This window comes from Ziziphus jujuba, chromosome 3, assembly GCF_031755915.1.
Source record: "Ziziphus jujuba cultivar Dongzao chromosome 3, ASM3175591v1".
NCBI classification, from domain to species: domain Eukaryota; kingdom Viridiplantae; phylum Streptophyta; class Magnoliopsida; order Rosales; family Rhamnaceae; genus Ziziphus; species Ziziphus jujuba.
Genome location: NC_083381.1, coordinates 30,628,857 through 30,700,945, shown reverse-complemented (window position 1 = coordinate 30,700,945; position 72,089 = coordinate 30,628,857). Strand labels below are relative to the sequence as shown.

Sequence of the window (72,089 nt, the reverse complement as noted above, 5' to 3'; positions counted from 1 at the left end):
TGATAACAAAATGAAATTAAACAAATTTACTGTGAAATGTTGCATCATTTTATTATTATTATCAGTTTTCTTAACTTGAAATGGTCTTGATTTTAATTTAAACTGTTATTGTTTACATAGGCTATCAATGTGAATACTAGTTAGGATACCAAAAACATGATAAATGATCAATTAAAATATTATCATATATTAACCGTGAAATTGTTTTAAAGGAAAAAAAAAAATACAATACTAACAACAACAATCTTAGGGGTGAAATTACAACCAAGGACCAAAAATCCAAAAAAAGGGGCAAAATTTTAGTTAAATTTTCATATTTTTAAAAGGTGGATAGGAAATCTTGATTCTAAATAGATATGGGCATATTTTTTAAAATTTACACCGAAATTTTCAATATTTCTACAAAATTTTCATTGAACTTTCTATTCAATATTCACATCAATTCCTTCATAATTTTATCAAAAAATCATTACTTTCTATAGGAATTTCTGAAATTTTCAAAATTCCTACTAAATTCAATTTTGTTGAAAAAAGTTTTTATCAAAAAAATTAATAAAATGTTATTGATGTTTAACTGTCTATCTAACCATTATTTTTTTACCATAACAAATTTAATATTTCTATAAATATTATAAAATAGATAAAAATTATAATATAGATAAAAAAAAAACAAATGTTCATGTAGAATAAAAGAAAATATTATATTATAAATATTATAAAGTTGATAAACACTATAAAAATATGTAAATAATATATTTTCTACAAGTATGACAAAATGAATTGATATAATTTCGATAGATGTTTATGGAAAGTCATTAAGTAGTAACTTGTAAATACCATCTCAAACTCAATCATCAAAGGATAGTAATTTTACCTATAATCAACTCATATCAAATAACAATTATTAAAAAGGTTGATCATGTTTAATACAAGATCAATATGATTGACATATTAATAATTACATGTAAAATTATTAATGAGATATAATTTGTAATAATTATTTATCATATTTCAAATCCCAAAATGAAAATAGAAAAAAAATCAACAATTTTCAACCGTTTATAAGTTTTATGTGATATTAAGATGATATTTTATAAAATATAATATAATTATAATAATTTTTAACATATGTTATTAATATAATTTTATCAAATATATATTTTTATAAATAATAACATATTTATGATCATTACCGCTTTCGATATATTAATTGGTTAAGAGAATATAAAATCCATTTAATATTTTTACAATTTTTATAGTTAATTTGATAACTAATTAATTAAATAAGTTAATCTTAAAATTTTAATAAAAATGTTACTTTTCAAAAAATATTTTTTTTTGTTAAAATTTGTTAATATCCAATAATTTTTATATTTTCATAAATATTTTTATATTTTAAATTTTTATATTCCATCTATAATGAATATTTAGGACTTAATTACAATAAAATTTGAAAGGTACACAACAACCTTTTGATAAATTTATAAGGACTGATATCTAGATCTAATCAAGAAGCCCAAATGAATAATCTTTTTGGGCTTTTGCATCTCCTTTTGCAAGCTTTTGAATAAGGGTTTTTTGAAAAATAGCTACCGCACAAATCAAAACTTGAAAAATAGTAAAATAATTTTTTTTTTTTAAAAAAACTAGCCAAATTTTAACTCATCCAGACCAAAATACTCTTTATTATTATTATTTTTTTATCTTATTTATTTTTTTGCCTCTATCAAAACGAGCTTCTTTTCTTTTATTGTTTTTTTTTCTTTTTTTTTTCTTTTCTTTCCCTTTCCCCTTCCCTTTCGAAACAAAGTTAGGGCTTTCCCTTTCACTTTCCTTCAAAAAAACACCATCCTGTTCGCCAGCGTTTTTTTATAGAGCTTCTTTTCTTTTCTTTACTTTCCCTTTCCCTTTCGAAATACAGTGAGGGCTTTCCATGTCACTTTCCCTTTCGAAAAAACACCATCCCATTCGTCGAATTGTCCTCAGCCCATCATTGAGAACCCATAATCCATGTCTGTGCAACTTTGTTTAAGCTTCGTCTATTATCAAAGAGACAAGTCCCTAGAAAATCAAGATTAGCCTGAAAATCTTTGTAGAAGAACCTAAGTTTCATTAGTCAATTCGCTTCTGTCCCGCTGCTCTGCTATGATTAGAAGACCCAAAGTCGTAATTCAACATACAAGGCTCTTTATCCACCCCATTTTACTCTTCACTGGCTTTGATACCTCTTACGACACCTAAACTTTTCTTGCCACCATCAGTGTTCTTGCCACTATTGGGTTTTCCCTTTTTATTGGTTTTAAGGTAAACATCTCTCTCTCTCTCTTTCTCTCTAGTTTCCTTTTCAATTGTGGGTTTCGATTCTATTTGATGAAATTCTGTTATATTGATTTTGAGAAACAAAGAATGGAGCTTTTGACTGATGACATTTTACGAGCTAAGTGTGATGGGTTTTTTTGGTGGATAATTGGTGGGTGGTTTGATGTTATTTTTTGCAAGGAGACCAGTGCCTTGTGAGTGGTATGCTGGTAATGGTAATTGCTTTCTCTAGATTCTTGGTTCATTGATTGAGTTGGGTTCTGAAAATTAGTACTTTTAGAAACTAAATTTTATTGTAAGGGATGTTTAGTTTTGAGTGACATTTTTTTGTTAAACCTTGTTGTTTAGTTTTTCCTTTCTATTCATCTGTGACTTTTAATGCTTAAATTTTCAAATATGCTGTGATTTTGTTATATCACATCTTTGCTTTCTCCAGTCTATGCTATTAAAATCTTTATAGTTGGTATTTGTCAATAAACTGTGCGGTGCAGTGTAAGAGCTGATAGTGATTGTCTTTTATTAGTTTATATGTGCATGCTCATTTTACAGATACAATACTTTAAAGTATAGTGTTGCCAAAAATTATTAGTATGATGATGGTATTTGAAAGACAATACAACAAGTTAGTTTAGAGGTTAGAATGAAATAAAAAAAGACTTAAAAGCTGAAGTACCCTTTATTTAGTTTAGGAATATATATATATATATATATATATGTCTGAATCTTTTTACATAAGCCTAGAATAATAGTTGGTTATGATAGTCACTTGGATTTTACCTCTAATAGTAGAGGTAAAGCAACATTATTACAAGTTAGGCCTTGGAAAAAGCCACAAAAATGTAAGGGCTTGCAACTTACTGACATATCAGTGACTCTAAAGCTGGAGTTTATATGTATATGACTTTTCTAAAAGAAAATGAATCGAGTTTCTTAGACCTTTAACTAGTCCTTTCTGATTACCTTATAGTGGGTTTTCAAGTTGCAAAATGGATCAATTTACATTAACAACTATGTTGGCAAATGTGTTGTATTACTGTTCTTGTCACTGAAGTACCTTAGAGTGTATGTTTGTTTTATCATCTTTCCGTTTCTTCAGTCTTCTCTATAATATTTGACAGTAGGGTTCATAAAATTATGGCACTTTATTCTTTAGATCTGATGATCTTCAATGCATTCTTTTGAGCATGTGGCGTGGCCGCCATTGCTATACCTGAATGGGAAACATAACTAATTAGTACCATGTTCCTAAAGGTTGAGCTTGCTGAAATGTTTGATGTCAAATCATGATACTTCTTGTAAATCATATTTATCATGATGGTTTTCAATATCGATTATTCTGAATCAATCCAATTGTATAGCATTTAAGTTATTCTAAATCTAGCCATCTGTCTGTTTTATCAAATACGACTTACCTTGCTATATTGTTGTTTTTTCACAATATTGACATATATAAGTTCAGCTTGGTGAAGACCATTTGGTTAAAATCCCACACACACTCAGTCTACAATTCATCTTGGTGAAAACCATTTGGTTAAATCCCACACACATTCTGTTTGCTTCATCAATGTGGTCTACCCTACTATTTCTCTTTCTATTGTTGTAATTCTCTAATCAGTGTTCGACGGATAATAGATGATATATTCAGTACAGCTTTTTGGACAGCAGGTGAGACAAAGCGTGTTTTCTGTAACAATGGTGAGATGAAGCAAGAGAGAGGATTGGTTGACTGTAAGGTGTGCAAGGGTGTAGGTATTAGTTTCTAATGTGCATGTATTCTTCTTTCCCTATAATTTGCTGAGACAGCAATACTACTTTTTATACTTTTTTGAGACATCAATCATTTCAGTGAAATCTTTCTAAAAATACTCGTAGTCAATGTATTCTATTTATGCAATGAATAAAAGATAAAAGTAATTAAATACAAAAAGGTCAAAATACTTGTTTCCCTCAAGTTTATATACAATATTTATTTTCTTGTCCATTTAGTTCAATTTTTCATTACTTTTCTGTCAAATGAATTCTTCATATGTAGGATTGATACTCTGCAAGGAATGCAAAGGTTCTGGATATTCTCGACGACTGTGAACTTGTTTTGAGAATTTTCATTTTCCGTGCTATAAATCCTCCATTTTCGATTTGCATTAATTTTCTGTATTATAATGTATAACTAGTGTCCTTGAATCCTTTTTCTTGTTTATATATTCTTTTTGTCAAATTTCTGTTTCGTTTTTTTTTTTTTAACTGAAAATCATTATGCTTAATAGAAAACAACGAAGGAGTGACTAAGTTGAATTATTTTGATTTTGATGTTTATCTGTTATCTATATCCTTAGTTTAGTACAAAATTATTTCCATTATAGTATTTTTCTTTTAGTCAGCAGTGGTTGTATTATAATCATATAAGCATATCAGAACCATCTTATTTCGATAAAACTATTAATAATAAAACAACATATATATTATGGAAAAATGCATGACGGAAAATTCCATTATAATTTTCATATTTAGATATCAGTTAATTAATTTGGTGGTATTTCAATTTTTGTCTTCGTTGTAATCTTTAATTATTATTTTTTGAACATACTCATACTTGTTTTTTTTCTTTTTCCCAACATTTGAGGAGCAAGTGAGGGACTAAGTAGAAAAATTAAGCATAAAATTTGAGATCGTAGAGTTACAAATGAATGCTGAGAAAATTACAAAAACAAAGATTTGAAGCTCTCTCTCTCACACACGCACACATAGATAGAGAAAGAACGAGAGAGATAGAGAACCATTGGTGGCGATTTATCTCTCATTAATGTAAGTTGCTTCTCTGAACAAAATCAAAAATATTATGCAAGTTGATGCTGCATTAATGTAAAGAATTTATTGGTGAACCTTTTTTTGTGCTGAATTGACTGGTTTTTCAGCATTGTTGATAATTTTCATAATGGATATTTTAGAATGTGACTCATCCCTTTCTAAATTGCTCAGTTTTGAACATTTGTCATTATAAGCCATGTTTATGATATTGTGTTATTCGGTGTGATAAAAATATTTGTCTTGCATGGTTAGAATGTGAAATTATCTCTTATATGAAGTTGCTTTTTTGTTGAGTTTAATGGGAGATTTAAATGTTAAACTATAATGTTTGAGGACTACTGGAACCATAATATTGAGAATGGAACCTGTGGTTGGTATGTTGCCAAATGTATAATGAACACTAATATATAATAGAGATTGTAGCTTTTAAATCCACAATATGCGATAGTTCTAAAAATTTCTTTTGACATTTTTTTTTTAATTCATTTTTCCACAAACCCCCTATGAGCTTTTGGAAAATTTTCTGCTTGTCAGTAAACATTTTTTCCAATTGGAAAAAAAATTTCCGCTTGTCAAAAATCATTTTCCTCTTGTCAGACATTCATTTTCTCCAGTTGGAAAATCATTTCCAATAGATGCATAAACACTGTATTTGGCATGGATTTCTAAAACTTTCAAATTATATTAGTTTGGCGGAAATTTTGCTAGATTTCCTCTTTTCCTATTTAATATGTTTTTGGACCTTTCGATTAGTTTAATAATTCAGTATATCTTATGATCTGTTAGTTGATTTTGCTTTGCAGATAAATGATTCAGAATATCAACAATATTTGTTCGAAGGTTTTGGGACTTGGAGATATCGAGGATGAAGGTGGATTGTAGATCGAACTTTTGGAAAGTTGTGACAGATATTAAGTTCAAGCTTACTCCAGCCCAAAAAAAGAAGTTCGAGGATAGTTGTTTTGGCCACTTTTTTAAGGCCAATGAGATACAGTTTAGTGGCCATATCATCAACAACATGCTATATAGGCAGTGTGTTTGTGAGGGCCAAGATGCTATGGTGTTTAATTTTTAAGGTCGTGGTGCTAGATTTACGCATAGTCAGTTCGCAATAATTACAGGTCTAGAATTTGGTTGAACCCAATAGGCGAGTTAACCACTACACGCGTATTAGTGACAAATATTTTGGAGGAAACTGGAAAGTTAATAACTCACAGATAGTTGAAGCTTTCATGTCTGCACAACGTAAAGATGACGATGACGACGACGATGATAGATTGAAGTTGGCTTTATTATACTCCCTGGAGATTGTTTTTCTTGGTAAGGAAAGTATGGCCACCGCAACCCATAAGCACTTAGAGATGGTTGATGATCTAGACTACTTCAATAAACATCCATGGGTACTTTATCGTACATCACTACCATCAGATCGTTAAAGAGTGCTTTTGAGCATAGGGAGTCCCTAGTAGTAAACAAGTTAATTACTTATAGTGTTTAAGAATTTCCTTTGGCTTTTATGGTAAGTTTGTATGACTATAATTTAAAATTTGTGAGTTTCCTTTAGGCTTTTTGTTAACATTATATATTTAATTATTTATTCATTATTGTTTGACAGATTTGGGGTTTTGAGACAATTCTTTTGTTAGCTGAAACATTTGAAAATAAGTTGCTAGACATGTTATTTCCTCATATTCTCAACTGGCATATTTTACAAGTGCCAAGATTTGAAAAGGCTATTGAAATATTTCATCATCGTGATGTAAGAAAGTACTACTTATACTCATACATATATATACACATTTCATCAACTTAGCAATCATTTGATGATAATCCTTTTTGCCTTTTGTAGTATTTGGTGGTTGGCATATTGGATGTAACTGAATATAAGAGCTTATATATTGGCAAAATTGCTTGGGATGTCCATCATGATACTATGTCATATGGGGTTTCACTTGTTGTCGAAGATAAGCCACCATAGGATAGTACTGCTGAAAAAAATGAGGCTATTCCACATACAAACAGTGGAAAAGTTACTAAATGAAAGCATGCCTCCGTGGAGAAGAAGGTGAAAAGAGAGAAGAGACTAGGAGACAAGCCTACAGATTGTGTCAATCCGCCGACTCCATCTACATGCCATCCTTCACCCTCGATGATGGGAGTTGGTGATCATGATTGTGTCAGTCCACCGACTCCACACTAATTGTCATCCTACGATGAGGTTTGTATCAATTGTATGTATGTTTTTTTTTTTAATTATTATTGTACCTACTAATAATTAGTGTTTTGGTTAAGTACATAAAATACTTTAAAGTCGTAGTTTTCATTTTATTTTATTTTATCAACTCTAATAATTTGGATTATTTAGGGACCTTTTAGAGATAGATTAAGTATTCTTGAAGGCGAAGTGGTTGGTGTACGCTAAGACATGAAAGACTTAAGAATATCAATGTTTAGAGAGCTTGTAAGGTTAGAAACCAAGCTTGACAAGCTAACGGAGCACCAAGGAGTGCGAGTTGAGGTAGTGATTGTGTTTATTTTCGACTCATAAATCATCATAATTGCATGTGAAAGTTTCTATCAGCTAGCTAGCTTGGAGGAAAATTAAAACCATCATATATGGAAACTAATCATGTTGTTGAATCTAATCACAATGTCAAGTAGGATAGAAAAAGTATATTGTTTCTGTCATAACCATGTGAAATTGATGTTGAATGATATGCTACCTTAATCTCTCACCCTAAAAATTATCTTTTTTTTCCCCTTTCATTTTTCGTTTTCTAATCTGAACAAAATCTTGCTAATTTTAAATACAACTTGTCTTTACATATAGATATATAGATACTTTTATGTAATGCATACATTAAAACTTAAGAATTCATGCAGTGGCAAACGGAGCTCTTCTACAACTCCAATGGCATTCTTGTTCTATTTTTTGATGTCTATCTCTGTCAATTAATTTATAGATTTTATATATAGTATGAACTACAAAGTTATTTATTTAGTTGAGGTATTAATTGTGTTTATTTTCGACTCATTCCTATTTATATCTAGCATGTTTAATATTATGACTGATTGTGTTTATTATGCATTCTTTAGGAAGGCAATGATGCCCAAGGTCAATGTTCAAACCCTCATTCAGGGGAGTTTGGCAATTTGGGAGGTACTGATGACTTTGATTTGGGAGATAGGATGAGAGCAGACATTGAAGGCGATGTGAGATTAGAAGATGAAAAGAAAGAAGATTTGGGTTGTCAAAAGAAAGAAGGTGATGTTGAGATTATCAATACCATATCTCCATCAAAGTTTCCAGCCGGAAGATGTGCAAGAAAGGTAGCGAAGGCTAAACAGATGATAGATATTGGGAGGTGGGATAAGAAGGCTGCAACTGTTATTACTACTCCATATACTGTCGGGGGCATATGGAAAAAACTGCAGCGCACCATACCTTGACCATCGTCTTCTTTGAAGTTTGACCTATACAGATCGGTAACCATTAAACTTGTAAAAATTTTTGACCACTTCATGAAGTTTGATCATGCAGTAGAGGTGGATATTCATTATGTGGATAAGGAATTTTTTGATAGGCTTATAAAAGTGGCTAATTCACGATGTAAGTATGTTTTGGATCGAGATTTTTATTTATTAGTTTGCCAAATCTGATACATTGTCATTAAATTGCATGGATGTAATTTAAAATGAATTCATATTCCAATGCAGCATATGTAAGTTATGCCTTACTTATTTTGAGCATGTGCCAATCCATTCCCAAATGTTTTTTATCCTAGTTTCGAGGTGATTATTGGTCGATTTTGGGTACGTAAAAGAAATATCATGGTTGTCATATATTTAGCTTATGGACTTGTGGATTTCGTGTTAATAATGGAGGGGAATGGCATTATTTATTATGATCGTTTATGATGAATTTGATGACGAATAATTAATAATTCATTTTGATCTAAAGATACATTGAAATGTCGTATGGAAAGTTCATTGCCAATTCATCTAATTATGTGTTCCAATATGAGATGCAATCATATTTTTCGAGGATTCAAATGAAGGAGACAAAATTATGGAGAAGTGTAAATCATGAACAATATATATGTTCTAATTGTGTACTGTTAACTGTTTATTTATATATTTTTCATTGTTTATTTATTGTTTTAACTGGATTAATGTTATTTACTCACAGTTATTGATACCATTGAATAAATGAAACACGCATTTGCTTTTAGGGCATGTGGATTTAAAAACACACCATATGACCATATATGACTCGGATAAAGCTAGCAATCGGAATAAATATGTATTTTAAGAAATTATGCAATATGTTGCCTTATCTATGAGGAGCTGTTGGACCTTGTAGATTTTGTTGATTAGTTCACCTGTGCATTGGAATAAAATTGCCCCCAGCAAACTAATGGATAAATCCCTTTACTTCTTATACGTTTGTTGAATAAAATTTGACTACTGAATATGATTGTAATTATATTATTATTTTGTTGTAATAATAAATATTTTGCAGTGGTGACTGTCACATTTTTGTGTTCAAATGCATGTAGTTTTTACATGTCGGATTACCCGTAGACTTCACACAAGATGACATAATATTTTTTAGAAAAAAGCATGCTCATGAGGCGTATAACAAGGAACTAAGTATATGAATTATGTGGTGGATTGACGAACAATATAACATCTTCTTTACTGCTATGTTTTTGTTACTTAATTATTGGTTTCTTGCTTCATAATACCCATAGCCTTTTGAATGTAAAGATATAATGATGGGCTTTCATATTCGTTTATGAAGATAATGATGGATTTTGATGTCATATAAGTAATCTACTTACTTGAAAAGGTGACATTTTTATTAGATTTCAATTTTTGCACAATTCCCTTAGGTGCATTTCGGTTGTAGCTACTGAAAAAATTTCCGCTTGTTGTAAAAAATTCTCTCCAATCAGAAAAATTTTCCTCCTGTCGAAAAAAATTTTCTCCTGTTGAAAATTGATTTCCACTAGTCAAGAAGCCCATTTCAATAGCAAAATAAATTAATATTGGGGTAAAAAAAATTGAAAATGAGAGTGGAAACAAAATATGTTATCGACTTAATGACTGAAAGTTTGATGGATTTAAAATCATTGAATTTTAAAAAAATTAACCAATTAAAAAAAGGAGGTATGATACATTTTGTTTTCCTTATCAAAATAAGTGAGCATTCTAAAAAAGCTTTTGTAATCAGCTTCTTTTATGACCAAAATTTCTCCTTTTCGTAGTTTTCCCATGATGCCTCTTTTAATTTAGGATTACATTATTAAACTAAAGTCTCTAAATATGTACTACCTCATTATTACAACATAAAAAAGCATTATCATCGAGTAGAATATATATCCATGAGTATATGATAATTATCAAACGATGTAAATTTAAAATGCATAACTATGACACACAAAATTAAGAAATCCTAATTCGAAGCATAAAACAATGGATTCGTACATTTATGCCTATAATGTCAAATACACCGCATTGGCTACATCTACGTCCAATAATATCTTTATCTTGAGATGGTATACGTTGCATCTTTGGCCTACTGGCTCGCCTATGCGTCCATCACGGTGGAAGAACAATATGACTTGACACATGTAACACCCCGTCCCAAATCGCATCGGAATCCGTGCACGTTGACCGAGGTTGACCGTTGACCAAGCGGGTCAAAAGTTGACTTTTTGTCCCAGTTGGAATTTCTAGTTGACCAGGGTACCGTGACGAAGTGCATGATGCCCCGAATTCGTAGACTAGTAGCACGTCGAAAACGGAGCTACGGTTTGAAAGTTATGGGCAAAACAAGTTGAGGTGCAAACAGTCCAAAAGGTGTCGGGAGTTGACTTTTTCTTGTGGTGTAATTTTGTTTTGAATCTTGTATGGTTGTAAAGTACTCGTCGATACGAGTTCATAGACTAGCGGCACGCTTGAATCGAACGTTTGGTTAAAAAGTTATGGACGTTTGAAATTCGCCGGATACCGTAATATTTTATTATATCTGGCTTAAGTGCACAGTGACGCCACGTGTCAGCTCCTGATTGGTCCACATGGAATGAACAGTGTCACGCGGTGGCTTTTATTTGACAAAAATCTCGGGGAAGAGAGAGAAAGAGAGAGAAAGACCGACCGGCTGCCGGAGTTTTTCAAATTTTCTGGCCGATTCACCTTACACGAGCCAGCCAGGCGGACGCCCCTCCCCATTTTCGGCAAAACCCCAAAGTTTCACGGCCATTGGCCGCCGGAGACGCCCGGATCGAGGCGGCGAAGATCGGCGGCGATTTTTCCCTCCACCACCGGCCACCGCCGATTGACCCCTTTCCGGCCATTTTCCGGCCACACGCGCCAGCCACCCCTCACCACCTCCTCAAGTCCGGCCTACCCACCAAATTTCACGGCCACCGGACCTGCGACGCGCCGGGATCGGAGCTTTTTCCGGCGAGGGGCCGAAATTCTTCAAACCCCGATTTCTCCCCCGTCCGGCCTCCGTTTGCCTAACCGCCGATCTCGTTGGATTCCTCTCCCCTCGATCTACAAATCTGCAAAAAATCTCAGCCAACAGCCACCGCACGAGCCGCCGCCGGCGACGATTGCCGGTGACCGAGGCGGCTCGCCGGAAGTTACTGTTCCGGCGAGTACCCAGTCTCACCGCCGGTCCCTGTCCACTATGTGCGACCTCCTGAACCCGAATCTGGCATCCTTTTCCACCAATTCGCGATGGTTTGGGAGAATTGAGGAGTCAAAACCCAAAAGCTTTCCAGCGAGATTCCGATCACCTCGGGTCCGATCACCGGAAAGTAAGACCGAATCCGTGATCCTCATCACTCAAGTTTCGATTCGGTATATAACTTGTAACTTTTAGATATGGTTTGGTGTTCGCTCCCCGGGTACCCATTTGGGAGTTACCCGAATAAAATATTAATATATTTGGTTGGTATACTGTGGATGTTTTAGGTGCGCGTACGAGTAGTGGAGTTGATCCTGCGGAGGATCTTAGCTGATTTACACGCTTAAGGTGAGTGACCCACCTTCAAAAAATATTTTGGGCAATTAATTATGTTTAATTGGTATTTAAATTATGCTCATGTGGTACGATTTAATTATTATTTTATTGTTGTTTAATTTATTTATTATGCATGAGCAAATTATATTTCGGTAATAATCGTACGTGGTTTTAAGTATTATTTTCGGGCATAATTGGGTTAAATATTTTATGAAAATATTTGTTTAAATTTTATAAATTATGCCCGCGGTATTTTTTATTGTTGAACCTCATACTTCGAGAAAATTATGGTTTATTTGTTATCGATGTTTCGTACCGATTTGTTAAATAAAAATGTGGGATGGTAAGTGTGAGAATTTAATATATTTCCCACGGTAATTTTGGAAAACGGTACGGTTGGTTAATAATGGTTATTTTAGACGCACTCATACAATATTGGTGTTCTGGTGTATGAACACGTGGTAGCGCGCAAGTATTATTTCTCCCGTAGTTGCCATTGGACCGTGGGCAGGCAAGTTTGTTATTGGCCACAGCCGCCCCTCTCCTTGGCCGGGATGATGGTTTCAGCAGCAGTACTGTCGGGACGCCGAAGTGCCGTTTGCAAGTTTCTCTCTTTAACCTCCCCGCCAGTCGGTGCTCGGGACGCTGGATATCAGAGGGCATCACCGGTATATGGTGTGGTGCGTCAAGTGAAATTTTCAAATAATGTTTCGAACCCCAAAGGTGTTCAAAAATTATTTATTATAATTTATTACATTTTAATTATATATTGGGGTATGTATTTACTTATTTATCATTTATCAAATGGTTTAATCCCTTGGTTTTCGGGAAGTACGTACATCGGGTTTTGTGAAATTGTTTTAAAAAGGAAACATTTCAAACGGAGTGATTGGTGAGAGTTTTGAGGGAAATTATTATCTCCAACAGTTATTATTATTTATTTACTTATTGTTGGTATTTATTCAATTCCCTTAATTGTTATTATTATTATTTTATTATCATTAAAAGTGTTCAGTAGTTAGGGTCACTCATTGAGATGATTAGCATCTCACGTTTTTAAGTTCCGTTTCCTTAGGTGCAAGAGGTGGTAAACGTTCTTCCGGAGCGAACCAATTTTCCGCTGCTATCGTGTTTCGAGAAGTACCTTTGTACTCTTTCATTTCAGTGTATTATTTCTTTCATCTTTGTTGTATTTCTGTTGTCTAGCACTTCATAAAGCTCTGTATACTATTTGGACACTTATGTTTTATTTATGCACTGGGCTGCTGTTATTGTTGTGAAGTGCTGTAAATTGTGGAACAACTTGTAGTTTTGCGGGAGGAATAAGGGGGTGATTATAGAAGTGTGTTTTCAGTGCAGGTAATTTTTGGTAAGTCCTACCCTTAGGGGAGGTGCTGCCGGATTTTCCGTTGGATCGTTCGGTGGTATTTCCCTGGGATCAGGGCTTGTCTAGGGTTCCGGGGAGGAATTTTGGACGGGTCCTGACAACACATCATCTAGAGCATGCCACTGTTTTTCATCTAACATAGGGTAAATGGATTCAACATAAGCTGCACGATATGCATCCGCAGTGTAGTAATGAGAACACATACCATAAGGAGTAATTTTGCATTCTCTGCAAGCAGCAATACAATGATCACTAGGATATTGATCAAGATCAAAGACTTTGCATAAGCATGTTTTTTATTGGAGATTAACTATACCTTTCAAACTCCCACCTTCCACAAGAAACTTATACATATTAACAACCTTCACACGCAGCCCGATAAACTCCAAATTGCAGAGTTTGAGTTGCTCTTCCATATGGTCAGTCACAGGCTTCGTCATTTTGCACCTACAGTCCGTAGTTCATAAAACCACCGCTGAAGCAAATCCTGTATGTGCGTAATCAATGATGCTATTGGCATATTTCTAGCATCTAGCAAAATATCGTTCAAGCTTTCTGCAATATTGGTGGTCATGATAGTGTACCTTCTATATGGAGAAAGAGAACGTGCCCACCTTCTAGGGTCACATGCTAGAATATACTGGGCAACCCTACTACCATTAGCCTCAATTTACCCTATATAAAACTCAAAATCTTCAACCAAATATGCATTAGCTATGAGCATGAATATTTTATTATCGTATCATCATCTTTTGCATGTCCATTTGCCTTAATATTTTTGTTTATGTGGTACATGAGCCTGTGGTATGCATTAGGAAAAACTTTGCGTATTGCCTTTTTAATAGCTGGTGTCTATCACTTACAAACACCAAATCTAGAAAATCTCCAATAGCATCCTTAAGGTTTTGGAAAAACCATGAATATGCTTGCTTGTTCTCTCCATCTCCAATGCCGAAAGCCAAAGGATATATTTGCTTATTGCCATCCATGCCTGCTGCAATATACATGTATCGTTTGTATTTCCCTTTCAAAGTAGTTGCATCAACAGCCAACACAGGTCTTATGTGGGATATAAATCCTCTAATGCATGCTCTAATTGCCATAAAAAAATAGACAAATGGTTATTGTAGTCTGTTTTGATACATGGAAGAGTCCCACAATTCTTCGACACTAACTCATAACAGTAAGCAGGCAACTTAGCAAAATTCTCATCTCGAGAGCCCTTAACACTGTTAAGTGCATAACTTTACCTCTCTATGCTTTATTATAGCTTATATTCACCTCATATCTTTGCAGAAAGTCATATTGAATTTCTTTGGGTTCATTTACAATCCCTTCATATTTAGATTTGATACATTGTCCGATAACCCGGCTACTTACCTACTTATGTTCTCGATGCACGATATCTAAGAAACAACTGTGTACATTATCAAAAATTCTCACAACAAATATTTCTCCATTTTTTAATTTGGTCGCATGCAATCGCCATTTACAAGTAGTTTCCAAACACACAACCTCATTGCATTGTGTAGTTGACCATGTCACATTAAACTCTTTATTTTCATGCATGCAATAAATACTCAGTTTATTATGTAAGTCACGTTTGTTGCGAAATATCTATTCAACTATAATGCTCTCACAGCTAGTGAACTTTGATGAAAATATGGTCATAGAATCACTTCTGTTGCTCGATGATAAGTGGTCACTTGTAGCACGATGAACCCTAACATCGTCAACTCCTTCATTATTCATTTTAGGATGCATATCATTATTATTGTCGTCCAACTCATGTTCAAAATCTACATCATTATGATCAACATCATTCGACTGAATACTAACATCATCCCCTGCTGCATTGTAATTCTCATAATTATTGATATTATGCAACTGCTCTTACTCCTGTTGGTTAGAAAACTGCTCAGCACAGTCACCTCCAACATCTACTCCTTCATGGATGTTAAATGACTATGATGAAATTTTTGCACCTGTTGCATGGCTAGAAACGTTAAGGTTAATCATCTCATTGCCGGCTCAACGTAATTGAAAAATACATCAAATGGATGTGAAGTATGTGTTCTTAAATGGAGTTCTTGAAGAAGAAGTTTACATCGAATAACCACAAGGATATGAAATCAAGGGACACAAAGACAAAATTTTAAGGATGAAGAAAACACTTTATGGGTTGAAGCAAGCACCAAGAGCTTGGAATGCTAGAATTGACAAGTATCTCCAAGAAAGGAATTTTATCAAGTGTCCATATAAGCATGCACTTTACATTAAAATTAAAAAAGATGATATATTGATTGTGTGCTTGTATGTAGATGACTTAATTTTCATGGGCAATAATCCAAGTATGTATGCTAAGTTTAAGGAGGATATGATGAGAGAGTTTGAGATGACCGATATTGGGCCCATGTCTTACTATCTCGGCATTGAAGTAAAGCAAGGAGGTGAAGGCATTCTAATTACTCAAGAAGGGTATGCTAAGGAGGTACTTAAGAAGTTTAAGATGGATGATGCAAATCTAGTTAGCACACCAATAGAATGTGGAGTCAAGTTATCGAAGCATGAGCAAGGAGAAAAAGTGGACCCAACATTTTTTAAGAGTTTGGTTGGAAGCTTAAGATATTTGATGTGTACAAGGCCGGACATTCTCTATGCAGTAGGAGTTATAAGTCGTTATATGGAGAATCCAATAACAACTCATTTGAAGGTTGCGAAAAGAATTCTTAAATATCTAAAAGGTACAACAAGTTTTAGTTTGTATTATTCAACTTCCAATGATTACAAGCTTGTTGAATATAGTGATAGTGATTGGGGTGGAGACATAGATGATCGTAAAAGCACAAGTGGCTTTGTGTTTTATTTGGGAGATACTGCTTTTACATGGATGTCAAAGAAGCAGCAAATTGTCACTCTTTCAACATGTGAAGCGGAGTATGTAGCTGCCACCTCATGTGTTTGTCATGCAATTTGGCTTCGAAACTTGTTAAGGAAGTTGGGTTGTGCACAAGAAGAACCAACCAAGATATATGTGGATAATAAATCAACAATTGCCTTGGCCAAGAATCTTGTTTTTCATGATCAAAGTAAACATATTGATACACGTTATCATTATATTAGAGAATGCATTATCAAAAAGAGATGTACAGCTGAAGTATGTGAAGTCTAAAGATCAAGTAGCCGATATTTTTACCAAGCCTCTCAAGCATGAAGTCTTTGCTAAATTGAGAAGTCTCATAGGAATAACTAATCAAGTTTAAGGGGAAGTGTTGAAATATAAACTTGATTTTTTATTTTTTTATTTTTGAGTTATTAATTTTGTGGGCCTTAGTTACTTAGAGTCCAAGTTTAGTCCAAATTTTTTTCTTAGACTCCAAGTTTTCTTTATGCAAATAGGGTTAGCAACTAGTATAAATATGTTGCTGGTTTTTTTTGTTTTGCTGGTTTTTTGTAAGCCGTAAGAAACGTAGCATTCAATAAAGAGTTTTTTTTCCTTCCGTTTTCATCTTTCAACAATATTTCTTAACTGTCTTTGTCCTTGAGATATTGTGAGAAGTTGATATTTATGGATGATAAGAACGAGTTTTCAGGAAAAGTACCAGCATGGATCGGAGAAAGTCTATTAGCTTTAAGGATACTAATCATGCAATCAAATAAGTTCAATGGAAGTATTCCATTGAGCTTATGTGAACTGACATGTCTACAAATCTTGGATCTATCGCAGAACAGTATTTTTGGAAACATACCGCGGTGTCTCAACAAACTCACTTCTATGTACTTCGGAAGTTATGAATTTCATGATGCTGATGCTGATGGACTTGTCTACTTTTTCACTAATCCAGTTCCAAACAATATGGCTGCAGCACATATTTGAACACTTATGTGAACAAGGCAGTATTTCTAATTGAAGGTAATGCACATGAGTATCGTTCTTCTCTTCCACACCTAAGGATTATAGACCTTTCAGATAACAAGTTGGCTGGAAAAAATTCCTGAGGAGTTATCTAGTCTTTCGAGATTGGTTATGCTAAACTTATCAAGGAACAACTTGTCTGGAGAACTCCCCCAAAACATGGGTGAGATGAAAGAGTTAGAGTTACTTGATTTATCTCAAAATAGACTTTCAGGTAGAATTCCAATGAGCATGTGTTATATGTCTTTTTTGGGATATCTGGACCTCTCATATAACAACTTGTACGGTAGAATTCCATTAGGCGGTCAATTTCTTACCTTTTATGTCTCTTCATTCATTGGAAATCAGGCACTCTGTGGTCCTCCACTTACAGAGAACTGCCCGATTGAGGCCACTTCTAGTCAAACTCGACATGGAGATGAATTCAAGAGATGGTTTAACGTGGGTATGGAGATGGGGTTCTTTATTGGATTTTGGGGAATATTTGGTAGTTTGTGTCTCAACCGTACTTGGAGACATGCATCCTTCTTGTTCTTATACGAAGTAAAAGATTGGGTCTTGTTGAGGTTGGCACTCCATACTGCAAGATTACAGATGATGTTCAAGAGAAACAACCAATAATTAACATATGGTGAGCAATTAATTATATCTCCCTACTCTTTTATTATACCTTTTCTTTTTTCTCTTTTCAAGAAAAAGAAATGGTTAAAACCGTATAGTTGAATGACCCTGTCACTTTGTTAATTATTGTTGTTTTTGTTATTTGCCCATAAACTGTACGTAGTTGTGCAGCGTTACCTGCTGGGCCTGGACTGCTATTTTCTTCGGTGAACAGAAATTTGACTCTTTTCAAAAGGCTAATAGTAGAGCCGGAAGCATGTCCTTCTGATGGAGATCACACTAGCTTATGGTTATGGATTATGGAAGTCATTTTTGTGCTTAACGTCTACTATATTCAATATTCCCGTTTCCTCATAAATTTCTTACTTTATTTGCTGGTTTTTCTAGTCAGTTTTTGCACAAACCAGATTGCACATCCTATTTAATTTTATGTATGTTTTTTGACTATTTGTTTTTCATATATAGTTGGGATTTTTATTTTTATTTTTTTGGGACACCCCTGGTGTGTGTGGTTTCTTAAAATATATTGTCAAATTAGTCGTATTTAAAAATCAAGTAAACGAGTTAGTATGCTTACAGATATATCATAAGTTATAACCGTATGGGCGTGTTTGTTACGCCGGACTGGGCAGGTCAGGACAGGACCCAGTCCCAGTCCGGTGTTTGGCAAGTGAAAATGGGAGGGGGACAGGTTTGTCCCGTAGATCAATTTATCCCAAATGAGTGGGATAAATCTGACCCATCTGGAGACTGGGTCACTTTTGTCCCACCGAGCTCTCTTCGAAGCATCTCTGGCCGCCCCCTTCGAAGCATCGTCGATCTCGCATCACCATCCCCTTCGAAGCATCTGGCCGGTGAGCATGTCTTCTTCTTCTGTTTCGGCAATCTTCCATCATCATCATCTTGTTATTTTTCTTTGTTTTTTACCTTAATTTTTAGCTAAAAAATTATGAAATATTTTTGGGAAATGTCATTTGTTGATCTGCGAAATAAGCTTCGATCTATTTATGTTAGGGCTTGATTTGATATTAAGGAGGAAGAAGCTTGATTTTGGAGGCAAACTACCCTTCGAAGCATTTCTGGCCGGTGAGTTTATCTTCTGCTGCATCCTTCCTCTGTTTCATCGATCTGCCATCATCGCCTGGTAAATATGTTAGTTGCTTAGTTCGAAACACTAGCTAGTTTCTTAAAAAGAAACTTTATTGCTCCCTATCTGATGTGCTGAGTCTAGTGCAAAGTAAACTGTACAGCTTAATTTCATGTTACCGATTTGCATTCTCAATTTGCTATAACTGCAATACAGAGGCATCCAATTGGTTCAAGGATGGTTTCTATAAACCAGAAATAAAAAATTAAGTGAATAATTGTAATCTACTTTTGGTGCACGTGTGAGGCTTCAAAATTTTTGGATTTGTGCATGTTACAATTATCTTTTAATCAACTCTGCTTCAATCATATCTTGTTGATATGCCTCTTACTAGCAGTCTTTGAAACTTCGGAATAACAAAGGCAGTGCAGAAGTAGAATTCTTAGAGAGAGAGAGAGAGAGAGGGTGGGGGGCACATCACTTTGCTATTCAAAGCGTGGAAACTTATTTCCGTTGTCATTTTGCATAATGTATAACCTGTTCATTTTCTGCATAAAAACACCATAATGCATATTGCCACACAAAGCGCGCAAACTAGTCTTTACTGCCAATTTGCATAATGCATATCCTGTTCTTTTGTGCATCAAAATCCCATTTCTGGATTTTGCCATACAGAGCGTGCAACTGACCTTTAACAGTCATAATGTCATTTAGCAGTATAAAAGTAACAATACTAATTGCACATCTATGCTTTAGAATACCCACCATCATACTATCACTGTCATCTTATCCCCAATGTGAAACTTACGTTTAATGACAGAAATACCAGTTTTTGAAAACTTAAAAAAAAAAAATCTGGTGCAAAAATTTTGAATCTGCAAAGGAAAAAGATAAGTGCTAATGATCACTGGGAAAATGAGGTAGAAGGAATAAATGTTGTCTCTTATGGGGTGTTGGACAATGAAAGAGGTGGCAGCTGAGAGCATGTATATATCATGAATTATGAATTTTAATAATAAAGAAAAGGACAAAAGACTGTAAAAAAGCTAAGAGCATGTGGTAGCTATAATCAAGCTATATGAGGGGACATGACGATAACTATATAATTGTGTAATTTTATATATTATTATTTCTCTACAGGTTATTTAAAGCTTGCATGTGCACTGTACTTTTCAGAATTAAATTATACTCCCATTTTGATTAAAAGGAAGCAGCAGTATAGCTCAAAGGATTACGCAGAGGTTGGCGTGTTGACAATTTTAAGCAGCAGTATAGCAGAAACATCACGCAGAGGTTGGCGTGTTGACAATTTTAAGCAGCAGTATAGCAGAAACATCACTCAGAGGTTGGCGTGTTGACAATTTTAGATGAGATTTATTTGTTTTTTCTTTTTTTGTTTTTTCAGCTCATCAAAATCAACTGTCCTGGTTTGACATGAACAAAGTATCAATCATGTTTGCATTTTTTTTTTTTTTAATGCTCCAAGTTTGAAAAGCATATATGCGTTTAGGTTCAATGGCTGGTGTTTTTCTTAGATGTTTAGACAATTATTAGATTGTGTAGAATTTCTGGCAATAAAAGCTAGGCAGTTGGATCTAGGAATTTATATTCAAGTTTTCTCTCTAATTAGGTCTTGTTTTACTTAAAGTTGTTTGGTTAAGTTTGATACAAAAAATTGTTTGGAGAGAATTCTGAGAAATAATTGTTATAGATAGATGATGTGCCTAAAGTGGGAACTGTAAACATCATATGTATGTATGTGTGTGCCTTACAAAAATGATGGCCCATATCAAATTGAAGAAATGTCTGCATTTGATGGTAGAGGCTATGGGTTGCTTTCAGAGTTCTTGGTCCAGCCCAATTATTTTATGTATATAAATTCAAATTCATAATTAGGTGAAAATGAAGCCAACATATTTATCTATAAAAAAAAATGACCGGTAATATGTGGACAACTTCTTCTATTTCTGCTTTACATAGTGACCTGAAGTATTTGATTAAAATAGTTTGATTTTGCCGGAATGTAATTGTTTTTTTTTTTTTGGCTTTAAGAAATTGGTGTTTCCAATGCTATCATGTTCTCTAAATCAGTTTCTGAATTTTGATTGCACAGGGAATTTTTGGCCCTTATTTTAAAAATAATAATATACTAAAAGTAGTAACTTTGTTTGCTTGTAATATTGGAAAAAGGCTCCACTTGGAATATTGAAATAAGTTTTGTGGTTGGCTATAAATTAAATGGAAAGGCATGGATTTTGATCATCATTTTCCCAAATCCGAGAAAGAATTAATTGGCATATTTGTTTCGTAGGAATTAGTTGGCATATGCTTAGACAAGTTTGCCGCATTAGCATTTTACATTTGAAAACAAAGGAAGAAAAATACCATGGGTGATGGGTGACTAGTATTTTGGACAAAATGTAGTGCCAAATTAACGTGAACAAAATTTGATTCCAATTTATTTTATTTTATTTTATTTTTTTACAAATATATGCAATATGTAATAGGTTTTTTATATATTCCACCTAATAGTATAATAAAAATCTATAAAACCTTAAATCTTAAACCCAATAAAGTCTACTATATTTTGTAAATCCTGGTGGCATTTAACTCCCTTCTTTATACGATTTTCTCAATGGAGATTCAAGCCATGGAGGGATGCTAGAAATCTATTAGTCCATATTAAGAAAATAGAAGTTGTTATCAAATTGTACCCAATTAAAATCACTCTTAAGAAGTAGGAAATATGAGAGTTAAAGCCAAAAAGAAGAGCAGATAGTGTTTTTGCTTTCGCTTAGATAAAAGTGCACTTGAACTAGATCAATTGATAATATCATGAAGTTGAGACTTTGCTATCTTCAAACATCATATAGTTTGTTTAAAAACTTAAATCCATCTTTTATTTTGACCTTCCAAATATATATAATGTTTATTGTGAATGCTAATATATAAATATATTATTTATGGAAGATTTTTGTTTGCTGTATATATTCAATTGTATTGGCAATAGCAGCTCAATTTATTGTATGCATTATAATTTTTTTATTTGTTTTTTTTTTCTTTTTGTAGAGATGGATGGAAGAAAATTAGTTGTGATCCAATCTTTTTGTTGGGGCTTTATGTTTATCTTCTTTATGTACATGTATGTAGCGTGGCAAAGGAGAAATGAAAGAGGTGTTAGGAATAGAATAACTAGGAATACCGAATTGCGTACATCTTTTATAGATAGTTTGTTGGACAATGATGTCACTTGTATTAGTCAATTGAGGATGGATAGGAGAACATTTGTTATTTTATGTCGGTTATTACGCCAGGATGGATATGTGAAAAGAGATGGTACCGTTACATTGGAAGAGCAAGTGTGCATATTTTTGCACATAATTGCTCATCATACAAAAAATCGTACAATTATCAGTCGATTCTATAGATCAGGGGAGACAATTAGTAGATATTTCAATTCAGTATTGAATGGGGTGTTGCGCTTACATTCCATTTTGTTGAGGCATCCTGAACCTGTGTCGGATAATTGCTCGGATGATAGATGGAAAATGTTTAAGGTACGTATGTGGACTAGTTTGGTTATTAATTTTATAGTTAGATGACTTGTAGCATTATCTGACGTTAGTAAAATTGTTTGTGTCGTAGAATTGTTTGGGAGCATTAGATGGAACTTATATTAAGGTGAAAGTACCTGAAATCGATAAGCCAAGATATCGAACAAGAAAGGGTGAGATAGCAACAAATGTCTTAGGTGTATGTAACCCGAATATGGAATTTATATTTGTATTACCGGGTTGGGAAGGCTCCGCTTCAGATTCCAGAGTACTTCGAGATGCAATAAGTAGGCCAAATGGACTAAAAGTACCAACCGGTAAGACCAATCCTTAAATATTTCATCGAGTGGATTAACATTACATAAACTAATAGGAGATATTTTTCTGTGTTAGGTTGTTATTACTTAGTGGATGCTGGTTACACAAATGGTGAAGGATTTCTTGCACCATATAGGGGAACAAGATATCACCTTTCCGAATGGAGAGATGGTTGTGCACCCATAAATCATCAAGAGTATTTCAACATGAAGCATGCATCAGCTAGGAATATCATAGAAAGATGCTTTGGGGTTCTTAAAATGCGATGGGCAATTTTAAGAAGTCCATCTTTCTACCCAATTACAACACAAATCAAAACCATTACTGCATGTTGTCTGATACATAATCTGATTAGAAGAGAAATGACACTCGATCCTGGAGAAGTTGAATATGATAGGATGGAAAATGTAGACATTAATGAAGAGGAGGACATTATAGGATCAATTGCTTCCTCAGATCGATGGACGAATTGGAGAGATGAGTTAGCTAATCAAATGTTTGGTGAGTGGAGAGGTCATCATGATTACTAGTTGATGGTTATGTAAAAAATTATGCTCTAACTGCTTATTTAATATTATTTGTTAAATTTTTTGAAGAATATGTATGAAGGCAAACTTATATTATATTAAGTGCAACATTTGAGATTTATTGTTATTTTGTTTGCATCTTGTTTTGATAATGTTGGAATTATGAAATGTTTACTTGAATAGCAATGGAAGCTGGAGGTAGCAGCAATGATAATAGGTGGGGTGAATCTAGGCGTACATGGAGTAGAGGTGAGGAAGAAGCTTTGCTGGTTCTTTTAGATGAAGCTGTAGCTAGTGGGCAACGTTGTGACACGGGAGCATTTAAACCTGGTACACTTAATATGATTGAGCGGAAACTGGCTGAAATGTGTCCTAACTCGGGATTGCGAGCAACTCCACATATTGAATCAAAGCTAAAAAAGTGGAAGAAGCAATACGGCATCATATACGACATGCTGAACAAAAGTGGATTTGGATGGAATGACACTCTTAAATGTGTGGAGATTGACAGTGACGATGCTTGGAAAGCATATGTGCAGGTTTTGACTTTGTTAAGAAAAATACCTTTATTGAATTTTGTGTTTCTTATCTTAAATATATAATGTTTTTACTAAATTATGGCTTTTTTTATTTTAGAGTAATCCAAGTGCAAAAAGTTGGAGAGATAAACCTTTTCCGATATATGAGAGGCTTGCTAATATTTTTGGGAAAGATCGGGCAACAGGACATGGAGCACAAACTCCAATTGATTTAGTTAATGATATAAATATGGAGCCTGACAATGACCAATTTGATGATGTGGGTTCTCCAATGTCTATGAATCAAACACATAGTCAACTGCCTACACAATCCCAATTAAGAGGTAAGAGGAAAGCTCAATCGAAGGATGTTGACATCGTTAGCGGGTTAAACAATGTAGCAGATAAGTTTATTGATAAATTGGCTACACAGTTAGACAAGTTGGAGAAGTCTGATATCAACTATCCACAATACTTAGCTATGGAGCTTGACAGGCTAGGATTCCCTATTACTGACAATCTCAAAATCTCTAAGGCAATGAGATCGGATCCATCGAACGTTGAGGTTTTCAAGATTATTAAAACCGATGCGCAGAAGATTGAATTTGCTCGTGGATTTTTGGATAACTAAATTAGTATTGTTGTGGATTATATATTTATGGATATGTATGAGAGGATGACAACTATGAACATTTGGAATTGAAACTTATGGACATATATTGTAACGTATTGAATGTTAGTTTCTAATTATGCATGTACGGATAATTTTATTATTATGTGTTATGTTTTAGAATATTAACATGCACTTTATTGATTTGGTTAGTTGTTATTTTATGCTATTAACAAGTTCTTAATTAAATATTATGTCAATTTTTTTTATTTGTATTTAATTGTTATTCATGATTAGTAATTTTATTTTAATTGGTTTTGAAAACAATATTTTAAGTAGTTTATGGGTGTTAAAAAAAAAATTACAGATGTATTATAAATATCATTAAATTATTTTTATTATTAATTAATTGAACATATAAATATCTATACAAAACATATTAAATATAAGTAATAATAAAACTTTAATTAAATATAATATTTAATTTTTTTGTAAATATAAATATAACAAAATAAATACTATAATTATAAAATAATCCAATCCAGTCCGATCCTGTACCAAACATGGGACAACTAATCCAACATTCAGTCCAGAACTATACCAAACACAGTACTGCACTATTCGATCCTGTCCGATCCTGTCCGATCCGAACCTATCCTGTCCGATCCCGTCCGATCCGGACCTATCCTGCATACCAAACGCCCCCTATAGGTTTTAACTTATTTCTTGAATTTTTTTATATATTATCAATGGAGTTTACATTAATAAATTAGTGGAAATTTAATGTGGCTATTTTACTATGAAATAACAGCTAGTATTGAAAATTTAAAATAAATTAATCCAATTATTACTATATTCCCACCAAAAAAAACAAAAAAAGAAAAAGAAAACAACAACAGCACCAATAACAAGAGGAATGCGAGCTGCACTATCTTATGCACTTGCCTGGATATTACTCCCTAACAGATATGCAAAATATGCGCCTGGTATTTCCTTCACGTCATGTGTATTCATTACTTATATATATATATATATATATATCCTACACCGTATAGTTAGTAACTTACATACATATATACATATATATAATCAGTCCGGTCCAATGAGAATTTTAAATTGAGAATATTGTGGGAATACACATCTTGGGAGACTTGAACCATGACTTGATTTTTCAAGGATTTTGAATCCTCTACTATATGTATACATATATATATATATCATACTCTAATAAGGACTCTAAGTTTTTGAACATTTTAAACATACACATTTTATAGTATCATACAACATGTTGCACAAACATTTGTTCCACAATATGTTATAAATTATGTGTCCTCATTATATCTTTAAGTTAGCATCTTTATTGGAATATGATTGTATATGTATATATGTATATATACAGTTATCCTGATAATTAGACTATTAGATTTTTCTTTATTAATCCTTTACTCACATCAAAAACTAAAATTTAAAATTTAATTAGTAATCAAATATGAATATATTGACATACTCAAATCATATTTGAAAAAAATGAATCCTGTTGAAAATCAATAAACTATAAATTTGTTATTATTATATTCAATATTTGAAAAGATTTATAAGATTCTAAAAAAAAATTTTGATAATTTTCCTATCAATGGACTTGATAATAACCTAGATGTGTATATATATATATATATATAAGTAATGCTATAAAAAGCACCTGCCTACTTCATAATGTGTGCGCATTTACACGTATATCCATTAAAGAATTACATACTGATCGTTTTAAGGATACTTGTATAAACTTTTTTTGCGCCCCTTGCTTTTTCTAACAAAATTAATATATATATATATATATATATAGATATAGAAAGAGAGTATATTTTATAGAATTCTGACAGAGTGGGCGTGCATCCTACCTATTCAATTGAGGTAAGCATAAAAAATTAGAATAAATAAATAAATAAAAATAAAAATAATATGCCTACTCAACAAATCACTTAAATCTTGTATGATTATGTTTTCTATTTTCCTTTTTTAAAATATTATTTTAAAAATAAAAAATAAAAAACTGTTTTTATTCGTTTCATAAAAATTAGAATGTTTGGCCAATGATGTTTGAAAATAATTTTTAAAATTAAAAAATAAAAAACAAAAAATATTATTTTAATGTGTTCTAAATTTAGTTTTTTTATAATTTGTTTTTTAAAATTGATTTTGAAAATTAATCGCCAAACACATTTATTTTTATTTTGAAAACCGTTTTCTATTTTGTAAAACATAAAACTGTTTTAAATTCAATTGGCCAAACAGCCCTTATTGTTTTGCAACAATTCTCTAGTTGTTCATGTAACTCATGTTGCACAGCAGAATGTATTCCCGTTGTTGAAAGAAATAGATCTTGGTAGCAATGAATTGAAAGGGACTCTTGTATTCCCGTTGTTGAAAGAAATAGATCTTGGAAGCAATGAATTGAAAGGGACTCTGACCAGGACTGGAAACTTATTTGAGTTGGGCACATTGGATATATCTTTCAATCATTTTGAAGGTGAGATCTCTCAACTCCACCTATCAAATCTCCCTAGATTGAGGAATTTGGACTTGTCCTCTAACTCATTTACACTGAAACTCAGCTCTAACTGGATTCATTCCATTTGGAATTCTTGAATCTGAGATCATGCAATTCAGGACCAGATTTCCCCAGTTGGTTGGCAACTCAAAAGAACCTATACTACCTTGATATTTCTTGTAACGAAATTTCGGATACCATTCCTAAGTGGCTTGGGGACTCTACTCCTAACATGCATTATTTAGATCTCTCAAGTAATCAAATTCATGGCAGGCTGCCAAATTTATCGACAAAATTTCCAAGCCTTGTTGTAGATCTGAGTTCCGACAGCTTTAAGTGTCCATTGCCAGTACTCGACTGTCTTAACGCTATCTAATAATTTCATTTCTGGCTCAATTTTGTCCTTATCTAACACCACCACTTTGCTTTACCTTGACATCTCAAATAACCAATTATCTGGATTGCTGCCAGACTACTGTGTTCCAAGGTGGACTACCTAAAATCCTAAATTTGGCCAACAATAATTTCTCCAGAAAGATCCCCAGATCCATAGGTAAACTTTGTCAGATCAAAACCGAGTCTACAAAAGAATAGTTTCTTGGGAGAATTTGACATATACAGATCTTAGTGAAAACAAATTCTCTAGAAAAGTACCATTATGGATTGGGGAAAGCCTATGTGGAATGCAAAATCTACAAAACTTAAATCTAGCGCAGAACATATGTTTGGAAACATGTCACTATGCCTCACCAGACTTACTGTATGACTGAGTTAAACCTTTTAGGCAACAAACTGACTGGAAAATTACCTGACGAAACATCAATTCTTTCTGGTCTGATTGCGAGAGATTCCCAGAAACATCGGCAAAATGATACATTTGGAGTCGCTCCATTTGTCTGAAAATCCATTTTCAGGTAGAATTCCAATGAGCCTATCTAATCTTTTACTCTTCTTAAACATCTAAACCTCTCATTTAACTTCTTGTCTGGTAGAATTCCTTTTTCTGCTGATTCATATACTGGGAACCATGGACTCTATGGTCCTCCACTTACACTTAATCATGGATATGAATTTATGCAGTGGTTTTACATGGGTATGCTAATGGGGTTCCCTGTTGGATTTTGGGGAAATTTGGGTAGTTTGTGTCTCAGCCGTACTTGGAGACATTCATATTTCCTGTTGCTGTTCAGCTTAAAAGACTGGCTCTTGTTAAGTTGGCACTCTCAACTGCAAATTACAAAGGAGGTTCAAAACAAATGACAGCCACTAAACATAGTGAGCAATTAATAATATCTTCCCATTCACCCAAAAGGAAATAATAATAATAATAATATCTTCCCTACTCTTATATAGTATATTTTTTTCCTTTCTATTTTCCCTAATATCATTGTTTAATCCATAAGATATTCATTTACATTTATTAGGAATCAGACACTCTGTTGTTCTCCACTTACACAAAACTGTCCTCTTGAAGCCACACTCAGTCAAACTCAAAAAATTCAAGGTGATGAAGATGAATTCAAGAGATGGTTATCTGGGAACGGGGACGGGGTCGTTACTGATTATGTACTTGGAGACATGCATACTTTCTTCTTCTTGTACAAAATAAAAGATTGGGTCTTGTTGTGGTCGGCACTTTACACAGCCAGATTACAGTGGCTGTAAGCGGACAAACAGCAACCACGAACAGAACAGGTGAGAGAAGTAAATAAATAATAATATCTCTTGATGGAAGTTTAAACTATATGTATATATATATTACATGATAACACCATCAACAAAAAAAATATATGTATATAGTATTATTTCAATTTTAATTCTCAATTTTCATTTTTTCTTTTTTTTAATGTGAATTCTTGCTATGGAACTTTCTCTCTTAGACTTCTACATTCAGTAATCATGCCTTGAAGTAAGATCATCGCTTAGATCAAGGTCTCTAAGGACAACCATTTTTCCAAAAGAGTAGGAATCAAACTATATAAATTGTTTGAAGAGAGATCAAGTGAGACGGGTGGTATTAAACTTAAGCAACCTCTGAAACAGTGTGGAAGAAGTGGAAACACTCATATAGCTTTGATGAAAAACCAAATAAAAAGAGATACTGCAGAAGCATTGATGAGGGAAAGAGCAGTAGTTGACAGTGGTAGAGAAAAGAAAACAATTAAATAACATTAAGATGGATAACCTATTTATCCATTAATGACTTTTAGGCAATCATAGTCTATAAAGGTATACCCAACTGAGGTCCAAGTATCGTAAATTAGATACATAAGAGAGCCATTTAACATATTCATCTTCAACGTGAATGTTAAAATTGAGGTCTAAATATCCCGAATATTGCAATTCCATCAGGAAGCACTGATCTTACCTTGCAAAGGATCGTCATTTTTTGGATGAAGCTTACCTACATGGCTTGTGATATTGCTATATTGGACTCCTTGCATTTTCAACATTCCTTCTTTCCATCTTCATCTGCAATTTACAAATAACAGTTAGACTCACCCACAAGTCCTTTTCTGATAATAAGAAGCGCGATTTTCTTTCCTAGAATTATATTATTGTCAGATATTTTACTTTCAAAATTGTACAATTTAATATAATTTTGTTATTACTTTTATTGTACAAATTCAGCTTATCTATTGAAGGTCATTGCAATTTCTATTTTTCATCCTGCAATTATTTTATTCAGTTTACATTATTATTTCAGACTTCTCATAGATTAACATCATAATATAATTTTTTAGCTCATAGTCAAGCAAGGGCTAAAGTCTTATGTACTTTGCCCTTTATTTTTATTGTTAGCTTTTGCCATATGTCAAATGCTCAATGTAAATGTTAGAGAGAACAGAATCCCGGTAACATTGAATAACCACTCACCCCATCACTTTTTGTTGTTGTTAATGTTTATGGACTAATAATAGTAGGCAGGGCACCTGCTAGATTTGTTCTCTATTTGTATTTTAAAAAATATGATTCTTTCAAGGCTTTTGACACTAGGTACCTCCTAAAGCAAGTACTTCCAAAATAATCACACTGGCAAATGTAAGTCATTTTGTTCTTTATGTCTGTAAACTAAAATAACCATTCCACAGAAGTAAAATTTTTATACATACCTTTAGTATATCAAATTCTTTATTCTGGTTTCTTCATCAATCATCCCAAACTGCTGGCCAATCCAATCTCACTTAAGCACTCAATATGATAAATTTCTGCAGTCCAAGTCCATAGCCAAACTTTGTTAATACCCTTCAACTCCAGTGCTTTAGATCACAGCCTCTTCAACAATTCAAGACACACATATGCGGTGAGTCCATGGCTGTCTGGACTTCCAAAACATTGTTCTCGTCTCATATGAGCATGAGACCTGGACCACAGTTTCCACTGGGGTTATCGTAATTCCATTTTCTACCTGTGACACTTGCATTCCATGGGGATTTTCTGTAGTCAACTTTCCACTAACAATTATTTCATCCTTCAATTTCAAGTAAGATCTAATTGATAACAAAATTAGTTCCAAAACAATCATCTAGTAATTGTAAAGATCCAAAAGAACTCAATTTTGAAGTTCTTCTCACTATTGCTGACAATTTAAGATATCAAAGTCTAATGTTTCAAATCGTATAACTTTATTAATTCCATCAACTGTCTTATATATGGAATCAATCTGGCAATGTGAACAATCCGCAGCAAAGAATTCATGAACAAGACCCTCTAATTCTATAAAAGAGCAACCAGGTTGCTTCTGCGTTCCCTGGAGAGCCATATCTCTTCTCAACTTATTCACATCTTTCCACCTTGATGCTGAAGCATAGATATTTGACAACAAAATATGCATCCCCGATCTCCTCGGTTCCAATTCCTCAATTTTCTTCGCAGCAAACTCTGCCAATTCCATATTTTGGTGCGTCTTACATGCAAAGAGCAGGGATCGCCATATAACCGTGTCAGGTTGAATTGGCATTTCCCTGATAAACTTTTCAGCCTCAGTTAAAAGATTGGCACGGCCAAGAAGATCAACCATACAACCATAGTGTTCTATGCGAGGAGTGAGCTTATAACTTTGAGACATGGCATTGAAATAGACAAAACCCAGTTCTACAAATCCACCATGGGTACAAGCCAACAATACTCCCAGAAAAGTGACCTCATTTGGCATGGCATCCCTCGACTTTGCCATTTGTGAAAACAAGTGCAAAGCCCTGCTGGACTCCCCATTCATGGCTAGACCAGTAATCATAGCAGTCCAAGAAATAACATCTCTGTTAGTCAATTCAGAGAAAATCTGAAGTGCCCTTTCCATATCTCCACATTTTGAGTACATATCAATCAAGGAATTCTTCACTGAGAGGGTCATCAAAGCCCCCCACCTTTCAGAATAGCTATGCACCCACCTACCATGGCTCAATGCCCCCAAATTCCCACATGCCGATATAACACTAGCAACTGTTGCCGCATCTGCTTCAACCCCACGTAATTGCATCTCTCTGAACAATTCAACCGCCTCCTTGAATGAATCTGACTGAGCATAACCCACTATCATGGAAGTCCAACAGACCACATTTCTCTCAGAAATACCGTCGAACACTTTTCTTGCATCCTCCATCTTCCCGCACTTAGCATACATATCGATCAAAGATGAACCCAAGAAGACATCCAATAGCAGTCCGCTTCCTAAAACTAATCCATGGATTTTCCTCCCTAAATCAAGAAATCCAATCCTAGCACAAGCAGTCAGAACACCCACAAAAGTCACCTGATCAGGCCGCACCGAACCATCTTCCATCATTTCCACAAACACCTTCAAGGCCTCCTCATTGCGCTCGCACTGTAAATACCCAGAAAGGACGCTATTCCAAGACACCACGTCGCGAACAAAAACCGGAAGCAAATTGAAAACTCTCCGAGCTTCCTCCATGAGACCACACAGAGAGTACATGGAAACGAGCCCATTCTGAACGAAGACATCGAGCTCAAATCCAAGTTTGAAGCTCAAGCAATGAAGCTCTTGACCCTTTTGAGGAAACAAGCAACGCCCACAAGCTTTGAGTAGGAAAGGGAAAGAATAGTTGTCGGGAAACAAAGGAGAATCGCGGCGTCGCATGAGATTGTAAAGAGAGAGCGATTCTTGAGGTGAAGAGCTCCGAGAATAGGCCTTGAACATGAAATTCCAGGCGAAGATATTTGGGTTCTGTATGTGAAAGAAAAGGGCCTTAGAGAATGCGAGAGCAGCTTCATCATCATCATCATCGGCGTCGGATAGAGAGTGAAGGAGGAGTTTGCTGGACACAAAAGGGTCGGCGGAGAAGTGGCCGGAAACAATGGCAGAACTGAGAATCTGAAGGAAATTGCGGCGATTTTTGTGGTGGGATTCAAGCAATGCGATAATGGATATGTTGAGGTTGCGCATTGCTTTGCTTCATGTTGAGAGAGCAATGAAGAGCGCCAAAGACTCTTGAATGCTATATACTTTTTCTGGGTAATGACTTGAACGCTATATACTTCTTTTTTTTTTTTCTTTTTTTTTTTCTTTTTTTTTTTTTTTGTGGGTAGTTCTTGAATGCTATATACTTTTCTGCGATGTAAAAGACATTTTTTTTTTTCAAAAGGAAATTACTATTTTTTTCGAATGAGTGATAGGTGGCATTTGCATTAATGAGAACGTCCTTTTTTTGCATTAATGACAATTTTGGATTTGGAAACGTGCTTTTTGTTTTTTGTGGCCAATGGAAACTTTTTAATTATTGCTGGGGACCTGAGCAGTTGGAGATAATTAATAGAGAGTAAATATCTGGTACTATGGAGTACCACGTTTTTTTCATTAGTAGGATTCCCAATGACGTCATGAATTTAATTGAAAGCCACATGTAGTAGATATTTTTTTTAATATTTATCCCAATAGTACCTTCTTCTTTTTTTTCTTTTTCTTTTTTACCGAATAAAGTTATATATTCTGGTTCCCCTGCTTAATGCAGTTTTATTTACCAAAAAAAGTTATATATACTAGTTATGTGACAAAATCTTTATTAGCTTTGGGCTGTGGGTTTAATCGGGTCCGACAGAGTTTTAGGATAAATTGGATATTTTTGAATTTATTTATTATAGGATATGCTCTTCAATGTATATATATATATATATCTAAATCCAAGATTCATTAAATGATAAAATTTAAAATTGATTTGGATATGAATAAATGTTAATATTTAAAATTTTTAGAATTAAAAATTTTTTTAACTATGATTAAGAATTAGATGTATCACTAACTTATAAATTTTTATTGATCAGCTTTATAGTATAATATATTGGTCAAATAAAAACTATTGACAATAAACAATCAAACATAAATCTACTAACAATTCAACTAATTAATACCCATAAAACTAAATAAAACTTTAATTTTCATTTCTAATTTTTAGAATGGATCCTTGCACTATGTATGGAGCTCATGTTTTGTATAGTTGTTATTTTTATTTTTCCAAAAATGCTTTATGAGGAAATTATTCTTTGTTTTGGCTAGAAATATTGTTGGATGCTTGAAGTATTTTTTTGAAAACTATCCAATATTTTTAGAAGTACATTTTGAGCTGAAAAGCTATGTTTATTTTTCTAGAAGTTGTGTTAAAGCCTTAATATGAGATTAATTTCAAAAATTCTGTCAAAACTTTCCATAAGCTATTGAAGTCCTCATAAAAGCTCATTATAGCAAAACTTTCTCTCTACGTGCTTTTGTTTAATTAACTTAAAATAATTACCTGCCATGCCTTATTATTAAACTATAGATAAAAATCTTAACGGGGAAAAAGTTTAGTTACACATATTGAGGTATTCTCACAAATTGCATTGGAAAAAACTTAAGGATACATTTGGTATTTTGTTTTAAAAACGATAGGATAGTATAAGAAGCCCAATTCAATATTTGATTGGGATTGATGCACTTATCGAGGTGCATAAAATGGTGTGGATCTCACCATTTAATATGGCTTACATCGGATAATTTTAATCCATGGGGTTTAGATTATTGATGGATTATTCTATTTCATTCTATTAGGGTTGATTCTTTTTTTCCTTCCATGTTTGCACAACTGCATTTTATAATTAAAAAACTTCTTTCTTTTTTAGCCCACATACATAGTTATTATTATTATTATTATTATTATTATTATTATTATTATTATTGCTGCTGCTGCTGCAATGCCTCCACTTTTTTTTTTTTTTTTTTTTTTTGGTTAATACGGAAACTACACCTTTCTTTAACGCCAACACTTCTTTCTTTTTCTTAATAGTATTCCATAAGTAATTAATTTAGCAACGGCTCGTAAACATAAAAACTTTCTTTCTTTTCTAATGCCTTTACTTTGTTATTAAAAAAAAAAAAAAATCATTCTCCCTCAGAAAAATTTTATTTTTTTTTTAATTTTTTGGGGTAAATTAAAAGGTACACTTATTTATGTTAACTTTTTTTTATGTGTTATTTTTTTGGGAAAAAAATGTTATCTTTTTCTTAAATTTTTTTAATATTATATAGCTGGGCAATACTAATTTTGATATAATTATGTGATAGTTTATTAATGGTTATTAAATTTATATATTCATAGAAGGAAAACATGGAAGGGCAATTCATATTTCTCTCCGTCTAGATCCTTATCAAATGTCAACAACAACATAGGATCAACAATCTTTCCTTTTGTTTCAGTTAAAAAAAAAAAAAAATCTTTCCTTTTGGCAGATTGTATATGAATATTAATTAACAAATGAGTATTGTTATATGTCACCAGTAGTGATTGTCATTATCCTACATGGCGGTGGATCCAATATTAAAATAGTTTTTATATATATATAGGACCTACTATCATGTAAACTTTTTTTATCCATATATATATATAGATCCACTACCACGTAGAGTGGTAACAGTCACCACTGGTGACAAATAACATTATTCTTAACAAATATTGCATTAATCATGCTAATTATAGTTTAATAAATCATCCTAATCTTGTAACATGTGAAAAATAGTTTGCTCAGTATTCAAGGTGCATTTGATTAATCACATGGAACCGATTGGTTACAGTGGGTATACATTTAATTCTATTACGTACATATCATCCACTGTTGATTAGGTTAGGTTAGGTTGGTATGTGCTTGTTACAGTGGGTTATACATTTAGGGGGCATTTGGTATGCCGGATAGGTCTGGATCGGACCGAATCGGACATGATAGAATAGTGCAGTACTATATTTCGCATAGCTCCGGATTAAATGGTGGGTTAATTGTACCATGTTTGGTGCAGAATTGGACTGGATTGGACTGTTTTGTAATTATATTTTTAATTTTTTTTAAAAAAAATAAAAATTTTAAAAGTTGAATTTATATGGAAAAAAAAATTATTACATCTAATTAAAGTTGTAAATAATTATTGTTTGTATTTTAATGAAGTGGCTAATTTTTTTATTTATTTATTTGTTGAATTACTTAAAAACCGTTTCATTTGATAATTTCTTTTCACATTCATCCATCTTTTTTGGATATGAAATGTAGTAACAAGGATAAGTCCCAATGTAGTAATATTAAGCTACCATCAATTATGGTTGGTAATTCATGAAAAGAACTTTGGAAAATTGTTTTAATGGTTTTTAACTGATCTTGGTTTTGGTTTTTTTTTTTTTAATTTCTTTTAATCTTTTTTTCTAAGAACAGGGATTTTTTTAAAGAAAAAAATAAACAATAACAAAACAACCAAACGGGCTTGTATATATCAAATACAAAATGTTTATTACAAGCAAAAGGAACCAATGGAACCAGATTTCAACAATTCCAATCATAGCCATGCAATATCAATTATAAAAAAATAAATCAAAAATCTCAACATTTTCTAAAAGCTGTCAATCATATACATATACTGTAATTACTTATTGTGAGAAGAATAACATATCCTTGATTTACAAATTGTCGAAGTACACTTAACACCTGAAACAGAGAGGTCATAATGCCTCATTTTCTCAAAAAATGGTCCAGCAAGACAAATGATATGATAATCCCATAGAATTACTCCACCTGCTCTGTTGCTAGCCTTTTGATGCCATAATGCAATCTACAATGCTGTGAATGCACTACAAAAACCAACATCTTATTTTAAACTCGGAGAATACATGATATAATTATTCAATTCAACCAAATCAAAATCACCATTGCAATGATAAATCTCCATAGATGTCGATGGAGAATAGGTAATGGTGGCTCCTATGCTTCTATCCAAGCAAACTGCAGTACATTGTAACATAATAAAGAGACATTGGAATTTTCATTTCTAATTCTGTATGTGCATGTGTTTGTGTTGATGATTGACTAATTAACTAATACATCTAATATTAATTACGATGATAGAAGTAATGACAAACAAAGAGATTATTAGATTCATTATTTTGCTATATATTTTTTTATTTTTGGAGAAAGATGACTAATCATCAATTCATCAAAAGTAAGTTAATTATTTGCAATATTCATCAATTAGCTTTTTATCACTCCCTAAGTATTTGAACCCTCTCTACTTGATGATTCATCAGGAATTTATTCAAAAGCTTTCCTTCACATGAGAATTTGTAAGCTTTCAAAGCGTACTACTTACCAAACTAGCAGTCTTTTAACTAATTTCACTTTTCGGCTTTAAATGTACATCTCCTAATAATCTAGTTGTTTGTTGAAAATTGCACCAATCAAGATTACTTGCGGAGTGCCAGAGAGATTCTCCATGTCTACAAGGTAACTTGACATCTTTTCGAATCAAATCTATAAATGTTAAATATATATGCTTAAATCTATACACATTAAGAAGAAGCTTTCAAAACAGAAGTGCACTCTTTATATTAGCTATCTCTGTAGTTTCTAGTAAGTTTTCAAACCTTGTTTTATGCATGCTATATCACCTATATATCAGTGCATATCCAACATACATACAGACCATGCACATAACAAGGGCAGAAAAAAATTCAAGAACAAAGTCTTACTGCCACGCATACTTTTAGAACACCATACTTTCTTCAACCAAGAAAAACATTGGAACACCATACAGCAACACAACCAAGAAAACCATACTTTCATAATAAAGATTTCGAACAAAACCCAAAAATAAAAACAGAAAACATAAATTCTTACTACCAGGCATGTGAAAAAGAAATTGATAGCCACAAATTTCAACTGAAACCATTTAGCCGAAGTAAATGAAGATTCTCTTACCTTCTCACCATTGTTCATGTAGACCATGATAGTAAGCCTTCTTCCTCAATATGAACAAAAGCCAATTTCTCACAAACTGTAAAAGACCCCAAAAAAAATATATATATCTATATATATATTTCAGTCAAGATATAGATGACCCATATAACAATTTTTCTACAATGCATAATCACAAAAAACCAAATAAATATGCCAGATCAAAGAAGAAGAAGGAGAAAAAAGAATGCATATGAAGAAGAAGAAGAAGAAGAAGAACGGAGAAGAAGAAGAAGAAGAAATTTTTTTCTAGAAATATGTACTACTAGATCGAAGAATAAGAAGAAATAAAATTGCAGAAAAAAAAAAAAAGAAATATGCCAGATCGAAGAAGAGGAAGAACGAAAAAGAGGAAGAACGAAGAAGAGGAATATGGCAGATGGAAGCACTAAAAAGAAATAAAATGGAAAATGAAGAAGAAGAAGAAGCAAATGAAGGCAGATCGAAGAAGAAGAAGAAGAAGAAGCAAACGAAGGCAGATCGAAGAAGAAGAAGAAGGAGAATTTTTTTTTTCTAGAAGTATGTACTACTAGATCGAAGAAGAAGAAGAAATAGAATCGCCGAACAAAAGAGATCAAAGAAGAAGAAGAACGAAGAAGAGGAATATGGCAGATCTAAGCCCTAAAAAGAAATAAAATGAAAAGCAAAAGAAGAAGAAGCAGACGAACAATGAGAAGAGGAGGAAGAAGAAGAAGAAGGCAAACTCCCGGATTCAAGAAGAAGAACACTACCCACGAGCTTGATCTGGCCAAAGATACGCTCGAGACATCAATGAGAGCCTTCGATGAGCTTCGGACAAAAACCTAACCTAGGAGGAGGGACGAATCAGCTTAATCCTTCTCTAGGGGGATTATTGCACTGTAGCTGTTATCCCCTTCTTTATTTGCTGCTACCAAACACCGAATTGGGACACAATCCTGTCCAATCCGGTAAAACAAACACGCCCTTAATTCTATTACATACCATCCACTATTGAATAGGTTTTTTTTTTTTTTTTTTTTTTGGGTTGTTGTTGTTGTTGTTGTTGTTGCTGCTGAAACACTATTGATTAGGTTAGGTTAGGTTGGTATGTGCTTTTATTGCAAAACTATATAGATATATATTTATTGTGTAAACTTTCTTAGTCAATTAATTGACTAGTGTTAATTTACTAGAATCCAAAGCTTTATATTTATATATAGTGAAACCAATAGCGCAACAATATAGCGAATAAAAAAACCACCACTCCCAAAGTGGGAAAAAAAAAAAAAATGGCGAAATTGCATATTGCAATGTACCCCTGGTATTCTTTCGGCCATATGATTCCTTATGTTCACCTTGCCAATGAGCTCGCAGCGAGAGGACACAGAATCTCCATCTTTGTTTCGAAAAAAGCTCATTCCAAGCTCCAATCTCATAATCTCCATCCCCACCTCATAACCTTCATCACCATAACTATTCCCAAAGTCGATGGCCTCCCTGAAGGTACAGAGACAGGCCACGACGTTCCGATGGAGTTGAACCATCTGTTATGCGATGCAATGCTTCTCACGCGTCAACAGGTCGAAGAAATCCTAACCGCCGACAAACCCAATTTCGTTTTCCACGATTTAGCATTTTGGATACCGCAAGTTACGAAGAAACTCGGGATTAAATCCGTTTGTTTCCTTGTCATCTCTGCAACATGCATGGCTTCGGGTATTAAACCTTTTCGAGAAGTTACAGACGACAAGCCGTTGACAGAGGAAGAGCTTACGACGCCACCACCTGGTTATCCATCGGCAACCGTCGTGCTTACTCTCGACGAAATTATGTCGTTGCTCGGTGCTTCGGATTTCAGTGGCATGACCAAATTGCACGAGGGGTTTACCACCTCCATGAGCGACTGTGATGTGCTTGCTATAAGATCCTGTACAGAACTCGAAGGTAAATTCTGCGACTACATACAAGCACATTACAAAAAACCATTGCTTTTGACAGGGCATGTTCTGCCGGAGGAATCCGAATCAAAATTAGAACAAAGGTGGGCTGATTGGCTCCAGGGATTCGAACCGGGTTCGGTTCTGTATTGCGCATTTGGAAGCCAATATGTACTCGAAAAGGACCAATTTCAGGAACTCGTGTTGGGATTCGAGCTGACCGGGTTGCCGTTTTTCATTGCCCTGAAACCGCCAGTCGGTTGCACAAATATCGAGGAGGCATTGCCGGAGGGGCTCGAAGAGAGAGTGAAAGGGAGAGGGGTGGTTCATGGTGGTTGGGTTCAGCAGACATTGTTTTTGAGCCACCCATCGGTCGGGTGCTTTGTGAGCCATTGTGGCTTTGGATCCATGTGGGAGTCCTTGGTGAGTGACAAGCAGATTGTGCTGGTTCCGCACTTGGGTGATCAGATTATTAACACCAGGTTGCTTTCTACAGATCTGAAAGTTGCGGTGGAAGTGAAGAGGGAAAAAAATAGGTGGTTCTCTAAGGAAAGCTTGAACGAAGCCATAAAATCTGTGATGGATAAGGATAGTGAGGTTGCCATTTTGTTGAAGAAAAATCATTTAGAGCTGAGGGAAAAATTGATTAAACCAGGTTTCTCAAGTGGGTATGTTGATAGATTTGTCCAGAGTTTGGAAGAGCTTGCGAACTGAAAAGTAGAAGAAGATAAACCAAAGGGCATGAATAAGCTTTAAGCAATTAATTGGTTGGCTTTGCTGTTTATGTTTTTCAATTTCTTTGCCATATTGTAGTTGTTCTATTTCAATTAGAATAATGGAATAATTGCTTTAAAGCAATTAAAATTTCGGAATCCCTTGGGTAACATATACATAATATATTATTATTTGCAATTTAAATTACTTGCATTTCAACCGAATCAACACTGCAGAGAAGCAGATCAGCCATAAAACAGAGAAACGCTAATTGATTAATTTTTTGCTTCGATTATCTTGCTCAATAGAAATTATCGTTTGACATGTTAAGAGCATTATATAAATACTGTTTTGATATTATTGTGATCATTTTTTAAATTTAACATTATCATGAGCTTTTTAATAATAATAAATACAAATATCAATAACAAATTGGAAAAAATAATTACTTTAAATTTTAAATTTTTTAAAATTGTAGTGAAATAGATTTTTAAATTATTTTTTATATATTAAACATTAAATAATATTTTTTTTAACTATATTAATTAATTCAATAAATATTATGGATCTATAAACCTTATGATTCTCAAATTTGTAATTTTGGAGTATTCAAATGGAAAACTATTGCTGTATTTCGGTCTAGATGCTCCGACATCGACACGTTCAATCAGGACTATCCTGATTGGCTAGAGAATCAATTTGAGGGAAAAAAAAAAAAAAAAATTTCTTTTCCATGATTTTAATTTCAATGAATGGCAATGCAGAGTCAGCGTGGCAGTGGCTGCTCACTTGCCTCGAAACTCGTCATAATGCATTTGATGACCATCGACAGCCACAGCTTCTAACTAATCGACCACCAGCGGCTCTGGAGCATTTGGCTTAAAATCATTGGCACGAATTTTAACTCCTTGAGTATTCCAAGAGTAAATTCCTCTTTTTTCTTTTTTTCATTTTTTTCAACTTCCAAGTCTGGAGGTGTGAAAACTGGGTGTTAAGTTACCATTTTCAGTGGTTCTAAAATTCTAAAAGTAAATTTCTGTTGCTTACAGAATACCAGCTCTCATTTTTAAAATACATTGATATGATCGAATTAAATTTACTTTCCATATTAAAAAAATAAATTTTGATTTTTTAAATGTTAAAAGTTAAAATGTATTCTTTAATTTTTATATAAAGCTTTTAATAAATTCATTTATTATTATACGATTTTTCATGCACAATTTTATTTAATTTATTAATTTTAATTTTAAATTTTAAATTTTTTAATGCTACTTTAATGTATGAAGAAAAAATATATATATAAATCATAATTATTTATGAAAAAATATAAAATAAAAAATAATTCTAAAAAATAACATTGGAATATTGAAATTGAATTACAGGTTTCACTCTTTATTCTTTAAAATTTTTAAAATATTCTTTTATTTTGACAATTATGCTTATTAAAATTAAAGAGCACTATTGAAGTTTTCAATTTGCAACTTCAATTTGCATATAAAATTCAAGAAAAACGTTAACCATGTTCTTGATATACGAGCAAATTTGATGAGCGAATTTGGGAGGGTTGTGGTAAGAGCATCCCAAAGGAATTTATTTAAAATAAATAATATATTTTCCATAATGAAGAACATATTTCAAAATAAATAATAAAATTTTAAAATCTTCTTAAATGATACGTTTTATTCATACTTTTTTTCTTTTTATAAACGTTTGTTAATTTATTTATATTTCCTCTATTTTTTATTTAAATTTTCTTTGAAATATTTTAGTAATGGCATAAAAATTTGTAATAAATTAAATTCAAATAATATTTTTTTAACATAAAAAGTGAATTTGATTATGCGATTCAAAAGCGTAGCCAAAAAAAACAAAAAAAAAAAAAAAATCATACTGCCCATGTGCATAATATTTTACTATCATCAACTAATCTATGAGATTTCAACCTTTTTTATTTTTTATTTTCTTTTGACTCCAAGCCTAAGCCGATTTAAATAAAGTAATCCTGAGTTGGAACCTCTAAATTCAAAATTCCAATTAATACTAGATATGGTCTAAACCATAATCGATCAAATTGTAGTGCCTATGTAAATTTGGTCTTTTTCCCATTCAAACATGCTAGCAAAAGTTCAAAACCTGTGCCTCTGTTTGTAATATACCGTATGTATATGAAATAAGATAAATATGAAATATGAAGATTCATACTATTCATTAACAAACCACTAGAGAACATGGATCTAATGTACTCTAGTTATCAGCATGTTTTTTAACACAAAAAAATTATTCTCAAAGTGTTAGAGCTGGCATAAGTTAAATTATTCGTGTATAAATTTTTCTAAGTAGAAGAAAATAACTCTCGGATTTGATATGGAGGACAAGAATAAATATGCTAGGCTACTATGAAAATTGTTAAAATCTCATAGATTATTAAATAATATTTAAAAATAATTATTGAAAAGCAACATTATTTATATAATTACCCGATCTACAATATTAATTAAAAGATATGCATTGATTATAATAAAAAACTTATAAATCACTAATGAAGTGACACATAAGAAGGTACGTAAGAATTCCTTCACAGTAAAGCAAGTATTGTCCTTTACTAAATAAACTATGTAACAAATAGTGAGACATGTTATCATTGAATAGCACTACAAGAACCAAGTATTTCACTTAATTTAATGATCAAATAATATGATAACATTAATTATCATTGCGTTTTAATAGATAAATAAACTTTAAAATAATTTTTTAAAAAAATTTTAAAAATCATTGGAAATAGAAATTGTTAGGAGCCGTTCAAAATTTTTCACCCGAATCCTAAACAAGTTCTGATCCCAGGAAAACTCTACCGGACCCTCCAATGGAAAATCCGGCAGAACCTCCCCCAAGGATTGGACTTAGCACAAACTTCCTGCACTGAAAACACACTTCTATATACACTACTTTATTCCTCCCACCTTACTAGAATTTCATTCCACAAATTTGCAGCACTTCAAATGAATAACAGGAAATCAGTGCATAATTAATCAATAAATGTCCAAGACAGTATACAGAGCTTTATCAAGATATAATTAAATATGAAATTTAATACAACAAAGGATAAAATGAATAATACAAGGTAAGGAGCAAAAGAAGGAAAAACTTCTTAGACTTTCAACAATGAACAAAGACTTCGAGCTCGCCTCCGAACGATCAACGCCTACTACCCTGGATCTAGGGGAACGAAATTTAAAAACATGAGATGCTAATCATTTCAGTGAATGACCCTAACTACGACACAATCATAATAATAATAATAATAATAATATAACGATAAAATGAACTTAATTAATTAATAATAAATAATCAAATAAATAATAAGTAGTTGAAATATTGTTTTCTCTCAAAACCCTCACAGTTCACTCAGTTGGAAAAGTTCCCATTTTAAAACATTTTCACAAAACCCAATAATTGTACCCCAAAAAAATTAAGGAATAATTAATTAAATCAATTATAAATAAAATACATTAAATTAAAGATCTAGAATGTATAATAAGAAACAAGAATAATTTTAATAACAATTATTAAATTGTACACAAAATGTCATAAATAAAATAAGCAAAATCACAATAAAATTTACATTAAAAATAATCAAGGAAATATCAAATTAAATGGAAAGCAATAATTTAGAATGCACATAAATACAAATATTAATTTAGAACTCCATATATACATTGAAACATTTTAAAAATCCAATAATTAAATTTAAAATAAGAAATCACTAGATAAAATAAATAAAATCATAAATAAACTTGTATTAAAGAAATTTGGCATAAAACAAAAATAAACTCAATATATAAATTATAAAATTTATTATTTAAATCAATGAAATAATGAAAGAAACATTTTAATAGATTTTAAACCTCAATTTAAAATAGATAAAAGAATACAATAAAATTCACATTAAAATCTCAAAATTTAAATAAATAATATCAACATGGTAAAATAAAATTCTAAAACACCAATTTAAAATAATTGATAAAAACATGAATAAATATATTTTAGAAAATATTAGTTTGAAATAAGCAATAAAACAAAATTAAATACGTTTAATTTTAAATACGATTTTAAAACAACTTGGTTTGAAATTCGTATCGAGAAAATAACTTGACGCACCATACTATATACCAGTGATGCCCTATGATACCCAGTGTCCTGAGCACCATCTGGCGGGAGGTTGAAGAGAGAAACTTGCATACGGTCGCTTCGGCGTCATGACAGCTACTTAAACCGTCATCTCGGCCATGGAAGGGGGTGGCTTATGTGCACTATATAAAACTTGCCTGCCCTCAGTCCGATGGCAACTCATGGGAGACATTACAACTTGCACGCTCATCCACATATACAGTACAGAACACCAGTACTGTATGAGTGCATCTAAAATCAATTACTAAATTTATTAAAATACCAAGTTTTTTGCAAAATTTACCATGGGAATTATACAATTTTTCAAATTCACAATCCCACATTTTTCTTTAATCCTCATCATAAATCCATCACTTTAAAATCTATCAATTTCAAATCTATCCATTTAAATATAACAATTTTCAACACCATGAAAACATCATCCATAAATAATCAAACGTATAAATACGGATTTTGAACTCAATACTTCGATACAATTATTTTTCTCAAAATCTTAAAATCAATTTACATCAAATCACATAAATTTCATATTTGCTTAAATCCACATAAGTACATTTATTATGCGCAATTAATTCCATAATATAAATTTAACAATAATCGATCATAATTTAAATCCATAACTTCTTTAAAACCAAATATATGAATTCCACACAATATATGCATAAATCAATAAACTTTTGGCATCATAAATTCAAAAATAAATTTAATAACAATTTAAAACATAATTTATTTAAAAACCCAAAATATAATTTTTTGATGCAATACATGCAATAAATCAACATAAATCATCATCATAAGCTTAGATAACAATCTCTTCAATATTAAACATATATAGCACATTATTCATAAATTCAATTAGCACCATATATATATATATATATATATATATTTTTCACAATCCCAAAATATAGTTCGGTGACATTACATATATTAATTAATCATAATTTGACATTATAAATTTTAAATATCAATTCCTCTCAACATCAACATATTTATTTTCCATAATTTCAAATAACACAAAATATATATTTTTAATAGTCCCCAAAATAGTTTTGAAGGTGGGTCACTCACCTCAAACACACAATTATACAAAGATTCTCCATAGGATCAATTCCATAATTCATATGTGTTCCTAAAGTATCAACAATACACAAACCGATTAAAATAATATTTTAATCGGATAAATTATACACAGTTATCTGGAGGATTTAATACAAACATTAACCAAAATTCACAAATGAGGTGCCTTTAGAAAGCTAATAAGATGAGGAACACATTTCTAACCTCCATTGACCACAAACCCACCGGTGGTGGCTGGAATTTGATCGGGAAGCTTTGGCCAAGCTCCTCCTCCGCATATCTCCCAATCTGCTTCGAAATTGAACAAATGGAGGCCATTTTTGAGATCATAGGACCCAAAAGAGGGGGGATAGAGTATAAATTTGGACTGGATACATTGGAAAACGGTGAAATCGTCGGAAATGGAAATTGTGACGCCGCCGGCTTTACTCGTCGATCTGGGCGGGTCGCCGGATGGCCAGCCACCAAACTTCGCAACCGAGCTCATCGGCGACTGGGCTTCGACGGTGGCCGGTGCGTGTGGCCTTCTGGCGGTCGGAAATGGAGAAACCAAGGTAGGGCCGAAAGGGAGGAGGAGAGAAGGAAGAAGAAGAAAAGCCTGTGGGGCATTTCCCCACGTGGGGGAGAAAAAAAAAAGAAAAGGAAAAGAAAATAATAAATATATAGAAAATAATATTAAAATAATAATATAAGATAAAATAATATAGTATTTAATCATTGCCGACATGTGGCATTTTCTTGTCGTGACACATGGCACATTTCATAATGTTACATATGGCGCAAACTTTGTTTAAAAATAATATTAAAATAATATAATATTTGAAAAAAAAATTTGTAAGTTCATAACTTTTCACCGAAATGTCCAAATTAGGTGTGCCACTAGTCTATGGACTCGTATCAACGAGTATTTCACAACTGTACATGAATCAAAGCTTATTTCTACAACAATAGAAAGTCAACTCTAGCACCCTCGGACAATTTAGACCTCAACGTGTTTTGTCCATAACTTTCAAACCGTAATTCCGTTTTCATCGTACTACTAGTCTACGAACTCGGATCGATGTGCACTTCGTGACGGTGCCTCGGTCAACCTAGAATTCTTACCGAGTCAAAAAGTCAAAGTTTGACCATTGTCGGTATACGACGGTCAAACCCGATCAACTTTGATTAACTTGAAAAAAGTCCGGCATATTTCGGGGTGGGGTGTTACAACCTTCCCCCTTACAAAAATTTCATCGTTTAAATTTCCTATGTCGTCGAAACGTATAAGAATAGTGGTCGCGAATCTATTGCTCGAGGTCCCATATCGCTTTCTCAACTAGGTGAATCTGCCACTAGACTTTGCTTGAGAAATAGCCTTATTGACCAATACGCATTTCTCGTGACCTAAGATCTGTACTAGTTGCCCCGTGTATAATCGGTCTTTTCTCAATTCGATGTCGTAAGTCTAAAACATGTGCGACAGATCTTCAATGTCCTTTCATAGCAATGATCCATGAAATACATTGCGTACTCTGTTAACTCTTTCGAAAATTCTGACTTGTATGCCACAACCCAATTCTTCTTATGATCTCGTAGTGACCAAGGTAACGAGAACTTTGCTTCTCTCATCAGCGAAAGCATACTACTCTCTTCCATGGAGATAACTTTAAGGAAATCAAATCTCCATTTTCGAATGCAAGATCCTTTCCATGCACATCGACGTAACTCCTTTGTCGATCCTAAGTAGCCTTCAAACTTTCTTGGATAACCTTCACTTGGTCCATAGTCATCCGTAAGTATTCGAATTCAATCACGTTGGTCGTCGTATGGTGCTTCTCCTCACCCATTTCACTTCAATATAATGGGGTTCAACACTACCTTCCATATAGAGCCTCATACGAAGACATCTATATGCTCGCTTGGTAGTTAATATTATAACGACTTCTATCAACAGTAACTACTCATCTTAGCTCCTTCCGACATTGCATAATGCATGGTCTTAGTATATCTTCCAAAGTACGAACTTTTGCACTCTGCTTGTCCATTGGCCTGTGGTGGAAGGTAATGCAGCAGTCGAGCCTCGCTCCAGTGTATTTGTTAACCTTCACCATAGTCTTGAAATAAGCACTAATCTCAATTAGACGTAATGGTCATCAACACTTCATGTAGACTCATAATATGTTTTACAAATAGCTCGGCCAACTTATTCTGGTGAGAACCACTCTCGCATAGATAGGAAGTACTCTGACTTGGTTGATGATTATCCAAATGTCATTATACCTTTTCGCTGTGGGGAAAAGCTTGTATACGGAATCCATGTTGAGTCGTTCCCACTTCACACACGGGGATAGACAAGGGTTGACGCTACCTTGAACGTTTCTGCTTCCCATTTTCACTTATTGGCAACTTAAACTTAAGCACCTTGATTCGAATTCTGCAACTTCCTTTATCATGCCAAACCACCAATATTACTTAGTGAGCATTCGATACATCCGCACACTTCTGGGTGTATCGTATACATCTAATCGCATGCTTCCTTTAAGATTTCCCTTTCGAACTCAACGATATCCGACTCTTAAATTCTTGATTGACGATACTTGGACCTTAAGTCGATCTTAAAAGTACCTTAACATCTTGGGGTTGATTGACACACATCCACACTCGGCAACAGATATCAATTACGGGTGCTCACCTTGTTAAGTCGTCGGTAGCTGATACATAACTTACATTATCATCTTTTTTCTCCATGAACGAAACAAGCTCCTGCAAAATGATATGCTTGGTCGAGCGAATCCCTTATTCACCAATTCTTGTAGTTGATCCTTTAACTCCCTTAACCTTGATAGAGCCACACAATATGGCAGTAGAGAATTAGGTCGATGTCCAAAGCCAGCTTGATGGCGAAACTGATCTCTTTTTGCGGTCCTAACTCAGGTAACTTCTTTGGAAACATCTTCAAATGATTCCCACAATAAGCACGTCTTCCAACACTCACCATCCACTCGGGCATCAACCACATGGGTTAGATACCCTTAACAACCACTCTTCGATACCTTTTTGGCCGCGAGGGTAAAAATTAGCGTTGGTAAGGGACTTCTAACTCCTCCACGAAGTAACACTCCAGGTAGGTCGAATCGCCTAAACCCTACTTCCTCATGGTAGCGATCCACAAATATAAGATTCGCAGCTACCCAATTCGCAACTAGGATTACTTAGAGTCCAAACGATCCAACTTAATCAGGTTTGCTTCCCTCACCTAATCTTCGGTAAGGAAGAGGCAATCATTTGACCATTTGACTAGGCCATACGGATTCTCCTTAAGGATAGATGATTCCAATTGGCACCTTCAAAGATTATAGTTACTTAAATTCAGACAACGAATTCATTTCGAGACAAGAAAAATAATGCTCAAAGATGGCTAAAACAAGGGAAAGGATGAGTATGGGACGCACAACAATGCACAGTCCTTTAGGAATTCTAGAACCTAGTGCTTTGATACCAACCTAGAACCTAGAGCTTTGAAACCCTACCGGACCCTCCAATGGAAAATCCGGCAGAACCTCCCCCAAGGGTTGGACTTAGCACAAACTTACTGCACTGAAAACACACTTCTATATACACCACTTTATTCGTCCCACCTTACTACAATTTCATTCCACAAATTTGCAGCACTTCAAATGAATAACAGGAAATCAGTGCATAATTAATAAATAAATGTCCAAGACAGTATACAGAGCTTTATCAAGATACAATTAAATATGAAATTTAATACAACAAAGGATAAAATGAATAATACAAGGTAAGGAGCAAAAGAAGGGAAAACTTCTTGGACTTTCAGTAACGAACAAAGACATCGAGCTCGCCTTCGGACGATCAACGCCTACTACCCTGGATCTAGGGGAACGAAATTTAAAAACATGAGATGCTAATCATCTTAGTGAGTGACCCTAACTACGACACAATCATAATAATAAGGATAATAATAATAATATAACGATAAAATGAACTTGATTAATTAATAATAAATAATCAAATAAATAATAAGTAGTTGAAATATTGTTTTCTCTCAAAACCCTCACAGTTCACTCAGTTGGAAAAGTTCCCCTTCTAAAACATTTTCACAAAACCCAATAATTGTACAAAAAAAAAATCAAGAAATAATTAATTAAATCAATTATCAATAAAATACATTAAATTAAAGATCTAGAATGTATAATAAGAAACAAGAATAATTTTAATAACAATTATTAAATTGTACAAAAAATGTCATAAATAAAATAAGCAAAATCACAATAAAATTTACATTAAAAATAATCAAGGAAATATCAAATTAAATGGAATTTTAATTTGGAATACGATTTTAAAACATCTTGGTTTGAAATTCGTATCGAGAAAATAACTTGACGCACCATACTATACACCAGTGATGCCCTATGATATCCAGCGTCCCAAGCATCATCTGGCGAGGGGTTAAAGAGAGAAACTTGCATACGGTCGCTTAGGCATCCCGACAGCGCCGCTGCTAAACCGTCATCCCGGCCATGGAGGGGGGTTGCTTATGTGCACTATATAAAACTTACCTGCCCTCGGTCCGATGGCAACTCACGGGAGACATTACAACTTGCGCGCTCATCTATATATACAGTACAGAACACCAGTACTATATGAGTGCGTCTAAAATCAATTACTAAATTTATTAAAATACCAAGTTTTTTTCAAAATTCACCGTGGGAATTATACAATTTTTCAAATTCATAATCCCACATTTTTCTTTAATCCTCATCATAAATCTATCACTTTAAAATCCATCAATTTCAAATCCATCCATTTAAATATAACAATTTTCAACACCATGAAAACATGATCCATAAATAATCAAACGTACAAATACGGATTTTGAACTCAATACTTTGATACAATTATTTTTCTCAAAATCTTAAAATCAATTTACATCAAATCACATAAATTTCATATTTGCTTAAATCCACATAAGTACATTTATTATATGTAATTAATTCCATAATATAAATTTAACAATAATCGATCATAATTTAAATCCATAACTTCTTTAAAACCAAATATATGAATTCCATTCAATATATGCTTAAATCAATAAACTTTTGGCATCATAAATTCAACAATAAATTTAATAACAATTTAAAACATAATTTATTTAAAAACCCAAAATATAATTTTTTGATGCAATACATGCACTAAATCAACATAATCATCATCATAAGCTCAAATAACAATCTCTTCAATATTAAACATATATAGCACATTTTTCATAAATTCAATTAGCAGCATATATATATATATATATATATTTTCATAATCCCAAAATATAGTTTGGTGACATTACATATATTAATTAATCATAATTTGACATTATAAATTTTAAATATTAATTCCTCTCAATATCAACATATTTATTTTCCATAATTTCAAATAACACAAAATATATATTTTTAATAGTCCGCAAAATAGTTTTGAAGGTGGGTCACTCACCTTAAACACACAATTATACCAAGATTCTCCATAGGATTAATTCCATAATTCACATGTGTTCCTAAAGCATCAACAATACACAAACCGATTAAAATAATATTTTAATCGGATAAATTATACACAGTTATCCGAAAGATTTAACACAAACGTTGACCAAAATTCACAAATGAGGTGCCTTTAGAAAGCTAATAAGATGAGGAACACATTTCTAACCTCCATTGACCACAAACCCACCGTTGGTGGCTGAAATTTGACCGGGAAGCTTCGGCCGAGCTCCTCCTCCGCATATCTCATAATCCGCTTCGAAATTGAACAAATGGAGGCCATTTTTGAGATCATAGGACCCAAAAGAGGGGGGATAGAGTATAAATTTGGACTGGATACGTCGGAAAACAATGAAATCATCGAAAATGGAATTTGTGCCGCCGCCGGCTTTACCTGTCGATCTAGGCGCGTCACCGGTCGGGCCAGCCACCAAACTTCACATCCGAGCTCACCGGCGACTGGGCTTCCATAGTGGCCGGCGCATGTGGCCTTTTGGCGGTCGGAAATGGAGAAACCAAGGTGGGGCCGAGAGGGAGGAGGAGAGAAGGAAGGAGAAGGAAGAAGAAGAAGAAGAAGAAGAAAAGCCTGTGGGGCATTTCCCCACATGGGGGAGAAAAAAAAAAGAAAATAAAAAAAAGAAAATAATAAATATATAGAAAATAATATTAAAATAATAACATAAGATAAAATAATGTAGTATTTAATCATGGCTGATATATGGTATTTTCTTGTCATGACACATGGCACATTTCATAATGTTACACATGGCACAAACTGTTCATATGTTTAAAAATAATATTAAAATAATACAGTATTTGAAAAAAAACTTTGCAGGTCCATAACTTTTCACCGAAATATCCAAATTAGGCGTGCTGCTACTCTATGGACTCGTATCAACGAGTACTTCACAACCGTACATGAGTCAAAGCTCATTTCTACAACAATAAAAAGTCAACTCTGGCACCCTCGAACAATTTGGACCTCAACTTGTTTTGCCCATAACTTTTAAATCGTAACTCCGTTTTCATCGTGTTATTAGTCTACGAACTCGGATTGATGTGTACTTTGCGATGGTGTCTCGGTCAACCTAGAATTCTTGCCAAGTCAAAAAGTCAAAGTTTGACCATTCTCGGTCAACGACGTTCAAACCCGATCAACTTTGATTAACTTGAGAAATGAAAAAAAAAATGTTTATTAAGGGTATTCTGGTCCAAATTGGTTAAAAATGGGTTAGTTTAAAAAAAAAAATTTTTTTTGCTATTTTTCAAGTTTACATTTCCACGGTGTCTATTTTTCAAAAAACCCTTAGAAGTTGACCCAAAAGGTTACCACATGACAGCTGGGCTAAAGCTTAACAGATACAAGTATTCCGGGTCCATAGGCCCAATTACTCTTCTCCTACGGGCCACAAAAGAGCAAATGACCTTTATAACATTAGAGACCCACCGATTTAAAACCTGGGGAATGAAATCATTTGGTCTGACCTATCCGAGGACAGTACATTGTAGGGTTTTCCGTACTTCTCAAACATACTTTGCCTCATCAGTGTAAGGCACAGTGTCTCAAGCTCCTGGCTCATCAAAAGCTGCATTCTTGAAACTCCCTCAAGTCCTCTTCACGTTGTGGGTCTCCATCAAAGGATTGACCTTTCCAAAATTAGTAATTCTCTATTCTCTATTCAAATTTGCTAAACCGAAGGTAGCGATTTTGCTACAACTCACCTCCTATTAATGGTAACACTGTCCTTGTGGACATTTACCACGTTTAGGACCAATCATACCTACAGTGCCTTTATGGAAATAAGTTGGAGGTAGATCACGAATCTGGATTGTGAACTTGGTCGTGTCAAAGGATACTCCATTGAACAGGTTGCCTGAAAATCGTTTGTGTAGAGAGCAAAAGGAGCGCACATACATGCTGTCTATATCCCTCTGTCTATGTGAATTAAAAATCCTTATTGTACTCATAACTACTCAATTTTATATTATAAACAATCTATATGGGGAAGGCAGGATCAAGCTTTTAGTAAGGTAGGATGGGTTCTAGAAATGAGTTGAAGGTGAAAAGGATCACAATAACAATAGCCTTCAGACATTTTCAGTTTTTTTATTTATTTATTTACTGAAAAGAGTTGTCCAATATTTCCATTCATAGAAATAGTACATCAAATGAACGGGTCAAATGCGTATGGTGTGTCGAACTTCAGTCCTGTCAATTTAAAAGAAATTAAGAGTGACTAGAGAAGAACTAGAAATTCAGTCAAGGTAGGATACATTGAATGAACCTTAGAAAAGCCAACCATCTTCATCCGGAGGAAAATTAGTTATATATATATATATTTGTTATTATCGGTGATGTGTGCCAAAAATTATATGTAAACGAAGGCACACAATAATTGTTTTGTTGGGCTTATGTCTTTTATTTTGATATTGTGCGTGTTTATTGATGTTTGAGTTTGTATACATTTAATTTATAAGCATAATTACTATAGTTGTACTATAACAGTTATACATATAACTTGATTTAAATAAAAAATATAAAACTGTTATGTATAAAGTTTTCACCAAGGCCAGAAAAAGATTTTGATCCATTTGATCGATACTTATAGCATAACAAAAAAGAGTTGGTTATGATAGAATAAATAATATTAGAGGTATCAAAATCTTTATTATATTTATTTATCAAAATGAGATGATAATTAATAACGTAATTTGTAATGATTCATAATTAGATTTTGTAATTTTATTATTAGATTTTATAATTTTATTTATTTTTTAAGTTCATTTATCTATATATGTTATATGAGTTTTTCAACTATTTAACTCATATAATTTATCATATTATTCCTGCAAACATATTGATAAACAATTTGTTGCCGTTATTATTACTAAATTAGAATTCTAGTCATAAACAGATCAAGAACTTTTTGTTTTTGATTAAAGACATAAGACCAAGAAAGCTTTATCATAAAATATGATAATATAAATTAATTTATAGAAAGAACCTAACATCAGACAAATGAATTTATAGACAGAAATATATTGCAACTGTTTATTATACGTTATGAATTCAATGATAAGATTATATGTTAAAAGAGAAAATTCCATTTAATCCCTCCGTTAAGATTTTAATATAATTAATTTGAAATCGAATTTCATGAAATTAACGATATCTAATTCAAGCCACAAGTCAATAGATGAAAATGGTATTCTTATGTTGAGATACATTAAATTGAATCCATAAGCTGAAGTTAATTACCATGACCCTAGTCAAGACTAATTAACAGCAACCAACGTAATTCTAACATTATTGGATTTTGATGCATGGCTTGGGCTAAATTAATTTCATAATTTTGACTTCTACTATAGTGATGCCCAATCTAATATTTTATTTATTTATTTATTTTTTAAATCCAACATTTATACTTCTTTTTTTTTTTTTTCCCTATACATATAAAACATACATAATGGGCAAACAAAATGAGATCTAGAAATCATGAATACCTTTTACGCTTTTCATTTGCTAGTGCTAATTCTCCTCCTCCTTGCTTTCAAACATCATTTGATTTATGCAGGGTTGTCTACGCTTAATTTATTATATACTGAGGAGAAAGCATTAATTGCTTCTTTTTTTTCCTCCTTAAATATGGACTATTTTTATCGCAGGACGTAAGAAAGTAGTAATTTAATTTATTTTTTTAGTATAAATGGTCCAATAAATTCTAAGATACCTTTAAAAAAGCTTCCAAGTTTTTTTTTTTTTTTCCTTGTTTACATTTACAAGATTCTTGCTTTGAAATCTTATAGTAAGACTATATTTTTCAATCCAAAATTTGTAATTAGACGATATTATGGGAATATGAAATTTCTGACTTTTTCTTTTCTTGGGGATGATGTAGGATTCAAAAATTTAGACCGCTAATCAAATCTTTTACAAATGAATCATGGATTGTTGCTTCAACCATGATTACTAACGGTTTATGGCCATCTTTTTGTTTTTAGAAATGGTTTTATAAAATTATTTATACAGAATAAAAAAATATTTTATAAAACTACGACGTGTTTGAAAAATTGTTTCTTTCGTTAATTAAGGAAACAAATTATTGGAATCTTGCCGGGTCAGACGTGGGTATTTGTTCTCCAGCACAAACGAGATTAGGGACTCACATTGATGAAGGGAGAGAGTAAAAGACTCCGAACTATCAAATTGTTGTCCTTATTTTTAGAATTTTTGAAAACAACTCAAAGCGGCATTTTGTTGTTTTTTGTTTTTGAAAATTGGCTTTAAGAGCTCATGGTCATGTCACTCATGCGCTTTATGTGCATAGAGAACTGCACTTTATTGTTTTATAAGTTTCAGAGCCAAACAGACCCTAAAAATCAGAAAAATCTAAAAACTCTAAAATTTGAAAGCTATACAATTGTTAAAAAAAAAAAAAAAAAACTAACTTCAATGTTATGCAGATTCAAATGTAAGAAAACTCAGAAGTCAACCAATTCAAGCTTACCTCCTGCTCCCAGATTAGCTGATCAGTTTCATCACCACTAATACGATTTTGAGTCGCGAATTCGTATATTCAATTTTATGAATACCAATTAAATTAGCAAAATATTAACGATACAAAAGAGTTAAAACAATGTAAATGTAAGTGAAGTAACATCTTTATTATGTTAGGTGGTGTTATTGTTGCTTTCTTTTTTCTTTTTTAATTTTTATGAGTGAAATTATTAAATGAAGTTGGTGGCTCCAGTCCAGAACGTAATGTCTATAATAGTTATACAGAACTTTTTCCATTACTATACTCACAAATTTGTTAATGAGTTTCAAGTTTCAACAAATAATTATAATTAGAATGAATAAAAGGTAATGCTTTTGTATTTTATTGTTTTTATTATGTATATATGTGAGTGATGAGTTTATACTATATCCTTGGTCTGTTCTATTTCAAACCCATCGTGGCCAAAAATTAGTTTGTGTACCAAAAAATAAGAGACAAATGATGTTGTTGCCCCTTTTTTTTTTTTTTTTTTTTTTTGTTTTTTGGTTCACATTTGAGAATTTTTTTTTTTAAAACCTAAAATGATAGAAAACTTGAAACAACATTCACAGTAAATTGGTTTAATATTAATTTTTTTTTTTAGCAACTTCCTTATCTAAAAATTGTTAAGGTTTTGATTTAAATGATTATTGTTTACATAAAGCTTTCTATTTGAAAACAAGGCTTTCGAAAACATGATAAAAGAGTCGATTTAACATTAATGTCATATTTTGGAGGTGAAATTGTGTTTTTGAAAAAATTAAAAATAAATATTTCAACAAAATAACAAACAATGGTTGGCTGAATTGGGTCTAATATTATGGGATTTCAAAAATTTAAAATTGGAATTTAAGGTAAAAGGTATGCGGCATGTGTTGAGAGGCAGCACGAAGAGCACAATTAATTTTATTTCAGCAAGTAAAATGGGTAAGACCGTGAAACACACTACTAATGCTTCCAAAGACACATATTTTGCATACAAGTCAATGCCAGAAGTGGAGAAGGTTCGAAGGGTGTTGTAAAGGTTGAAACTTTACCAAAGCATATATTAAAGCCGCAACAAAGGTTTTCTGGTTTAAGCCTTCGGGACAAGGCTGTTGGTAAGGCTAAGCTACAACAAAGGTTTTCTGGTTTAAGCCTTGGAGACAAGGCTGTTGGTCCCCCGCCGGGGGGGGGGGGGGGGGGGGGGGGTTGGGTGTGGGATGGGTTGGTGGTGGTGGTGGTGGGCAATGTAAAGAATCTTACCTCAATATGGAAAATGTTCTTAATATTTTATTAGGAATATTTTCTCTATAATTTCTTTCTCTATTAATTAGGTTTGTTTGTTGAATGGTAGGTAGTCTTGCCTAGATTTAGGGATTTGTCATTCTTATTTTTGGTATTCTTAGGTGGTTATTTAAGAAGAGGGCTATATTGCAAAAACTATCGATTAAATATCAATAAAATTATTATAATTTCTTATTGAAAAATAGTTTTTCTTCTTCCTTCTCGTTACACTTTTCCCATGAGGGGAAGGATCAAATTGTCGGTGCTTTCAAGCAGTGGAGAATCAAAGAAATTTTTTCAGGAAGGGCACTATGATATTGTACCACTTGAAAGATTTTAGATTTATGGTGTCAAGAAATACAAATATATACAAAATGCAAAATAAATTCTATGTTATAGCCCAATTAATTAGACTATTTATTAAATTAAAGGTTAGCCCTTTCTAACTTTTTTCCCAAAAAAAAAAGAGAAAAAAAAAAACTGGTTTTTAGAGAAAAATATTATTTTTAGTGCTTTCCCATACACAATAAAGAGATCATCACCAATATTTAAGAGAGAGGTTAGAGAGCGGTATGTCCATTTTAGGTACTAATATCATATATTTTCTATTTTGCAGATTGCATATCAAAATTATCAATGGCTATTTTTTGGGATAAGTGGTTTTACCGTTAATTTGTTTATTTTTAGTGGAATTTATTGTGTATACAACCTATGGATTAAGAATATTTATTATATTATTTGCTCTAACAATTGGTATCAAAACACATATGAATATTTTATACATCTGTTTATCCAGTATATTATTATTTTTATATTAAAGCCATATTTGATCTACAATATATATAAATATAAATAAATAAATATATATATATATATATATATAGTTTACATTATGTATTGTTGTTTGATCCTTATCATATATTGGATTGTTTTTTAATCTGTTATGCATTATGGATCATCATTCTGTGTGAAAGCTGTTAAATACAAATACGTTTTTATGATTGAGGTGAAAATTATTTTTCATTAATACTATGACATGGGTACTATCAAATGGTTTTTTTTGTTATTTTTTGTTATTTTTTTATTTATATATATATATATGTAAAATGGAATATATTTTGATCCTTAACTTTGGCTCGAAAACAATAAACTCGTAAAACCTATGAAAATTTGTGGGTATATTCAAGTTGATTGGGCATTGGTTTTGGGTTGAAATTGGTCTAAATTGGACTTGGATTTCACTTGCCTATCACCCGATGATTCAACCATGCATGGAAACAGTTAAGCCAAACCTCATCGTATATGTAAACTACATAAAGCATTATATGGATTGAGATAAGCACCAATAGCATGGTAAGATAGGTTAAAAGATCTTTTTAGGATTAGCAGTTTAGTAGTTCACGAGTAGACATATTTCTCTTCTTTAGATTCCATAAATAATTTTTATGTTAATTTATGTGAATGATATCTTGATGTTAAAGCTGCAAGGAATAACTCATGTATGGATCTTATGCAAGTTATTGATGTGCATATGAATACTTGATGGTTGGATATTGGAACAATAATTTATTTTACTAATTCATTGCAGCGAATGATAAGTCAAATGTTGGTCAACTAGTCTTGAACAACATGTTTACATGGGAGATAGCTCAAAAGTGAAGGTGGATATCATGGAAACAATTAAGTTGAAACTTGCCATAAAATATGCTTTAGAGTTATAATTTTCTTATGTATCCTCAATAAGGAGGAATTTATTATTTGTTTCTATTTTGGATAGTTTACAATTTTTTATTTGGTAACAACAAAAAATTGAACTTATATGGATAGTAAGCTTGTTGGTTTTGAAACTTTATTTGGCAATTTATATCAACTTGATTTATTTGTTCATGGTCTCAATTCTTATGTCAGTTGTTGCTCCTGTTATTGCTTCCAAATACCTAAGAATTAATGATAATTCCTCTATATTAAGGTACATATGTTCGAGATATATTTATAAGCACGAAATGGAAAAATTAATGAAGGATGGTATACTACCTAATATTGACTTCTCTAACTTATCAACTTGTGTTGAAAGTGTGAAGAAGAAGCTCATTTCTAAAGTTAGAAAGGATAAGATTTCTAGGTGTGGAGATGTTTGGGAGTTAATCCATATTAATATATGTGGACCTTTAACACCAACTGCTTTGAATGGTTATAGGTATTTTATTACCTTCATTGATAATTTCTCTCATTATGGAGATGTTGAACTTATCCATGAGAAGCCGGATTCCTTAGTTATCTTTAAAGAGTTAAGGTAAATATAGAGCTTAAAATGAATAAGAAGCTAAAGGCTATAAAATTTGATAGAATTGTACGGCAACATGGCATAGTTGAAAGGAGAAATTTATTGGACGTGGTGCGATGCATGTTGGTAAATTTTAGTTTGCCAGATTACTTATGGGGAGAAACTTTTAGGACAACGACTTATATTCTAAATCAAGTACCAAGTAAATCTATTCCTTAACTTCTTTTTAGTTGTTGTTAGGAGGAAAGCCTAACCAACACAATTTTCCAGTATGCATTGTAAAGCGAAAATCTAAGTTTATAATCCCTAAATTAAGAAGTTGGATCCTAAAACCATCAGTGATTATTTTGTTGGCTATTATATAGGATCTAGGGGTTCTAAATTATTTTGTCCATCTCATACCACCAGGATCATTAAGTCAAGTACAATTATTTATTTTGAAAATGATTTTGGATTTGATCATAGCAAGGGTCCAAAAGAGCTCAAATTCAGAGAAGAATGTGCTTTCATTCTAAGTGTTAATGTTTCTAACATAGATACTATTGGTATAGCCATTGATGAACCAATAATCGATTAAGATGAACCAATTATTGAAAAACAGGATGTTCTAGCTGTTAAAGCTGCTAATGTGCCTTTAAGAAGGCATAGAGGACTTAGAGAGATCTGTTATATATTGATAGGACCTTTAAAAGGTTTGATATACACACTTGTTCTTTTAGTGATGTACCAGTCACAAAAGGTGAAAAACTTTATAAAAGCCAGTGTCACAAGAATAATAGAGAAAGGATGGCAATTAAAAATGTCCGTTGTTTTTCTACAGTTGGTAGTTTAATGTATGCTCAAGTTTGAACATGACCTAACAAGGCTTTTTACAGTAGGTGTGCTTGGTAGATTTATGAGCAATCTTGGTTTTATTCATTATCAAGTAGTTAAAAAGGTTTTTAGTTACATTCAGGATACTAAAGATCATATGTTGACATATCAGTGCACCAACTCTCTTGATGTAGTTGGTTATAGTGATGCAGATTATAGAAACTATATGGATGATAAGAAATCTACCATTGATTATACATTTATTATGGCGGGAGAAGCTGTATCTCGGTGGAGTGCCAAGTAATTTGTGACAACGTTTTTTACCATGGAGGCAGAGTATATTGCGTGTTATGAATTGACTCATCATGCAGCTTGGCTTCAAAATTTTTTTCATGATTTGGAAGTAGTTGACTCCATTGTAAGACCTATCATAATGTACTATGCTAATATTACAACAGTATCTTTCTCCAGCAATTTAATAGGTACTTTTAGGACAAGATACATCAATGTAATATATTTTATAGTGAAGGAGAAAGTTAAGAAAGCCTAATTACTGTTGTTCCCACGCAACTTACAATATGATGGTAGATCCATTGACTAAGACCTTACCGGTAAGTATATTTAAAGAGCATGTATCTCGTATGGCATTGTTGGATAGTTAAGACTGTTGTTAATTAGTGGGAGTTTATATAATCTACAACGATGTCCATATTGAGTATTCTTTATTTTTCATTGAGTACTATATTGCTGAGAAGTACATTGATGTATATGGATCATTATTTATTTATAAGATATTTATTGTACATATTGTTGTTCCTTATAGTCACAAGCTTGTTTGAGACTTTTAGTCAGTATATATATATATATATATATATATATATATATGTTAATCCATAAGTGCCATGATATGTCCTCCCTACTACCTAGTTTGGATACATTATTGTATCCTATTGGTACACAATGTGCTTAAATAAAATGGTATCGTATGTTAAGGGATTGCACGTGGTAAGATAAATTTTTATTACATAGACTGAGCTTATGGCATACAAAGTGCTTAGTTGATATCACATCTAGTTTTTGGGAGATTTACTTAGAGAATCTCTAATACTTAATCTAGTATATTATTGTGCCTCTCAGCATGCTATATATTTAGATGAAATTGTGTTTTGTTTTGGGAGATTCTATAGCAAAAGAGTTTAGTTGATACACATGTAATAATTATGCAGTCAAAGGAGGAAAATATTAGATATATATATATATATAAATTGTGTAGACTTGTCATAATCAATAACTCACTTATAGGGTTTATTTGTGTCATTAATAGGACCGGCTTATTTACTGATTTATGGTGTAGGGCCTTTGGGTATACATTATCTGTAATACTCTAGTTAGGAATGTCAATGGGGCGGGACGGGGCCGATTTTTAAAATCCCCTCCCCATCCCCGCGGAAAATTTTCCATCCCATCCCTGCGGTTTTCTCCGTTTATTTAGATGCAGGGCGGGGATGAGGATTCTCCTATCGGGGATGGGACGGGACGGTTTTTTCCTGTTTTCTTATAATTGATATATTCTTTTTTTGGAAATATTTATATAAAAGAATTTTCTTGTAAATAAAATATAAATAAAATGACTAAAATTCAATAAAATTACAATAAAATGCATTAAGGTCTAAAATAAAAATACAATAAAATACATCAAAGTCCAAATTTACAGTTATAATAAAATACATTCTTTAAAAAAATACAATGCAACATATAAACATAAACTTTTTATTTTCTTAGGTCTCCATGGAAGAATGTTCCGTAAGAATTGATTGCTACAAAAATAAACAAAAATATTAATATCAATAATTTTTTTAACAATTAAATGTACACATTTTTTGTAATAAATAAATTCAATTTACCTCCTCATCAATTTCAATGTCACTCATAGTAGAAGAACAAGCTCCAACATATGATGAAGAAGATGAAGCTAACAAAAATAAAACAAATTAGCTAACAATAAATACAAAAAATATTTAAGATGGAAAGATATAAAATTTAATTTTTCATACCATTAACTTCAGCCCATAACCAATCTTGTGCACACATCAAAGCTTCCAAAGTTTTAGGATGAAGTCTACTTCGATGTGGACTCACAAATCTTCCACGGGTACTAAATGCAGACTCGAATGCAACAGTAAATACTGGAATAGCTAAAATATCTCTTGCAATATTATGCAAAGTAGGATACTTCATTGTATTTACTTTCCACCATGCAAGTATATCAAAGTCATGAGATCTAGGCAAAACCGGCTCCTCCAAGTAATGGTCAATTTTAGATTTAACATGATCAACATTAGTGGTACTTGAAATAAATAAATCAAATTTTTCCAAACAATCATTTTTTCCAGATGGAAGCACATTGGGTTGGGAAGATGAAACAATTGAAACATTTGCACTGAAATTACTCTTTAATTGATATTCTTTCACCAAATCATGCACACCTTCATCCCCATAAATCAAAGGAAAATAATATTCTATCACTTTTATTTTATACCTTGGATCTAAAAGAGTTGCCACAGCCATTATTCCATGTGTTTCACTCCAATATTTTTCAAACTTAGATATCATACCCGAGGCCATCAATCTAATTTCCTCATAAGAAGATGTTAGCCAATCACAAATTGACATCCTAATCTCACAAATATGTGGAAAAAAAAGATTAGCTGTAGGATACTTTGTTCCTGAAAATATTTCAGTCACTTCATAAAACAATTCTAGCCTTTCATAATTCTCTTTGGCTAAATCCCAATCTTGATCACTAGGCAAACATTTATATAGTGACTCTTGTTGCTTCAAATAGGGAAAAACAATCCTATATTTCAAAGCAGTAGCAAGCATCAAATATGTAGAATTCTATCTAGTTTTACAATCAAGTACCAACTTCTTATCACAAGAAATTTTCAATTGACGAACACATTCTAAGAATTTTTCCTATTGTCTTTGTGTTGCTGTCCAAAAATGAACACTTTCACGAATTTTTTCAATACTTCCACAAATTATTTTTAAACCATCTTTCACAATCAAATTCAATATATGTGCACCACACCGCATATGAAAAAATTGACCATTTAACAAAAGTGAAGAATTAGGAAGCTTATCCAAAAGAAGATTGACCAAAGCATCATTTGTGCTACAATTGTCTCAGGTCAAAGTGGAAAGCTTACCATCTATATTCCAATCCAATATGCAATCCATAAAAACATTACAAAGAACCTCGGAAGTATGTGGATAAGGCACATATACAAACCTACAAAAAATAATAATAGATAGTTATAACAAACTAAACTAATTTGCCTTTTATATATAAAATAATCTAATAAATATGAAATTTAACATATAAACTTTTAAAGTACCTTATAATTCGACTTTGAAGTGCCCAATTATCATCAATGAAATGTGCCGTAATAGCCATGAAGCCTCTATTTTGGTTGGATGTCCATATATCCGTAGTAATTGCAACTCTACCATAATTCTTCTCTAACAATTCCATTGTTTTGGATTCTTCGTAATCATATAATTTAAAGATATCACTCCTAATTGTGTTACGAAAACCCACTTTAAACAATGGTTGAACCGTATTCATAAACCTCCTAAATCCATAATGCTCAAGTATTGAAAGAGGATACTCATGTAAAACTATCATGTTGGCAAGTTCCTTTCTAGAACTCTCTTGATCAAAAGCATATGTGCCAACTTTAACTTGCCCACCGGCATCTTTAGTAGGATTCAATATTGATTGCCTAATATCCTTTTGTGTTTGAAGAGGACACCTTTTAAAATGATCATGTAAATGTCTTGTTCCATTTTTACTCCTCCTCCTAGTTTCTTACTACAATAATTACATACGGCCTTATCCACCCCATCTATCTTTACCTTTTTAAAATAATTCCACACAAATGAACTTAATTTTCTTTTTCCATTTACTTCACTATTATCCTCATCACATACCTCTATTGGAGTTTGCTCTTCTTGACTAGGTGTTTTTTGAGGAGTATTAATTGGAGTCGAACTGTTGCTAGCAGGTGTTGATGATGCTTGATCCTTGTCATGTGGATTGCTTCCAATTGAAGGTGGATTGACATTTGCTGTCAAACCACTAGCTTCGGCCATAATTCACCTTAAAAAAAAAAAAAAGCATCGTGAGTAAATAGTCAAAACCACCCAAATAGCAGTGACAAAAATAACATTCCAGATAATAAAAATTCCATACAGAATTGTGATGAAGCTATTAGTTCTTTTAATATTAAATTTTTATAACTTTCCACAGCCCTTAGTTCTTTTAATATTGATATGGTATTCCATTCTGCATCAATCACCTCTTTAAACAACTCAAATTCACAAAACATATATAAGCCCCTAATTTCTAGCCAAACGAAGGAAAATAAGAATTTATTAATGCTGGTAAGCTAACTGGTAAGGTGTATGAAATTAAAAATAGAACCCATAATGCGTGATCATATAAAGAAATAGATGCTGTAGAAAACTAGAAATCACTCAGCCAGTTATTTCTAACCTCCTCCTTCTTCTTCTTCTCAGGAAACCCTAACTCCTAACCTTCTTCTTCTTCTTCTTCTTCTCTCTGTGTCACTTTCACATGGCGGTGGCTGAGGAATCAGACCCCAAGAACACGACCACGATGATGATGATCGACGAGATTTACGAGTTCTCTGCGCCTCGTTTTTTCGACTTCGTCAAGGGTGAGACTGACGAGGAATGCCGTAAGGTCGAAGTCTGGTTCGATTCCAATCGTACTTATGCTCCTTCTCGTGATTTCGATCCCACTCTTCTCTGTTTCTTTTTCCTCTTTTTTCCCCCCCCCCCCCTAAATTTCCTCAAATTTTCTTAGTGGATTTTCATTTGTCTATGTTGATTTTTATTATGATGTTGTCTAGGATTTGTCTGATTGTTGGTTGTTGGTTTGGTTGGGTTGTTGTACTTTGAGTTTTAGGGCATTTCTTGAATTTCTCGCTGAATTAGTTTTTTTTTTTTCCCTGGAGTTAAATCGTCTTCGAAAAGAGAACAAGGAAAAAGAGAGAATTTACTTTCTAAATTTATTTGCATTTTCTAAATTCTTAGGGTTTGTTTGTAGTTCTTTTTTAGGATCTCTTTGTTAATTTGTTTCTCTTCTAGTTCTGTTGGAGTTTAGGCTTTGTTTCAGTTTCAGTAAAATCGGAAATCCTTCAGAATTTTCTCTTCACAAATTGTTAATTATTCAATTCTTTGTTACTTGAATTTGTAATAATTGTGGCAAATTTTTGAACTTGGGTCTCCAGAATTTTGTTGTGCGTGTATATATATATATATATATATGTTTGGCAAGGCAAACCATTCCTAATTTTTCTAAACCCCATCTCAAATAACTCTACAAGACACAAAAATGGCAACTCACAGCTAATCAAATTTTGCCATAAGCAAACTGGTTCTATTAGATAGAGTCCTAAACGGTAAGATGAACCATCCAAGAGCAGGAACAAGAACGAGTAGAAGCAAAATCAAGGCAAGACTTCCACTCCCAGAACAGAACGAAAATTTATAGAGCACAAATAAGAACCAAGAAAGCAAACCTCACCTGGCTTTGAAGTTTGAATGAATGAATAAGCCACGAGAAACAGAGTACAAGCAGCAAGCTTATGAAGCAAAGAAACGCCGCCGATACACGCGACAAGTAAGCTAGGTGGCACCAGCGGCAGCAGCTTTTTGTCATTGTGAGGTGAAGGTGACGGCAAGCAAGAAGCCAGGAAGGGATAGGGAATCGAATAAGCCAATAAGGGCTGGGCTGGGCTGTTTTTTTGTTAGGGTTTAAAATCATATAAAAAATAAATTAATAAATATATATATATATATATAGGGCCGGGGTTGGTATTCCCTGGGCCCGGCCCGATCCCGATTTGGGTTTTAAATAATAGGCCCGAAACCGCCCTGCAACCCCGATTTATAGGAGAAAAACCACCCCGTTAGGGCCGGTGCACCGCGGGTTACGATTTGTGCGGGTCAAACTGCTATTCCTAACTTTAGTTGGCCAATTAGATAGAAAGACTAGCTCTCTTTAGAAGCCCATTTGGCTTATCCATATTATTATTATTGTTGTTGTTGTTGTTGTTATTATTAGTTCAATGTGTGTTAAAAATAATGGGTAAGTCATGTCACTTGCACGTGACTTCAATCTTTAAGAGGTTGGGGGGGCAAATAAGAAAAATACAATGTCGAATTTTTCCTTAGGATTTAGAGAGATCATCATTGATCTGTGAGAGAGATGTTAGATAGCAGTGTATCCATTTTAGGCATCGATATCACATGTTTTTTATTTTGCAAATTGCAAATCAAGATTATCAATGGTTGCTTTTGAAAGTTAATGGTTTTATTGTTAATTTGTTTATTTTTAGTGGAATTTATTATGTGTACAATCTATGGATTAATAGTGTTTATTATTATTATTTGATCCAATATCACCATGACAATTGAACCACTTAAATATGTGTGCTCACCGTGTGTTTGATAAATTGTTTTTTCCAACATGTATAATTTAAATTAAAAATTCCTTTACAAGTGATTGATAACATGAAAAAACTGATCCGTATCTGATAGTGATGGAGAATCTAAGCTGTGGTCAAAACTTTACAAAGTAATTTGTTCTCAAGGGTATTGATATTAAAAAATGGTAGTGTTGAAGGTTGTATGCTCACGGCTATCATGTTTGTCACACCAATGGCTATTATATCAATGAATATTAGGTTTATGGCCATCACCACGGCATTCACTTTCATCATGTCTATGACCATAACACACTTGCGGCTATCACATCGCCTATGCTCATTATACCTATTACACCCACATCAATCATAGAAGTCATACCAATATTTTCATGCTTCCAATTGTTCCTTGTATGCATCCTATTGCTGCTACATGCTATGTCATTTTGGTAAACATCTTGATAGCCTTTTTGGTACCATTAGCGTTAATCTTTACTCCTTTTTTTTTTTGTGGGTATTATCTTTATCACAAAAAATCAAGATTATATCTTCTAGACATAGCAAAAAAATTTATATCTTTTGAAGTCTAACTATAAAATTAAAAATACAATAAATTACACAAAACCTCCTAAGATCAAAGAAAATCCTTTCATACTATTAAAAACTTAAAAGTCAAACAAAAAATATACATCAAAATAAAATTACCCTTATAAAAAAAAATCTTTAAAAATTTAAATTTAAATGGCCATAATGAACAAATTAGTAATAATTTAATATTTTTAATAAAATATTATTTTTAATATTATTTAAGAAAATAAATCTTTAATTTTTTTTGGAAGAAAATATTATTTTCAATTTTTTCTCGAAGAACATATTTATTTTTAATGTTAGTTTGTAAGAAAATACCTTTTTTTTTTTTTTTTTTTAAGTAATTGTAACTTCACGAAATTTGGAAACTTATATGGTGCTTAATTGCAAAATTGGCTAAAACTTAAGATATGTATGCAATATACATACATATAAAATAAATATAAAATAACAATAAAAGTTGAACACGTGGCACAATTTGAGGATGAGACATGACACACAAATAAGGACGAACTCATGGCTCCGTGGTAAAAGTCAAAACAAAGATATCAGAGTTCGTATATAGGCAAAAGATCTAGTAGCTTTTTTACTCAAAGCGTTAGCTACCATATTAGCTTTACCTGGGCAATAGTTAATCACACAATTATAGTCCTTTAGTAGTTTTATCCACCTCCTTTATCTCATGTATAACTCTTTTGGGTAAAGATTACTTAAGGCTTTTGTGGTCGGTGTAGATTTGCACATGTCCCTGTACAAGTAGTGCCTCTAGATCTTTACAGTGAAAACCACTGTTGCAGGTTCTAGATCATGCACGGGATAGTTCAGCTCATGCTTCTTCAATTCTCATGCAGCATATGTAACCACCATTTGATTCTACATCAACACACAATTAGTCCTAAATGGGATGCATTATAAAAAAAACTTCAAAACCTTCATTCCTATCAAGTAAAGTCAAGACAGGTGTGGATGTCAACTTTTTATTTAACCCCTGGAAGCTCCGCTCACATTTGTTCATCCATTCGAACTTGACCCCTTTCCGAGTCAGATGGTGGAGTGGCCCTGCTATCTTAAAACCCCTCTATGAAACCATGGTAGTATCCCACTAAGCCAAGGAAACTCTGCACCTCTATCATTATAGTAGAGTGCTCCTAATTTAACACGGCTTTCACTTTCTTGGGATCCACATAAATGCCATCCACTAAATTTATATGTCTGAGGAAATCCACTTGGTTCAGGAAAAACTCATACTTGTCAAACTTAGCATATAGTTGATGCTGCTTTAGGGTTTAAAGCACTCTTCTAAAATGCCTTATGTGCTCCTCTATACTACTCGAATAGACCAAAATGTCATCTATTAACACAATGATGAAACAACTAAGTACAGGCAGAGTATGTAGTTCATCAAATCTATGAAGTTTGCTAGCGCATTTATAAGCCCAAACTACATTACTAGGAACTCGCAGTGCCTATACCATATCCTGAGGGCAGTCTTAAGAATATATTACTTCTAATTCTGAACTGATGGTATTCAAAATTTATGTCGATCTTGGAGAATACTTTGGCACCTTGAAGTTGGTTGAATAAGTCATCAATCCTCAACAATGGGTAGCGGCTCAAAATAGTCACTTTGTTAAGTTGTCAGTACTCAATGTACAATCTCATGCTACAATTGTTCTTCTTTACAAACAAAACAGGTGCTCCTTAACATGACACAATCGGTTTCATAAAACCCTTATGCACCAGCTCTTATAATAAACCTTTAGCTCCCTCAACTCTATTAGTTTTATACGATATGGTGGCGAGGAAATAGGTACGATAACTGGAACCAAATCAATGGAAAAGTCAATCTTCCTCCTAATGGTAACCCTAGTAACTCATCAAGAACCATGTTCGAAAAGTCTTTTAATATGGGCACGTCCTTTAGCCTCGTACCATTGGGTCAGCTATCAATCATATTAGCTAAATACCCTTAGCACCTTTCTCAAATATCTTTTTAGTAATGAAGGCATAAATCAACTTTAATGACGGTCTCCTAACTTTTCCACGGAACACCACCTCTGGTAGGTTTGGTCACCTAAACATCATTTCTTTGTTATAGCAATCTACAAAGGCATGATTTATAGCAAACCAATCCATGCCTAGGATCATATCAAGCCTATAAAGATCCAAAAAATCAAATCTGCTTCCTTCACTTGATCTTCAATATAGGAAAGTGACACTTTACCATTTAACTAGGTTATAGGGAATCCCCTGTAGGGGTGGCAATCTCTAATTGATACCCTAAGGGATTAGAGTTATGCCAACTTGAGCAATAAATTCTTTTGAGACAAAGGAATGTATAACTCACAGGTCTATAAGTATCAGCGCATTGCTACCAAAAATGTTGAATGTACCTGTGACCACGTAGGGTGTAGCTAAAGCCTCCTGTGCATCACCACGAACCACCAACCTTGACCTGTTTACTACAGCCTTCATCCTCTACCTCAACTCTGTCATATGGATTGCTATGCTGAACCAGACAAACCATATGCTGCCTAACTTGCTTAGGAACTCTAGCCTCGAAAACACTAACTTGCTGGGCTTGTGGGCTTGCCCCCTAATATTCCAGTATTACTATAGGGGAAATCTCTCCTCATGTGGCCCGATTACCAACAATGAAAGGACACACTATCCCATTGGCATGGTCCATCTGTGACTTGCCATTTTAGGTGAAATTGCTCTTTTCTTAATAGAGAAAAAAAAATTACAAACGTATTATAAATGTACCCTCAACCTTCAATCATATTTCAATTTTCCCTTTAAACTTGAAAGTCAAATTGTCCCATAAAATTTGATAAAATTAGCCATATAATATAAAATTAAAAATGGGGACAATTTGATTTTATACAATATTTTAGGGAGGAAATTGCTTCATAAATAAATCTAGATGGCAAATTAAAACATAAGTGAAAATGGCATTGTTTCAGTTTTATTCTCATCTAGGTATTTTCAAAACAACATTGATTACATTACCTCTATTTGTACAAGTAGAGTTTGGAATAGTATAAGTGAAGAAAGCAAGTTTTTGGTAGCCAAAAGCAATGGATGATAAAATAAAATAAAATAAAATAAACAAAACAAAAAAACCCAACATCAACAACAAACTGATTATGATATTTACAAATGGAATTGATATATGATTAAAGTTAATTTACAACCAACATATTATCATTATTGGATTGTGTTGTAATCCAGAATTATATTTATTATTTAATAATTCATTTATCCAATATCAAAATAAAATGTTCTTTATATTGGTGACTCATCTTTCTTTTGTTTGTGATATTATGTGTACATTAGTTTTTTTTTTTAATATAATAATTTCTCCCATTTTGGTATAAGTGGGAAACCCATAGCCTATTAAATATAAATATGAATGGTTTAATAGCTAAGCCAATATTACTAGAAAATGAATTAGGACCAAACTTTCACTATTAAGTTTCAGTGACAAAGCTGATTTTTGTCTAAACCATTTTTCACTGATAATGTTAGTGACAAAATTTATTCAGTATTGCTAATTCACTATTCAATGAGAATGTGTAGTGACAAAATTTAATTAGTGACAATTGAAAAATCTTAGTAACAAATTTTAATTTTGTTGCTGGAACTCTGTGGCTAAATAGCATGTTTGTTGTAGTGTAATAAACAAAAAGTTGGTCCTAAAGGTGTGCACAAGACCCATAATTATAAGGCTCCAAACATACAAAATTAGTTAATATATGTATTTATATTTGGTTGTTAATTAATTAGCTTTGTGTTATAGAAGTAAAATAAAAAAAAAAAAAAAAAACTTCCATCCAACTCATTTATGAAATAGAGCAAAAAAGTTTAATTTAGTTAAAATATATATATATATATATATATAGGTATAGAGTCTTTCTATTATTAGGTCCGACCTGATCAAAATGATGCAGTTCAAAAACATGCCAAAAGTTGTAGCAATTGGATTCAAAACGATAGACACAGACAACTCAGATTTAAAATTCTCTCACATGAGAAAAATTGCTAAAATTCCTTTCCTGCTCGACACCATGGCTCCCGCTTAACAGTAATTGAAGCGCTTTTGGCAGCCAAAAAAAAAAAAAAAAATCATAACCAATAGCACGAACACCACGAAAGTCTTCTCAGCATGAACAGGTACCTAAAACTAGAACATATGTTAAAATAAATTGTACTTTCTAGTTCTTACATATTGGTTGAATCTATCTCATTTTGACTCCTGCAATGCCTTGATGAATGCATCCTTAAGCAGAGGGTTTAAAGCTACTACTCTTTGAGATGTGATGTCAAAGTCCTTACGAGATCTGAACCAAATCAACCACCACAATTTGTTAAGTTAGATAAACTTCCAAACAAAATCTAATGCATGCTAAGCTTAAGATGTTTTCTTAATTAAAAAGAAAAAAAGAGATGGTGATATAGACAATTGGGCACTCCTAGAAAACCATTAACATAACCACTGGAACAAAATTAGTTAGTAATAATGGATATAGACATCTTCCTCCTATCAATAAATGGACCCCATATGTAAGGTTCAGTTTTGAATGAGGAGGTAGCATGATGAAAAATCATCCAACTCAATAAATTGTAAGTGTCCAACAAATAATAAATAGCTTTTTAGCGACAATTTTTGAAAAACTATCACCAAAAGAGAGAAAAGCCGACGCTTGGACAGAAAAGCATCGACTGTTGTATAGATTTTTAACGATACTTTTTTAAAAAGTATCACTAAAAATATTTATAATAGCCGATGCTTTTATAGAAAAGCATCTATTTTTTTCCCTTTTGGCAACGATTTTTCAGAAAACTGTCACTAAAAATATATTTTTTTTATTTTTTTAAATTTTTTTATTTTTTAAATTCTTTTATAATTCTTTTTTCTAATTTTTTTTGGTATAGTTACTAGCATAATTGAAAATTAATTAAAAAAAATTGGGGGGCCAAAGCTGATGCTTTTACAACAAAAGCATTAACTTTTGTACATTTTTAAATTTTTTTGTATTTTAAAATTTTTTAAATTTTTGTAATTTTTTCTTCTAATTTTTTTTATACTTTTACAAGCATCATTATAAATTAAAATATTGAAAGTTAATAAAAAAAAATTGGGGGGCCAAAGCCGACAC

At 32.8% G+C, this 72,089-nt stretch overlaps 3 protein-coding genes and 2 long non-coding RNA genes across 12 annotated transcripts; 3 read left to right on the top strand and 2 right to left on the bottom strand.

Moving 5' to 3' along the window:
• Positions 1-18,731: 18,731 nt before the first annotated feature.
• Positions 18,732-24,917, top strand: LOC132799235 (uncharacterized). Of its 7 annotated transcripts, none has more exons than XM_060815312.1 (8): positions 18,732-18,938; positions 19,118-19,170; positions 20,379-20,516; positions 22,241-22,728; positions 22,817-23,042; positions 23,119-23,544; positions 23,754-24,109; positions 24,207-24,917. In XM_060815312.1, exons 4-8 carry the CDS (start codon positions 22,243-22,245, stop codon positions 24,717-24,719), a joined length of 2,007 nt encoding a protein of 668 aa, XP_060671295.1. In that variant the 5' UTR covers positions 18,732-18,938; positions 19,118-19,170; positions 20,379-20,516; positions 22,241-22,242; the 3' UTR covers positions 24,720-24,917. The 7 variants fall into 7 exon arrangements, with proteins under 7 accessions (XP_060671295.1, XP_060671294.1, XP_060671292.1 ...); XM_060815311.1 differs by having other exon boundaries at positions 20,348-20,516; XM_060815309.1 differs by having other exon boundaries at positions 20,312-20,516.
• Positions 24,918-27,022: 2,105 nt separating this feature from the next.
• On the top strand, positions 27,023-28,807 carry LOC132803311 (uncharacterized). The gene is made up of 3 exons (XR_009638399.1): positions 27,023-28,160; positions 28,327-28,521; positions 28,671-28,807. It is a non-coding gene; the product is annotated as an uncharacterized LOC132803311 (long non-coding RNA).
• LOC112492329 (pentatricopeptide repeat-containing protein At1g08070, chloroplastic) lies at positions 28,520-32,829 on the bottom strand. Of its 2 annotated transcripts, XM_048478064.2 has the most exons (3): positions 30,360-32,829; positions 29,615-29,718; positions 28,520-28,905 (listed from the first exon to the last, which is right to left on the bottom strand). In XM_048478064.2, the coding sequence occupies exon 1, from the start codon at positions 32,651-32,653 to the stop codon at positions 30,821-30,823; it is 1,833 nt and encodes a 610-aa protein (XP_048334021.2). In that variant the 5' UTR covers positions 32,654-32,829; the 3' UTR covers positions 28,520-28,905; positions 29,615-29,718; positions 30,360-30,820. The 2 variants fall into 2 exon arrangements, with proteins under 2 accessions (XP_048334021.2, XP_048334020.2); XM_048478063.2 differs by lacking the exon at positions 28,520-28,905 and having other exon boundaries at positions 29,395-29,718.
• Positions 32,830-35,965: 3,136 nt separating this feature from the next.
• LOC125423362 (uncharacterized) lies at positions 35,966-38,533 on the bottom strand. Its single transcript, XR_007241901.2, has 2 exons — positions 37,474-38,533; positions 35,966-36,350 (listed from the first exon to the last, which is right to left on the bottom strand). It is a non-coding gene; the product is annotated as an uncharacterized LOC125423362 (long non-coding RNA).
• A 173-nt stretch (positions 38,534-38,706) lies between these two features.
• LOC107419617 (UDP-glycosyltransferase 79B9) lies at positions 38,707-40,279 on the top strand. Its single transcript, XM_016028366.4, has one exon. The coding sequence runs from the start codon at positions 38,760-38,762 to the stop codon at positions 40,119-40,121; it is 1,362 nt and encodes a 453-aa protein (XP_015883852.2). The 5' UTR covers positions 38,707-38,759; the 3' UTR covers positions 40,122-40,279.
• The last annotated feature ends 31,810 nt before the right edge of the window (positions 40,280-72,089 follow it).

Excerpts from the sequence above, each read along its gene's own strand:
- LOC132799235 (XM_060815312.1), top strand. The coding sequence starts at position 22,243 with ATGGATGGAAGAAAATTAGTTGTGATCCAATCTTTTTGTTGGGGCTTT. Across the intron at positions 23,043-23,118 it reads TGGACTAAAAGTACCAACCG|GTTGTTATTACTTAGTGGAT; the intron begins GTAAGACCAATC and ends TTTCTGTGTTAG. Across the intron at positions 24,110-24,206 it reads CTTGGAAAGCATATGTGCAG|AGTAATCCAAGTGCAAAAAG; the intron begins GTTTTGACTTTG and ends TTTTTATTTTAG.
- LOC107419617 (XM_016028366.4), top strand. The coding sequence starts at position 38,760 with ATGGCGAAATTGCATATTGCAATGTACCCCTGGTATTCTTTCGGCCAT.
- LOC112492329 (XM_048478064.2), bottom strand. The coding sequence starts at position 32,653 with ATGCGCAACCTCAACATATCCATTATCGCATTGCTTGAATCCCACCAC.